The sequence below is a fragment of the Jatropha curcas genome, chromosome 11 (genome assembly GCF_041381405.1).
Source record: "Jatropha curcas cultivar XTBG-Jc1 chromosome 11, XTBG_Jcur_1.0, whole genome shotgun sequence".
NCBI lineage: Eukaryota > Viridiplantae > Streptophyta > Magnoliopsida > Malpighiales > Euphorbiaceae > Jatropha > Jatropha curcas.
In genome coordinates, this window is record NC_143161.1 from 10,033,075 (window position 1) to 10,105,163 (window position 72,089).

The following is a 72,089-nucleotide window of genomic DNA, read 5'->3' on the forward strand; positions in this document are numbered from 1 at the left end:
AAAATATATTTTTTAGTGCGTTGGCCTTGGTTGTACAGACACGAACGTGTGATACGACTCAACACGGACCTTTGTTGTTATTAAAGTGGAATGGAAAATATGTTATTGTACATTCAAATCTTAATTTTGATTTAGGATGCTATTGCAACGTAAAATTAAAATTAGGGTTAAATTAGTACAAAGATCAAAATGGAGTAAAATTAAAATAAAGTGCAAAGTTCAAGGTTTTATTTAATGTATTAGGCCTAACTGTCTTTGGATTAAGAAATAGTTGTGAAATGTATTTCATTTAATACTTATTTTTATATAAAAATGGAGAATTTTCTAGAAAATTTTACCATTAAAATAATTTTCATAGAAATCATATTCAAACATATCTTCTCTAATTATTTTTTAAAGGGTTATTTGTTTTGGACAAGTTATAAATATTGAATTTGAATCTACAATTTATTAAGCCAAATGATTATAAAATGATATTAATAGCATATTATTTAATGATTAAGATTGTTTGATAAATCGTATATATAAATCATTTGAGTGCGTGTATTTTTACATATTTGACCATCTAAATTCTTAATAATAAAATTGATGCATTATATTATATAAAATAAGACTAAATTTATCAACAAGGTATTGATTGGGGTGGTAAGCTATCTTAATTCTTATAAAGATGAGAAGACAAGTTCAATTTTTGGGAAGCACACTCTATTGGAAGGCAAAACATGAGTTAATTTTTTTATAAAAAGCTATCTTAACATCTAAAAGTTAGTTTAAACGTTTATATTACCGGATACTATAAAAAATAGCATTTAGCGTCTTGACCTACTTAAAAAATTATTGTCGAACACCATCTAAGTCTGATTAAATTTAAGTTTTGATATATATATTTTTTGTAACTTTTAGAAATGAATTACAAAATAGTTCTTTTAAAAAAAAATAATGCCTTCAAAGTTCAAATTATCCTATAATTTTTAAAGACTTTGTTTAATCTTTTTTTAATTTATGAATTATCTAGTTAATAATTATAATAAAATGTGTCTTTTTTATTATTTTTGGTTAAAATTGAAAAAACGATTAATAGAAAACACTAGAAGGACATTACCATCTTATTAAAAGAATAAAAAGAGAAAGGAAGATTTGACATTCAAATTCAAAGTACAAATTCAAAACATGTGCTGATTAGGGATAAATAAGAAAAGAAAATCTGTTATGTGGTCATAATTTGAATTCTAATAAATACAGCGACATTAGAGTCAAGTTGCCCAGATGGAAGCGGTCCTATAGCAAAACAACACATTAAAGAAATAAGAAAGATTTGAACCATTACTTTTTTGTTCTTTGGAACCACCTAAAAAATTATTAATAATTCCCAATCGAGAAGGACCCATAACAACACAAAGGTTGACTATATAACAATCATGAGGCAGTTAGGCATTATTATGTGAGTTGTTGGAGAACAAATCATCATCATCATTCTTATTATTTTAACTTTTTTCGAGATGAAGAATTTAACATTCGCCAAAATACATAAATTCACCGTTAACTTACAATTTTAATCATGTGACACTTTAAACTTTGTGAATGATTATACACTTTAATCATGTGACACTTTAAACTTTGTGAATGATTATACACTTGAATTTATAAATTTTAATAATTTGTACATTTTTTTCAAATTAATAGCAATAATTTTTAGATTTTTTACTTTTATATATAAAATATTATTTGATTTGTAGTTATAATAACTTTTGAAATAATAATATTCACATTTTTTAATTATGTAATAAGTGCAATTAATCTAATTTTACAAGTTAAGGTGTTTAATAAAATAATTTTGTAAGTTAAATTGTTTAATAGGTATAATCTTATAAATTGAAGTTTTTAATAGGTCAAAATAAAAATTAAATATACACAAGGTTAAAATAACAAAGTTCAAGGTAAATTTATTTAGTCGACAGTTTAATGTTAGTAGGGATGTAAATGAGTCGAGCTGAGCTCGAACATGCCAAGTTCGAAGCTTGACCCAATAGAATTAGCTCAAAAATCAACGAACCTAATAATTTAGACTCGAGCTCGATGAAAGCTCGACTTAAGGCTTGAGTTCAATTCAGAAAACTTTAAGCTCGAGCTCTGCTCGAGGCTCGACACCCGAATAACCTAGAATATATATATATATATATATATATATATATATATATATATATATATATATATATATATATAAACTCGATAAAGCTCGACGAGCTTTTGAGCTGAACATCATTAGGCTCGAGCTCGGTCCGTTTACTAAATGAGCAGACTCGAGCTCCATTCGAGCCGAACTTTTCTGAACTCTTTCTGAGCCGAGTCAAACAGTTTGAGAGCCGACTCGACTCATTTACACCCCTAAATGTTAGCATAGGTAATTGTCAAAATATATATACACATTTCGTGTCTAGTTTTTTATATCGGAAATTTTATGGATTTTTGTAATTTTACCTTATCTTGATTTTTCTTTCAATTTTATTTCAATCGCAATTCAAATAAAATTCAAATAAAAAAAATTTTTCATCATTTTAAAATCATCGTGGGACATTAATAAAATTTTAAAACTATTGAATTCCTTTAGTCCACCCAATCAATATTTTGCATGATAAATTTTAAAATTTTGAAATATTAATGTATCTATATCTATATCAAATATAAATGTAGAAATATAAGGAATAATGAGATTTTCGGTAATGCGCTTAATGAAATTTACAATATGTCAAAATAACTTTTGTTATAGTTAATTAGAAAATTACATTTCATTAGTTGATTATATATATTTATAAAAATTATATTTAAATATATATATATATATATATATATATATATATATATATATATATATATATATATATATATATATATAAGCATTTTAAAATTTTGGGTTTTATCTTTTTTTAATTTATTTTTAATAAATATATATAATAAGGAGACGTTTGAAAATTTTTATATTTTATTTCAGAGAGAAATGAAAAAAGAAAAATATATTCTTTTTATTAATATTCTTTTTTCTTTGTATTTGTAGGATTTGATTGGATATTTTAAAAAAAATTCAAATAAAATATATGCAATATTTTATTTAGAAAAGAGATAAAAAAAAAGAAAAAAATATATATTATTTTCATTAATATTTTTTTTCATGTTTTTATGATTTGATTGCGTATATTTTTTTCTAAAAAAAAAAAAAGAATGCACATAATTAAACCTTTCAAAATTTGTAAATTTTTACTTTTAATATTTTATTTTAAACAAGATGAAGATGTGTGTGGATGCGCAAACATTTTAAAATTTTAATTTTAAAAATATATATAATATTTTATTAATATATTTATATATCGATATATATTGAAACTTTTTTTGTTAGGAATTGACGAATCATTTAAAATTTTAATTTTAAATATATATATATATATATATATATATATATATATATATATAATATTTTATTGATATATTTATATATATATATAGATATTGAAAGTTTTTTAGGTGAGTTCTGAAAAATGTTTTTATTTTTATTTTTATTTTCTTTTCTATTATTGAATAATTTGTAACTAATATCATTTTAATTTAATAAGATATTTATATCTCCTTTGCAATCACTAGATGGCCTCTTGATAATTAAATATTTTTAATTTTCTTGATATTTTCTCTTATATCTTAAATCTGTTTAACATGAAAGAAAATAATCTTTAGAAAACTAAAAAAAAAATAGAACTATATACTTTTATTTTGAGTCACTTTTTAGGGTTTCAAGAATTTATGTGTATGTATATATATTCTTTTCTCTAATACACTGGGTAAGTAATATTACTATTATAACCAAAATGATTATCAATATCAATTCAATTTAAGACCACTTCATCATATAAAAATAGAATTAAATATAAGAACTAGTATTACAAGTAACTTGTACGGCAAAGTGTAATACAAATTAACCACTTATATTTATTTTAATCAAAACAAATACTTATGTTTTAATATTATATAGATAAAAAATTAAAAGAGTACAAAAAATGAGTATATAATGAGCATAGTCAATATGCAATGCATCATAAAAAAGACTAGTCTATATAAATATATAAAAGCTTAATCAAATTTACTTATATGGCATGATATTGTGGAACTTAATTGGTGATGTGGAATTCTTCTTATTTTTAACATTTTTATTTAATTATCTAATTTGAAGAAATCAAATTTTAAAACTTTTTATTTTCTTTATTCAATAATTAATAATCATATATAAATTCATTTCATTAAAAAAAAATCTTTGTTTTGCTTCTTTTGCAATAATTAATAATCCAGATAACCTCATTAATATGCAAATAATCACACTATAAACTGCTATAACTTTTTGATATTTTTAATCAAATATCCTTTTATTTTTTAAAAAAAATTAATTCACTTTTAAGTATATATATGAATACTGTATCTACTAAATTTATCATATAATTTCTTACGGCTCTCGTTCAGGATGTTCATTATTAGACCATCATTCGGGACAGATAACCTCATTAATATGCAAATACTGCCTTAGGAGTTGGCATCCTTGCAAATACAGCCTGAAGAGAATATCAAGAAAATTGAACCTTCATAATCTGATATATTATAGTTTGTAGCTTAATAAATTCTTCTCTTTTTATTTTTTTTTTATTTATTTCTAACAAGTGCCATAGTTCTAACAAGTATGATAATAGCGGAATTTGAGATTTTTTTTACAATTTATATTTTATTGTTATTTACTTTATCAAAAAAGTTTTATTTTTGTTAGCTATCAAGAATTTATTTGCAATAAGAAGAAAGAAAAGAATTAAATACAAAAACTTTCAAATATTTGCGATTTTAGATATGTCGATGTCAACGGTATCTCATTGTTAATTATTGATTTTTAATTGTGTGGTTTTTTTAGAATTAAATTTAAATTCTTTTATATTAGTATTATATAATAGATGATATGGTTATATAATGCTCCCTCCGATTCATTTATATAGACAAAATTTTCATTTTCGGCATTCCATTTAGATAGATAAAGTTACTTAATTTGGACTATTACCAAAGTGCAAAATCAAAATTACCCTTGATTTGCTTTATTTACGATTTTTTTAGAAAAATAAGAAAGTGGTAGACAAAGGTCAAATATTGCATTAAATATTATTGAGTTACCAATGCATAGCTATATTACCTTTTTCTTTCAGTTTCAAGCCAAATTGTATGCAGTTTTGATGTTTGGTAAGCATATTTTATGACAGATTAATCGGGTAAAAAAAATTATTAAAAAATGAGCATGAGTTATATAAATGGAGCACAAAAGATTGTTTACCAAATCTTTTATGAATGCTCTCTAAAAACAAGAGCATTTTGCTAAAAAAAAAAGAATTATGTCCATAAATTCTTCTTTCCAAGAATTAGGGATTTCAGTTTGAAAACCCTGAACGGCTTTCATCTCCAAACAATCAGAGTGAGCATATTTTCTGAAGTTATGGGCGAATCAAGAGGTTGTAGGTTCCGATTAAAGGGATGTTACACAGTTGTAGGAGGTTGCAAGTTCTGATAAAAGGGAGCAAAAAATTAGGAGGTTGCAGGTTCTGATCAAAGGGATCAAAGGGATTTTGTTTATTGTAGTTCGTGTGCAAATTTTTAGATATGAACTGACGTCATAAGTAGGCATTTGGATAGAATTTGAAAAGACAATTGATGCTATCAAAAATTTTTTTCTTCAAAATCAAATTTGCACATACTTCTTTACTAGGTGTCCACATTTTTTAAATGAAAATTAAACTTTCATTTCCCACCAAAATTGTTACACTAAAAATGGAAGGCCAAATTTAAAATTTTGATTATGATGTAAAAGTTGGCATTAATTAGGAGAAATATGTGAGATTTGATTGTAATTCTCCCTTTAATTATGGGTATAGTGTTTATGGAATAACTTGGCATGGCATATTTGACTTTCAAATCAAACATTCAATTAATGCAATATTGAGGGCAAAATAGAAAAAATTTGTTGAAAATTACAGTTTAGTTAATTCCTTAATCCATATGCAAAGTTGGTCGGATATAATGTAAACTAAACTCATTGGTTCTTATAACCAAATATGATTTAATGTGCACCACCCATTAAGCCAGGTGATCTTAGGCAATTTTAATTATAAATGTGTTTAGTTTAGCTGATTCATGCAGTTGGTAGTAGCTGATAAAAATCTCAATCACCTACTGTTTCTATAAGCTTTTTAAGCAACAATTGATAGCTAATAAAAATCTCAATCAGCTGTTGTTTCTATAAATTACATTTAGGAGCTTTTTACGTATCAGCTAGTTGATTTGTATTTATATTATTTTGGACTTCATTAATCTCATGCAAAAAAAACTGTTAATAAATTTTTTTTTCCAAATTAATATTTTTTATGATAATTTTATTTATATTTATTTAAAATTTTTTCTTAAATATTATTTTAAAAGTTTAATTAATATTTTTATTTATGTAATACATTAAAATAAAAAATAATATATTCACCTTAAATTATATATATATATATATATATATATATATAACAATTATGCCCTTAATAGTCATTTTATATTTTAACAGCAACTGCTATTAAAATTTTACTAAACACGAATAATAATCAGCTATTAGATGATATGAACCGCTGAATTAAACATGTCCTAAATCTATTTACAGAAAAAAAAGATTTTAGTGGGATGATCATGGATCGGAGTTGGTTGGATTTGCAATATTCATAACGAATCAACGATAAAAGGTAATATTTATTTGGTATCTATCCTGCATTAGATCATGTTGATTTCAAATTCAAATCGAATTTGGTTCAGATCATATCTAATTAATATACATAAAATAGAGGCTATTTTTTATATGAAAAGAGAGAAAAAAAAATAATCAGATTAGATTCGGGTTGGCTCATATCTAATTAGTAAATATCCATATCCGCTTAATTTATAAATTGATAAAATTTTATCCAATAAATTTTAGACGAGTCAGGTTGAAAACAGCATCTCTATATTTGACACCTCGTTGTTTCAAGCTGCTAAAAATTCAATAGTCAAATATTGAGTAATTAGAATATTCCAAAATAGCTTTGAAGATTCCCTTTTTCACTCAGCATCTTCTCCATTTTACTCCGCTCGTCGCGCGTTCGCATGGCGTCTCGCCGCTTTTGGAGTTGAGACCTTCAAATTCTTTTATCTTTATTTTTATAATAATAATTAATCTTATATATATATATATATATATATCGATAAAATAAAAAAATTAAACTGAATCCATCAAATTTAATTCAATTTAATTTCAAAAATTGAATTATTATAAATGGTGTGGATTTACTTCCTAATTACAATGAGTTAATATTTGAAAGTAAATAATTTTATCTTTAATGTTAATGTGATATTTGATAACTTACCAAAAATAAAAAGAGTGATATTTGATAATTAATATTGAAAAATTAAGTGCGACAATTTAAAATCTTAATCAAATATTGAATAATTTAAGTGATGAAATTTTTAAGTAGCAAAATCATTTAAAAGCCCATTAACTTAATTAATTCAATAGTTAAAATTTTTTACTTATTTTTTTGATTAAATTTAGATTAATTGAAAATTTTAAATATATGAACATAAGCGTTTTCAATTAATTTAATAGTAATGAATTTTGCAAAATTTTTAGTATCAAGTGATTAATTATTCTATCAAATATTACCAATTAAGCTAACACACCGTTTAAATATGTTTCTCCCTTTCTGTGTGTGTATATATATATATATATATATATATATATATAAAATCTACGGGTTGTGGTACAGCTGACAACGCAGGCTGGGAATGTAAAAAGAGCTATCGGGTTTAATTCTCATTAAACCTACTTGCAAGTAGGAGTGCGAAGCCTTAACTCTGACTAAGTCCTGAGCCGAACTAGGCGATCCATAGTAGAGTTTGGGTAGGGTGATTTACACAAAAAAAATTTATATATACTTTCTTAAGCAAATATTTAAATATATACATTTAATATCTCAAAAATATATATATATATACATTTAATATAATGATAAAGAAAAAAAAATAAAAGTAAGGATCAAAATTTTTAAAATTTATACTAATTATAGGTGTCATGAATAATGAGAATTCTCAGATTTGAATTTCTTGACCATAATAATTTTTATTTATCTTTATCAGAAAAGGTTTTATCAATTTGATAAACGATTTATGGCTATTTTTCATGGCTTAATGTTATTTTGATTTATTAGGACTCTTAATAAATAAACAAAATTTTTAAAAATTTATTAAATAATAAAAAAGAAAAGAAATATAGGTATTTATTTATTTAGATAAAAATATAATCATTTTGAAATATCTAATCTTTGTAATTCATATCAAATTGTTTTAATATAATTATAATTATCAGCTGTCTTATTGGCTTTAAATATTTTATCATGCAACATAAATAATAAAAATATTATTTTAACTAAAATAAAACCCTAAAAGCCCTACTTAATAATAATTTTTAAATTAAATTTTAGCGTTTGAACCAAATTAAAACTTTATTTTTATTAATTAATTTAATTTAAAGTGAAGCTAAAAATAATTCGTAGCTACTAAAAACAGCTGATACTGCTAATACTGTGAAATCGCGCAAAGGCACCTACATTGAAATTTGTTTCCGAAGAGAGTTGAAGTATTAAAGTAATAGTGATAGGAAAGTAAAAAGTGAAAACAAAGATTAACTTTTAGCCGTTCGAGGAGCACTATAAATCAACCCACGCACGGACTGTAAAACAACAAACAACAAAACGCTCAGTCTCTTCCGGTTCTGTTTTTCTCCTCTTTCTCTGCTCAGTTAACAGAGAATCCTTCATATTTATCTAAAAATAGGAAAAATAAAAGAAATACGTGAAGAAAATTTCTTGTTTTTGCTTCATTGAAACATTGTGCGGACGCGGCATTTTCCGGCCTTGGTCGGTAAGCCTCTTTTTCTCGCTTTGCTTTTGTTCCTTTTTTTTTTTCCTTTTCTATTTTTTTGGTTTTAATTAATTTTTGTTACTTAGGTTATTTTCTGGGCTTTTTTTTTTTTTTTAATTTTTCTGTGGTTTTAAAAAAAATTATTTGGAAATTTTTTGCGTTTTCTTTTAATTGATTGTGTTTGTTCCTGATAATTTGGAGGAAAAATGAAAATTTGGGAATTTTTCGTTATTCGGTTGCTTTTGGAACTATTAGAAAAGGAAAAGGAATTCTTTTATGAAATTTATTATGTCTGTGTATTTATTTACTTTTGTTTTTTAGGAGTTATTGACAGTAGTAATTTTGCGTTTTTGTAATTTGCAAAGGTTGTGATTTTGGCGATGAATTCTATTGATTGAAGAGTAAGCGCCAAATCTAAGAATTGGCCAATTCTCTCTTCTATCATCACCAATTACCAGTAAATGGGCTGCGTTGGTTCTAAAGTAGCTAGACAGTTTCCTGGCCATGAGGACCCAATAGCTCTTGCTTCAGAAACAGCTTGTAAGTTTGTTTTTCTTATTTGCTATGAGAAATTACCTATATTGATTTCTTTTATATATTCTGGTTTAGCTTTTCAATTATATAATTTGCTTGATGGTTACTGTTGCTTGTCAATAGAAAAGTGTGAAATCAAGACTTAGATGATTTCACAGATTCATGATCATGAATTTTTTTTCTTTTCTTCCCCCCTGATTTTTATGGGTTTTACTTGAACTATTGAATGTTCAGTTCTAGCTGGCTTGATTTTACTCACTTACCCTTTTAACTATGTCAAGTCTTTTGATCCCGTGATGCCTTCTTTGCTGCTGACTTTTTATTATTTTTTAATGCGTGAAGTAATAAAATTTGAATTTTAGAATCTGAAACATTGAATCATGGTTCATCTATTTTTGTTGTCCCTATTCTGTGGTTACGAGACTGTATTATGCTTCTGCTTCCCTTACAAGTTTAATTTTTTTTTAATTGGGACTTTTTTAGTTGGTAATTATTTCAGCATCTTAATTTGATATCAAACTAGATCTGAACACTATTAAATTATTTTGCATTCTCAAGTCGGCGTCCCGTCCATTATTGACTATTTGTATTATTCCTTCTATCATCTCTATATGCATGTTTGCCTATGTTTGGTTTAATGGGTGGTTGCTCTAACCTGTGTGTGGTTTTTCTTTGATTCCTCAGTCAGCGTTAGTGAAGTTGAAGCCCTGTTTGAACTATTTAAGAGTATTAGCAGTTCTGTTGTTGATGATGGATTAATAAACAAGGTATCGTGCAACAATACTTTTAATTTATACCCCTTTTCTTTTATGTAACAAGTGTTCTCCTTGTATTTTATTATCAACAGTAATGGTGCTTATCTGTACCATATATGGTTTTCTGAGTGTGTGTGCCTTCCTGATTGCTGTCTTTAATTAAACAGTTGGCTTGAATTAATTTATGTTTCGGTAAAAAAACTATATTGACACCTTTATTCCATATTATCCGAGAGCAATTTCTGGAGTTGAATTTTTTTTTTTCTGTTGCAAAATGCCATTTTTACCCAGATTTGTAGCTTATTATCCGTTTGGTATTGAAGTTAATAATTGTGTTCCTCCCTTTTGGATATTGTTGCAAAAAGTAGTTTGAAGCTATTGTTTATATGTTCTGAAGTTCTTATAACTAAAACATGTAAAAATACCTTGAAAACAGTTTTTATTGCCTCTAAATTCAAGATGGTGGTATTGTCAATAGCCTTTCCAACAATAATGTCAAACAGTCCCTTAATGATTGGATGACGGTGAGGAAGCTGATTAACTTGTTAGATTTTGATGGTCATGATTGTGATGGTACTGCCGTCTTGATATTGATCATGATAACCATGTGTGAGTGCACTAGTTTTATATTGAATAGAATTTATTTAATTAGGACTTCCTGAGAGTATGTGGATTTATAGTAGGGCTATGATACCTATGCTTAAATGGTTAGGATGTTTAGTAAATATTTACATGAAATTGCACATTATAGATTCATACAATTATATTTACATGAAATTATACAATTTTCAAAATGTAGCACTGAAGGCTTTTCTTTTTACTTGTTGATGCAGGAAGAGTTCCAACTGGCTCTTTTCAAGAACAGAAAGAAAGAGAATCTTTTTGCTAATAGAGTATTATGCTTACCTCCTTTTTATTCTCTTCATAATGGAAAAAAAAAAGGGGAAAGGGGAAGAAGAACTGATTTTTATAACTTGCTCTATTATCATTATTGCCTTAGTTTCTTGTGTTGAACTTGGCTTTGTACCCAAATTCTATTAGCAATTAACTGCTTAATCGTCTATTTCTTTTTAAACTGAACACTAATAATAAGTAAATAACACTATTAGCGTTACCAAGGTCAAAAGTTTAAATGGCATGAAAAATTTGGATTTACAATACAACCAGCAATGTAACATCGTCTTTATCTCCTTGTTATCATGTTCTATAAATTTTAATATTAGCATAATTTTTCACGTAGATATTTGATCTCTTTGATGTGAAGCGAAAAGGAGTCATCGATTTTGGGGACTTTGTTAGAGCACTCAGCGTCTTTCATCCAAATACCTCACAAGAAGAGAAGATGGATTGTAAGTTGAAGTGTACTAAACAATGACCTTAAATTGCATAACTGGAGTATTGTTGTTATCCATAATTCTCTGTATAATCTCATAATATCTTGTATTGCTGTGTACTGTTACTTATGTGTAGTGTTTGTAATTGCCTTGCAGTTTCATTTAGGCTTTACGACCTGGATAACACGGGATTTATTGAGCGACAAGAGGTATGGTTAAATTAATTTTATTTGGCTGTGTAATAGTACAAATTCATATAGCTCAGCGAACCAATCATTTGTATCATAAACTTTCCATTGAATGTTAGGGCTATAAGAACCCTAGGTTTATTTCATGATGTGTATTTTTTTGCGTACATCCAATGCACCATTCCAGCTGAACTCCTGCGCTGAAGATATTGTACATAAGATTCTGTGACGGCATTTGGTGGATTCATTCTTACTATGCTACTATAAAGAGTTACAAAAGGAAAAGCAATTGGCTTCACGAAACAAAGCTAGCATTTGGGGTTGGCCATGAGGGTGACTGTCTAAATGACAGCATGATTGATTTTTGCTAATTTCCACACCAAGAGTCAGATGCTGTCATGTCCAACTGGAGTTGGTTTTCCTACAATGTGACAACCTTCGCTTAAATTCTGGTCCCACAAAACTCATAACAGATTTAACTGGGAAAAGCCTATTTTTGATTAACATTCAGATTTTTGATTGGTTTTGTGAATAATTTTGCCCTTCTATTCAAGTCTTATGCTCATATCTTCAGTTTTCATGCTAGCATGTTCAAAAAAATAGTCAGATAGTTTCGCCTGTATATAATGGTTCTTTCCCATATACTGGAAGATTTTTGTTTCCTTGCACCAGAGACTATTAAAACAAGTGTTTCTTAAATTGGTGGGTTAATTATCTGTTTCTGCAGGAAGGTTCCTTTAGCAGCTTAGTTAGCTTTAAAAAAAAAAAAAATTTCCTTGATGTCCATTGAGTATCTTGGAATTTTGTGTTTTTAAAACATGATGATATTTTGATCCTCAAATTGGCCTGTCACATTTTCTTCCTCAAATTTAAATGAAATTCCTCCATGTCACACATTGCATGTTCCTTTCAAGTTTACTATGTTAATAATTGAATAAGCATTTATAACTTAGTTCATTAAAAGAAAGAAAGGTGCAATTCGTCTTTTAGAATTGTTTCATTCATTTGATTTTCCTTTATTCAAAACTCTTTGCAGGCATCTTCATTATATGTGATTTTGGCAGGTAAAACAGATGTTGATTGCACTTCTTTGTGAATCTGAAATGAAGTTGGCTGATGAGACAATTGAGATAATTCTTGATAAGGTCAGTTGTCACCTTCGAATTTCAACTAGTAATGATGTTGATAAATATGTTGAAGCTTTGTAGTTTTCTTTCTAGTTGGAGTGTGTTGTCAATAACCCTTTTGGGTTACTGTTAACTACTATTAGGGGCCCTTTCCAAACAGATATTCAAGAATCATAGGGAACGAGTCCAATGCAAGCTTTTAAAGCTATGGCACCCTCTTGTAGGCTGTTTCAATTTGCTACCTTAAGTTTTGCCCTATAATATACTCCATGATTTTGAACAGTAATTTTCTTAAAAAACTTATTTGAGTAATTGCTATAGTTCCGGTCATGACCCTGTTTAAATCATATAACAGAATTAAATTTATGAGTTTGGCATTGGCAATTTACAGGCAATTTCTGGTATTTATCAAAAACTCACCTCTAATCAGGGAAAAATGGATTACACCAACATAACTTGAATTCCAATTTGAATAGCGCTTTCAGTACATCTGTGATTCAACTTGTCTATTTTCAAATATTAGATTTTCAACTATGGTGACTTGAATTTTATCTAATGGTATATGAGTTAGTTTATCTTTTCATTAAATAACCAAAAATCTTTTTTGGGTTTTAAATTTTTGTTGATAGACTTTCATTGAAGCTGATGCTAACAACGATGGGAAGATAGACAAGTCCGAGTGGCAGAATTTCGTGAGTAAAAACCCTTCCTTGTTAAAGATCATGACACTACCCTACTTGAGGTAATTTACTAAAACCTTTTTACTTGTACAATTTGCAGATTGCCTTTCTTTTTTGTTTATTATTCTGGTTAAATTTATAATTTCTACGTGTAAAATAAATGCAGAGACATTACGACAACATTTCCGAGTTTCGTTTTCAACTCTGAGGTGGATGAAATTGCTACCTGAAAAGGATTGGAAAGTGACTAAGTACATTACAAAATAGCTGGTGTGGTATAAACCAGTGGCTTTTTTTCATTTTTTTTAAGATCAATTACAAAAGAAAAGTGTGATGGTCTGAGGTGGAAAGATTCATTGCCAAGTTAGCTTGAGCTATATGTTAACTTTAAAAGCACCATTGTTCTATTCCACGTTGTCTGTTCACTTTCATATAAATATTACTATTATTACTAGTTTTGCAATGGTGGTATTACTAAATTTTAAATTATACAGGAATTTATACTTTATGAACGAAATAGCAACTCCAAATTTTAATGGCAGTGCTATGTTTTCTTATACAGTTTAATGGGTCCATTTTTACTCTTGTTATTAATATTTATGCAATTGAATTTGTTTAAAGATAAGAATATTGAAATATTAAATTTAACATGAAGGTTTCAGGTAAAAGATTTTGGTATAATTTAGTTTTACTGTAAAATTTTGGCTCTTAAGGAAATAATTTTCTACAAATTTCTCTATTTTATAAAATTTTTCCACCCGCTCTGCAACTTTTGAGAACCCTTGACAAAAAATATTTTCGAGATAAATGGTAGAAAGACTTGAGAGAATCAGCAGGTTAACGAATCGAGTTGAGTCAAATCAATGAATTTAAGCCTGATTTGATTAGAATAAATGAATTTGAGCCTGGTTTGATTAGAATTTTCGAGACATAAAATTCAATTCAAGCTTGATTGAGTTTTAAATAATTTTCAAAGTAATTGAGCTTTTGATATGTATGTCAGATTTGATAAGATTGCTTTTGCTAATTAACATTAGAAAGCTAAAAATATTAGTTTGACATTATAAAATATTAAAGTTCCTAAGTTACTGAAAATATTAATTTTAACTTATAAAATCAACATAAGTAATTATACTTTATAGCGATTAATCAACATTTTGTCATTACTAAAATTAATCATGTTTTTTTGGTCAACCCTAATATTTTTTTTCCATAAAATATTATTATTTTGAGACAATATAATTAGATGATGAACATATATGTCTGGACGGTATACAAGCGTAGTATCCAGAATCCAGTGTAGACACGGATTTGATCCATCTTCATGCTAATTTTTGTTTTTCTTTTCCAATTTCTCCTATTTTTTTGTCAATACACTCTATAATATTATTTTCTCTCCTAGTTTTTAGGCATGTCAACTCAAAGTCCTTTTGACAGTGTATACGCACTTTACTCTTTAAGGGCTTTCATCATTTATCATTTTTTTTTTTTCATTCTATACTTGTTTATAACATACAAGACTTAATCATTGTAGTTGCAAAGAGAATTACATTTTTATCATATTTTTACATTCTGTACTTGCTAAGTGTATAACATGTAATACTTCAATAATCGTAGTTGTAAAGTGAATCATCTTTTTCAATGAAATAAAATCATATCCATTCATCAATTTGCCTCCTCACAACCCACCAAATGCAATATAGGGCAACTAGATAAATATATAACTTATTAAGGCTGACACATGCTGTGCCTTTCGCATTGCTCGTAAAGGTAGATTCTACTATAAAATGTTTGCATCCTTAATGAAGTGGTGACTGAAGAAATATAGAAAGGCATAAGTTGCAAATGGGTCTATAATCATCTTGATGCTAAGGAATACAATCTGGTGGAAGGTTTAGATTACACTAGGACTTTTGCATTAGTTGCTAACCTCACCAGTTCTAGTATTTCTTCAGGGTAATCGAGACGAAGGACATGGTCTTGAAAAGTCTTTATATGTAACGTTTAAAATTCAAACAATGGTTTTCTACTGCTATTTCTTAAATATCTCTATTTGGTTGGTCAGCTTATATTCTCTATATGAAAGTAAAATACAACCAGTTAAGTTTCCCCATAATTTCAGAACTAATACTCTAAGTTTGCCCTTAGTACCTTTTTTATTTAAAAAAGTAAAAAAAAAAAAAGCCATTAGGGTATTAGTTCACCGAGTTCTTCGTTGCTTTTGGATGCCAATGGCAATGGTCAAACCTTTGTCATCAAAATTTCTTGGTAAGATAAAAAAAAAAGGTCCTACCGGGAGTCGAACCCAGGTCGCTGGATTCAAAGTCCAGAGTGCTAACCACTACACCATAGAACCTCTGATTACCCCTCTTTTGGTTAATTTATGATATGCATGAAAATTTCATCACCAAATCATCAGTCAAACGGTAATATTTAGTAAGATTGTTGTTTCTAATTTTTTATTTTTTACATTAAAGTATGCTTATTGTTATTATTTATAGATTAAATCAGAAAAACAAGTTGGAGTACTATATAGAAAATCAAAATGTAATTTATATTTGTATTTTCCAACCTGCTTTTGTAAAGTAACGTCTCACTGTATAAAAGGAAAATATAAAATATAAAACAAAAATGACGTTAAAAGCTTAATTTATTTGCTTAATTTCACCGGTGGTAATTCAAGTATAACCCTGTTACATCGGCATTCCTATTTAATTTATTACGCAAAAGTATACAAACTTCTTATAAAAAAATAATCTATCTATTTTTCCGTTTAAAATAATATAGACATTATTAAATTAATTTAAAATCAAATATTTTACCATGTCAACTTTCTTCACCCAACCTTGCTTTATCTCTCTCCTCCTTATGTCTTACCATGGACACTTAACACACTGTATCACTCTCAACCTTTTAAAACATCCCGATTTGCCCGATTTAATAAATTAATAAACAAAGCTTTGTAAAGATAAAACGCAGCAGCAAGCAATGGCCATAGTCAAGGTAGAGGAGAATGAGCAGTTTATCCTGAATAAAATAAACGAAGAGCTAGAAAGAGGGCTCAATGAAAGCAAGCAAAGGGAAGAGTTGCAGAACGCATGGCGAAGACTCTCTCTCAGACTCTTCTTACTTGTTCTTAAAAGAGTCTATTTTTATTTCAAATATCTAACATTTGATTTCTCTATCTATGTTTGAAATTGTGATTTGAAAGACAGATTTTGTTCTTGTGACCCTTTAGGGCTCTATGGAGGGTTCATCCCTTTGTCTAAGATAGATAGATATATGGATCTACTCTTGTTTTGTGCAAATCGGTGCATGGAGTATCCACTAAAGAACTTCTTATTCATATATCTTTATATGGAGTTTTTATATCTCACTCCAAGATGCCATGAGAGTATTATAACACTATAGAAGACCGATGATTTAGAGAAGTTTCTTCTATCTCCCTCTGTCAACAGATTTTGAGAAGGTTTAATGCTGGTCAACTCAAATATGGAATTCAAGAGTTCCTCCCAAGATCCAATTTCAACAATGATGGTGGTGGTATATAAAATGATGTCCATAAATTTTTTCTTTTCATTGCTTTTCTTGCATGGATTTGAGATTTTTTTTTTTTAATAGTTTCATTTTTGCCGGATCTTGTATTAAGCTTGATTTGTTAAAATTTAATGTGTGTTAAAAAAAAAAAAAAATTGTACTTTAGACTTTGAACTAAGGAGAGCTATTTTACTAAATTCTTTCAAACTACACAAAGAAAAAGAACAAGGGAACATAATGGAGGCCCAGCCCCTAATGGCTTTCCTCTCTGACGGTCCATGGGTTGAGGCCTAATAGGATGTACAATAGCTTAGTAACTCTTAATTCATAATATACAAGTTTTGTGCTATCTTCAGTAATTGATGGTTTATTAACCTAAACAATCTAATTATTTATACGTTCATATTAGGGTTTGGGTATTCATAATAATTACTTGTTCTTAATTTGAGTTTGGCACAAATTTAATATATTTGGTACCGACTATCTAATGCCGTTTATATAAATAGTTAATTAAATTATTAAATAGTTAATGAAATGAAGTATGACTCCAGATGTTTTTATTAATCTTATAATAATAGAGGTTAACAATTAAAGTTATAATAATTATGTTTTAATAAATTACTAATAATATTTACCCTTTTGTATATAAAATAAGCGGAAAAAAAAACTTATTTACGCTATTTATATTATCTTTCATGTACCAATCAATATTAGATTATCATTCAAAAAATTGTCTTCTTGTCACTGTTTTATCAATTTTTGTTATTTTTTTAAATATTTAAGAAGCCCAACGGACCGAAATAACATTGTAAACTACACAGTAGGATAGACCTTTTCTTTGAATAACATTTACCAATTGAGTGATAACTTTTACGATGGAGAACACTTAATTGAGTGATAACTTTTATGATGGAAAACACTTAAACTCAAAATCTCTCACTTCACATATATTTTATAAAACATCAGAGTTTTTTTTATTTTTTATTTGTTCTGATTATCAGTGTTAAATGCATTCGACTCTCTAAATAAGTTTTTCCTTGATTTAAACATGGTAAAACTAAAATTTTTATGCTTATGCCTATAATAGTAAGTACATACATATAGGATTTGGATAGAGACGTCTACATGTTAAAACATATAGCAATTCCTATATATATATATATAACTGATACTGATATTGTTGTTTATGCAGTTTATCTCTTGCATAATTATCAATATGAATCGGCTTTGAAATAAATTGAAAATTTTGATAATAAACGTTTTTCTTTTGTGCAAGCCTATCAGCAATTCAGCATCATAGGCAAAAGAGAATAAATATTCCAGGAAAAAAAAATATATTAGAGCAATTTCAAAGTACATATACAAATTGAATTCAAATATATGAAGAAAAAAAATCTATGTATTTACATTGTGCTTTGTGTAAGATAGCTCTGTTTTATCAAGATTTGGTTGCCAATCTTGCAATCTGAGACTGAATGTTAAAACTAATCCAGTTCCAAATAGAGAACTTTGATCCAAAGAACCGAATTTTCACTGATTTTCTTGATCCTTGTCTTGGAAATTCCAAGTCTCTGGAAATGCTATTCCGAGTAGTCTCTGTATCATCAAGCAAAGGTAGCGGAACTGAACCACGAGACTCGACGTTGTTGATCCATCCTCGAAGTAGGTAATTTACAACCTGCATCGACATCAAATGTCATGTATCTATGATACCATATAGAAATACGTCAAACATGTACAATTTCACAGTTCTTGCAGGATAAAAGGATAATGCAGAGGAATTTTTCTACTCTCGTGTAATGCAACAAACAACTTTTCCAAAATCTTCTCTTTCATTTGCAGGTTTAAAACTGAAAAATGAGTGTGTGTGTGTGTGTCTAACTGGATTTTTGCTACTGTATAGTAGTATGAATTAATTAGCTAAAGAAGTCTTATTTTCTAGTAATTGCACGAGAAATACGCCAATATTAAATGCAGAAATAAGAACATCCAAACGCAATGAACCTAATGTTGAGACAATCCCAAGGCATATATTTGATGTGGGCTTTTTTTTTTTTTGTTTATAAAGTTTCTCTTTTCTAGTTCATTAGTCTTTTCCCTACAACTATTTCATTTGAGAGTATATGATCCTAATAGCTTTTGAGTACCTCCTGACAATTTATGTTTTCAATGGTTATAAGAAAGCACAAATCATTTTATTCCATATAATTGAAATTTTGATTGAATGTCCTGTTAAAATACACTCGCTCTATGATACAGATTTGTGGTAAAAAAATATTTTACTTGAATCATTTGTCGCATATCTTGCATGAGTATTATTGATTTTAAATTTCCATTAATGCAGTGAACTAATATATCAATGCATCGATATATGGTTGGCCAAGAAAATATCAACTAAAATCATGATTTATCTTTTGTACTATCCATCGTAATTTACGTGTAACAATTGTATTTATCATAATATTAAAGTCCCATTTAAGTATTATGTGAGTATAATTAATATAATCATAAATTTCACAGAACCTTGTGTAACTGAATAATATGTACCATGTGCAATGCACATCCCCAAACAACAACGTGTCCCTAAAACATGATCTATAGGATAAGTAATCTAATAAGCAGTATGTTCCATACCTCAGGCACTTCATCATGAGGGCAGTGACCGGCTGGGCTGATCTCGTAATAAGGAGCTTCAGGCACCTGTTGTTTCACCTGAAGACCCCAGATGGGCTTCACCCATGGGTCCTCTTTTCCGTACATAAGACAGATAGGAAGATTGTTCATTTTACACCTGGAAACACAAATGTGCTGTAAGTTCTCAACCAGCAGAATGAGAAAGGGGAATTTATGTGATACATGAAGAGCAGTTCAGTGTGCAGTACTTACCGCATTAAAGATTCCCTAAATGACAGTTCGCCCTGAGGAGCAAACATAATTGAAGCAAATGATGCGGCCGCTGCAGGATGTTGAGTAATCTCAAGAATACGAGAAAACACTTGGTCAACATTTGTAGAATGATCTGCATAAACTTGTTTAAGTACTTCTGCTATACTTTTAGGATCACTTATTTTCTGCCAACTGCAAAAAATTTATAATAATGATAAGTAACGGTATATATAAATATATTCCAGAAATGAGAAGCATAGAGTAGGAGTAAAAGCAATGCAAGATGTATGTAGAAATAGTAAATTTAATATAAGCAGCAGGAAGCTTAATTTATGGAATGATGGCTATGGAGAAGAAAAATATAGCACTTTCTTTGGATTCACATATGGAGTGAGCTAAAGTATGCAAGTTCTCTTACGTTTTGTGATAAATAAAAATTGCTTTTCACATTTTAAAGCAGATGTCATGGTGAGACTTTATATACTTCCAAGACAGCATCACAACTATGCATCGATTGCTATGCAACTTGTTTTTGACCTTATTGAGCAATTAAAAGATAACTTACCAGAATTCAATGAGCTTTCTCACACCTGCAGGTAGAGGAAATGTTCCAGACCATGGAAAAACCCTTGCTAGTCTTGGAGATCTTATAGGATTAGGAAGAAATCCCCAAAAAGGGGTTGCATTTAGCAATGTAACACCTTTCACCAATTGAGGGTTGTTTGCTGCAAAGTATAGTGCCACAAATCCTCCTAGCGAGTTCCCCACAATATAAACTGGTTCCCCAATGACCTGCAACAAACAACCAATGTAATCACCATCATGGTCCATTCATTTTTTTCATAGATAGGAGGTCCAATGGATCGGAATAACATTGTGGACTACACAGTAGAATATAGCCCTCCCCTTTGGATAATATTCACCAATTTGGCTTTATGGTGGAGAGGACTAACTCGAGACCTCCTACTCCCCACCTCTTCTATAAGACATAGGAAGACTAACCAAACCATACTTGATTAGTATGATGCATTCATTTCTCATAAACCAAAGCCTAGAAGTTAATAAATCGAAAATTCTTGACACATATTTGTAGCAGAAATAATAAGGCTATTTTTCTAGTTCGCCATACTTCCTCGTTGGTTTTGGCTAGGTGATTGCAGAGAGATTGGTCATAGATATGCTTCAAAATTAAGGTTGCTTCTGGTGATCAATAATTCCAGGTAAAGATGGTTGGATTGATGGAGTGGCATATACCTGGCTGTATTAGTGATGGTTACCTAGTACCCAGTATTGTCGTTACCAACACTGCACGCCTCTACCAACCCAAATAAAGAAACAAATAAAAGAAGTAATGTAATTTTTATATTGAACTGCCAACATTATATAGACCACAAAAGAATAAGTACAAGAGTCATTGATATAAAGGTGGAAATAGATATTTCCCTGCATCCAGTCTTTGAAGAAGAAAATTTATCAATGTTCATAATAGTCAATCATGTTTATAATAGGCAATCGCACATTAAAACAAATACATGTCCACTTCAGTGTGTTTCTATTCATATGAATACAGGTCAAGTAAACCCGTGCATAAGTCAAAGCAGCACTGATTTTTATGATGAACCACTCATCATAAGGCACGTGCCAAACTTTCTCATGCTTCAATGTGTATAACAGCTCCTTCAAGTTAACGATAATGTTCCTACTGAATTTTGTGTCAAATTAATATTAACATCAAGAATAGCTAATTTCCATGTTAATGGAGCACAAAGCACGGTACAATATCAAACATTTAGTGGAGCCCCTATCTCAAACCCACCCTGGCTCAAGAAGGCACTAACGTTTAGACTACATCTTCACATGTCAAAGGCAAAAACAATGAGAGAAGGGGGGCAGGTCATGGGTGGGAGAGATGCACAAACTGGACATATGAACAAGTTCAACAGTTCACAATATTTTCCGTATGTTTTAGTATTTGATCGTCACAATTTGAAACTCTATGTAGCATCACGTGATGGGTACTAGACACCATGTGTGTATCTCAGCACATAAATACTAAATACTGGAATACAGTACACGTTCAAAAAGAGAGTACCTCTTCTATGAAGTATCGAACTTGATCTCGCCATAAATCCATGGAGTACACAAGCTCATTGGCCCATGGTTCAGCTTCATCTCCAAAACCCCAAAAGTTCTTTCCTTCTAATGTACTCCCTTCCTTCAACAGTGGAGTGGGATTCTCAACTGGCAAGGACATGCCTTGTCCAAGAAAATCAATTGCCCAAACTCTATAGTCCCTCCCTAAATCCTTCAATTGATTCTCATAATGAAAGGAACCAACGCCAAAACCAGGAAGAAACAGCACTGGTGGAGATTTCACATTTTCACACCCAGCTTTCTCATAATACACATTGAGTTTAGGCTTCCATTTCCAAACACAGCTTTCAATGGGAGCAGCATATTCACCATTAGATTCATCTGGCAACCCAGGAATCAAAACCTTTGTTGATTCACCACTTCCTGAAATGCTCTCCACGTCCTTATCCCCATCGATCACATAAGTACTATTATAGTTGCCACTCAAAACCTTAAAGTCAACAACTCTGGAGCCTTCAGGGGCATTAAACAACCCAGAACCTTCCCCTTGATCAAGATTCCCCAAGAAGAACTTATTAATATTAGAAAATCGCAGTGACCCACTTCTGTTATCAATTCTAGCACATAAGACTTGAGATTTTGTACTAATAGGAACCTTTGTTTTACATGAATTTGAGCTTCTACCAACTAATTTCCACCTCAAATTCGTAACACGATGACAACTTGCTATATTGAATGTAAGAACGTCCATAACCAAAGATTTCTGAAATAATCAACCAAAGCAAATGATTAGGAGAAAATAATTTTACCTTACATTCTGAGCAAGTGATAGAAAACTTAAAAAGGTATTTGATTATGTCCGTGCATGAACATACATTAAAGTACCCACAGAAAACTTAAAAAAGGTAATAAAAAATTGCAAAATCACTTATCAGCACAAAAACTTCTATTTTTAATATAAAAAAAATAAGAAAAAGAAAAGTCGTAAAACCCCTCTTGTAAAGTGCATGAACAATTGCAGTCAAATTGTCATCTTCGTTCTATGGATGTATCTAGAGTTGCTTTTCTTTTCCTTGTTTTTCCTAAGTTACTTAAACTTAGGTGGCTTGATGGTGACAGGGCCAGTCACAAATTGAAGCCCTCAACCCTAGGAGTCAGACAGTATAACCGGATCCGGCACCAATAAGGACCTTCCCCTTCCATTTTTCTTTCCTCTGCATAATTAAAGAATCGGTCTCTCTATCTATCTACCCTTTGTTTCCTCAATTTCGTTACTCCATTCCCCTCCTTCCTTTTTCTCAACTTTCTTAGCAATTTCCCTCTCCCCTATCTCTGTCAAACTGCCCAGAAACACTAGAAGCTTGGCCCTAATCCAAGTAAATTCGCTTTGCAGTGTAAAAAATAGTGTTTGTACACAAAGCACACGATGATCTTCGATATTGTTTGAGTTTCTAAGCCCAATTTCAACTCCAAGAGTTGAAATTAATTAACTCATAAAAAGTAATGCTTCTCAGATAATTTTCTTTCATTTTCCGAGGAAGCAAACAAAAGCTCTATGCAAGAAAAAGAAATTAATACAAACAAAACTTGTTTGTAGAAGCTTAAACTATATCAGGATTAAACTACGATTGAACAACTTACAAGAAGCCTTTTTTCTAGTAAAATTCATAAAGTAGAAGCTTTAATCAACAGATCAAACGCTAAAAAACGAAAGGAAAAGTTGAAAGAGGTTTGTTACCTTCAATTTGCAGAGACAATAGTCATTCAAAACTTGATACTTTAGAAACTCTCCAGTCTTCTCTATGTGATCTGTACTTGTGAAAGTAGAGCAAAATCTATAGAAGACAGAGACAGAGAGATTGCGTTTTCTTGAAAGTTTCTTCTTCCTGCAAGAAGCCAAAAATAAAATCAGCAATCACCAAACTTCTCATTCTTTCTTTTTTCTTTTTCATTTTTTCATTTTTTAATTCAATTCTCCAATTTTTTTGGGTAAATAATTAATTATTAAATAAAAATCGTGGCCTTTATTTTTGGAGAGATATTACTCTTATTTGTCTGTAATTAATTTAATATGTTGATAATGAGATATCCTCAACAATTTTTATTCTATTCTTTTATAAAGTGCTTTAAAAAAATATGATTATAATAATAATAAAATATATGCATGTTTAACTATGCTATAACCATGAACTTTTTGTGCAAATTTAATACTTTATTAAAATAATTTTTTATTTCATAAAAATATAAATATGCCACTTTTATATTATTATTGTTTTCATGAAATTATGCTTCAAATTTGCAGTATTTAAAATTTAGTAAATTATTTTATATTTTTTTATTATATTATTTAAAATTATTATCAAAATATATAATACAGTGATAAATACATATACGATTTAAAAAGTTATCGTTTTATTAAATTGAAATTCAATAAATTTCTTAATTTTTATATAATTATTAAAAAAATAATAATAATTAAAAGATGTGGAGAATGATCACTAATTTTATCTTTAAATATGGGGGCAGATAAATTCAAATTTTAGAAACTTTTTGCATCAACTTTTTTAATTTTTTAAACACCAAAGTATATTTGTAATTTTTTTCGTTAAAAATCACACAATTTCAAACATTGGCCCCAAACTTCGACGTTTTCGGTAGTTACAAGAAGTACCCAAAGCTTATGAAAGGCGGACATTTGGTCCAAAAAGGAAGAAGTGACCAAAGACTGACGGTGAAAATAAGAAGTGCGACGACTCATCTGCACGTCTAACACGTGGTGGCACGTGCTTAGAACACATATCACTAATTTCAACAAATTATTTTCCTTTCAACTTGTGTTTTCCTCTAACAGCGTGTTAGGCGAAATTAGCTATTCCGTTAACTGGTAGTATTTTTTTTGTTGTGTTTAACTTATTAACTGTAGCTTTTCACAAAACTTTAATACGCTGATCGGAAAGAAGAGGAATAATAATACCAATGAAGGAATCAAAATAGCGAAGGAAAATAACTATGAATTTTCTTTTCATTGTTATTTTCCACTCTTTTATTTGGATAATGAAGAAAAATAACGAAGAAAAGAAAATAAATTTATTTCTTTATTTGGACAATGTAAAAATTTAGAGGAAAAATTATTAATATTGATATTTTACCATTTTAACTTTACTTATTCTTTTAGAGAACTTTGATGATCATATAATTTCAATAAGTAGTTTGAACATTTGGGTAGCTACGTAAAAATTGGAGACATTTCAACATTCAGCCGTACTTTCTCTCCCAAAGACAGAGATTCTGTCTATGTGGATATGGAGGAAAATAAATTAATGTTTTTTCATTAGTTTTCCTTCTTTCCAAACAAGGTAAAATTGCTTCCCAAAGTTATTTTCCTCAGCTATTTTGATTCCTTCAAAAAAATACCTTAATCCAAACAGAGTATAAAAGCTAAAAGTTCTGTGTGTTAATTTTTTATAAAATGTTTCATTAACCTCTAAAAATTAGTTTAAACACTATGTTACCGAACATTATAAAAAATCGCGTTTAATATTTTGATAGTCAAAAAGTTAAAAGCTATTTAAAAAGCTATTAACGAGCACAGTCTAATTAACTTGTACATTTTCACTCATATTCACTATTTAGTTTTTTCTTTCTTAATTTTCTTTAGACAATGCAACTATGTATAACTATGTTTTCCAAAATCCCCGATTCCGTGGATTTGAAGTTTTTTCATATCGATTGCTAGCAGATTTAAATATTATTTTATTTAAACTCCGTTAACCACAAAAAGTTACTAGTACAATTTTCAACTTGGTGCTTTTATGATAATTTTATTTATACTTATTTAAAAAAAAATTTAATTAATATTTTTATTTATATAATATGTTAGAATAAAAAATATTATATTCACTTTAAAAGTATATATATAATACTTCATAATGTATAAATAAATAATTATATCAACGGATACTTAATCCTTAATTGATTAATTTGTTTCTCTTTTCCTATCCGGTTGTCCGATGAGTCAAAGACTCCTGCCTTGTCTTATTCATTTGTTTTTACTTTGTTAAAAAATCAGGTGAACTTCAGTGACCAGACCGACTACAAATGAATCCTTCCTTTGGACCTAAAAAGCATGCACAAAGAAGTCACCGCTGTCTTTTTCTTAATATTTAAAAATACAGAATTTATGTCCTCTCTCCCTTGCTATAAGTCCATCTTTACCCTTCCGCCGTTTTTCTGACTCAATATTATGGCCGAAATAGAAAACTGAGACGGTATGACACATGGAGTTAATAAAACTTATAATATTATACATGTTTTAAAAACTTAACGGCCTCGGCAGTGACCAAACCATCGGCTTTGTTTGAACTAAAATAGAATCAAACCGATATTAGTTTATGAACCGAATCGATTCGAACTGAATTAGTTAATTTTGTCAATTTTTATAATATCAATTGGATTAAGTCCAACTCATGCATTATATGAAATTGACTGGAACCAAATAATAAAATTAGTTCGAATTGATTAAATTGACAAACTGAAACCTCCTTGAATGGCTGCTGAACCAATCAAAATGAATCTGTTCGGTCGGTGTTTTTGTACCCTAATTAACCTCATTAATCAGTAATCCTCCTTTTCTCACTGTCTTTAGTGCTTTGAATTGTTGGGCACAGTGGAATGGAAATTTCTTAGTAGAGGGAGTCTTTTCACCATGCAAGACATCTCCGATTACACTTTCAAAGGTCATTATATCTTCACTTCCAAGGCCATATAATTAAAAATTAATTGTCTTGTTGGTGGAGGTTGAAGGTGGGACCGTGGGAGTACGTTTAGACATAGGGTTGTCTAACCATGCAAGACATCTCCTTTTACAACTTCAAAGGTCATTGTATCTTCGCTTCTGAGGCCATATAATTAAAAATTAATTGTCTTGTTGGTGAAGGTGGGACCATGGGAGTACGGTTAGACGTAGGATTGTAAACGAGACAAACACGTTAATTTTGTCGGTTTTCTTTATGCCCAACTTGTTATTACTTCAAAAATTTAAATTAATTAGAGCCATTCAAATATTTACTTATAAAACTTGAGAGCGTAACAATTATTTGAATTCAATAACTGTTCCAGTAATTAACTTAGAGAATAATTTTAGCGTGTAATAATAATAATAATAATAATAATAATAATAATAATAATAATAATTATTATTATTATTATTATTTAATGGTAGCTAGGATTTATGGAATTTCAAACTAAAAGTAACCAATGAAAACTCAAATCTAATCATAATGAATGATTTTTAATTTTCGTTTCCTAATTTTTTGCAACTGAAATTTTCTCTTTATTTTCGGAAACCCAAAAATTAAAAAAAAAAATTTAGAATAAAGAAAAAACAATTTTTTGATCGTATAGAAGAACAATTAAGCCAAAGTTCTACTTTCTTTTTCCTTTTTCTTTGTTCTTCCTCTTTAAATTATAACTTATAAAATCAAAGAACTTTTTGTATAATTGTTCATAAATAAATTTCAACTTATAAAAAGCAAAGAAATTTTCAACTTAATTTAATGTTTTCGTTATATAATTACATTTTAAAAAATTTTATTAAATCTTTTTTTGTCTTTTGGATAGATACGGAAACTCCCTTTGCATGCCATTTCGACATGCTAACTTGCTAGGCAAGTCATATGACTACATATATTTCTTTCTTTTTTTAATTTTCTTTTTTTAAGTTTTTAGACGATCTTTTTAATTTCCCCCTAAAATGCAATGAACTTTTCTAAGATCATATATATATATATATATATATATATAACACTAAATTAATATGAGATATTTCTATTGATTGCAAGTGAAAGTAGATGATTAAAATATGATTTTAATATAAATAGTAGGGTATTTGAAATTATCTTAAACACAATAAATGACATTTTAAGATAATTGTTTTTATAAAAAATCTACAAACGATCTTAACACATATTAAAAAAAAAAATTATAGTATGGTTCATATATATTACAATTAATTCTGATATGAAACTAAGTTTTGAAGTTATATTTTTAAGCAATTAATTATGTCTTTTATGCACTTTACAATAAAATTTTAAAAAGTATAAATATTAAATTTTGAAATTAAAAATTAAGGTGAGCGCTATAAATTCAATTATCAATCATTATATTTTAAATGTGTATATTTTAAATTCAATACTAATTTATATTTTAAAGTAAAGTATATTTTAAATTCAATTATCTTTTTCCTTCATTGGAGGCTTTTATAGGCCGAAATAACGCTACGAGCTATACAACAGAAATAGTTGTCCCCTTGGCTCACCAAATTGGTGAAAATAATTGTGGCCGACAGAACTCAAACTCGAGACCTCTCAGTTTGTTGTTGCTAGTTAGGGCTAAATGAACCAAACTGTTCATGAAATATTCGAGATTCAGCTTGATTTGAGTTCGTTTTCTAAACGAGCCAAACTTGAACATAATTTTAGGCTTATTTAAATAGATAAACCAAGTTTAAGCATAGGGTAATTCGGCTCAGTAAGGCTCATGAACTGTCTCATTTATGAGGTTCGTGAACAGGCTTGTGAAGAAGCTTGGGAACGAGTTCGTTTAGTAAGTTTGTGAATACACTCGTTCAATAACTTAGTGAGTTAATGCTCATGAATGAGCTAATTTATAAATTTATTCATGATCATTTTATTTTATTATAAATGTGTTATTTTTATTAATAATTATTTCAAAAATTATTATAGTAATAAATATATTGCTAAACTATGATTAATTTTTTATTATTGATTACAAATATACAAGAAAATGAAATTATGGATCAATAATTATATAAGAGCTCACGTCAAAAAAAAAAAAAAAAAATTATATAAGAGCATGTGCTTATGTTAAAACAACATAGTTTTAAATTGGATCTAATTATAGTTATATACATAGTCACATTCGCCTATAATTTTTTGTATGAATTATATATAGTTATAAGTAATATCATTATTTGTAAGATTTTTTTTTGTATGAACTAATATTATTATTATCCTAACTAATGCTTAATAGTACATTCACATGTAATGTCATCATATGTTATAATATATAATTTTTCCTATTGATTCTGGTCCCCACAATGAAGTTCTTGCTGTGAGGGCAGCGATCGATAAATTTCCTTGCCGTTTTTTTTTGACTTTTGTCTTTCTGTTGGTTGGGTATAATGAATGGTATTTAATTTAGGAACGTTAGTGAAAATCCATTTCAAAGGCACATCCCATTTTGCACAGCAGGGTTAGAGAAAATCCATGCGAAGCAAATTCAATTTCAGATTCCAATTCCATATAATTCGAACCCTTTCGAAAATAAAAAATAAAAAAACAAATCGACTCTTTCATGGGAATTGCGCGTGGGCGAGCTCCTTCTCCCTCCTCACTAGTCATTATACATATGGCGTCATAATGTTGGCTAATCCTTTTTAGCGGCTGGGAATTTTTGCTGGTTCGTAACCGGATAAACCTCATTCTTGTCATCAAGGTCACATCAGAACCGACGTACGTTTGCCTCTTGTCAGCTCCTCAAAATGAACTATGAAATGGAAATTTCCTCCTGTTTAACGAACCATTGTTCCTCTATATATACGCCATAAATGTTCATTTGCAATTTAGAATTAAAACATATCATAAAATGTCATCCGGCAAAGATTATAGGTTGATTTTCCCACCATTAATAAACCTCATTCTTGTATTTCTAAGATCCCAAGCCTCTTTGCTTTCGGATCAAGCTAATGGTAATCTCATGGAAAATTTGCATATTCCAATCATAGTGATGGGTGTTCTAGTTCTTTATATTTGTTTTATGTTACTCTTCGTTGCTCACCAACTCCACGTGAGACTTAAACGTTTCTCTCATCTCTTATTGGCTGTGTTATTGATAGCTTCAGTCATTTTACCACCCAAATACTTCTGGTTTCTGTTCCCAGTAGTTGTAGTAATATCGCCATGGCAGGTTTTGCTTTTTGATCTCTTTAAGTGCTTCGTTGAGTGGCTCTATCGTGTAATACAAAGACATGAACCTTCTCAAACCGGAACCCTTCAAATTGAACTAAATGCTGTAGAAGAGCACCAAATCTTCATTGGTGTGTAGCGTTTGATCAAGTGCCTTCTGTTAATGATTATCTTCAGCTCCAAATTCTATTCTATTCCTTACCTCAACAAATCTGTATCAACGTGAGCTGTCAAGGAGTAATTGTAGAATAGAAATATTCTAGTTACCTAATCTGATTGTAAATTATCGTCTAAATTAATGTAATTTGTTTTCTTTCTATATTAGCTTCTTGTACAGGCTGTATATATAGCTTTCTGCTAATGTTTGTATATATCATCATTGTGAATACAAATTCTCAAATTCTTTTCTTTATTTCACATGGTATCAGAGCCAATGGCCCTTGTTCCAATATCATCCTCCTCCATGCCTTCTATCACCTCTTCTTCTTCTTTTTCCATTAAGCTTACTTAAAAGAATTACCTCATGGAAAACACAGTTTACACGCATTCTTAATTTTCAAAAGCTTAATGGTTTCATTGATGGATCTATTCCACCTCCTTCTCAAATTATACCTACTTCTTCTACAGATGCCACTCCTATACCCAATCCTGCATATGAAAAATGGTTTGACAAAGATCAACTTCTTCTCTCATGGCTTATTGCCTCTCTTTCCGAAGAAGTTTATCCATTAATCATTGGACTTAAATCTTCTTATGCTGTATGGCAGGCCCTAGCTAATGCCTTTGGATCGGTTTCGCAAAATCGTCAACTTCAGCTCCATATTTCTCTTCAAGAGCTTAAAAAGCTGACCTTTCTGTCTCTGCTTATCTTCAAAAGGCGAAGTCCCTTGCTGATGAACTTCAGGCAGTAGGACGTCCAATATCAATTGCTGAATTTAATGCCATAATATATAGAAATATTGGGTATGAATATCACTCTATAATTACTTCGCTTAATTTGAGACTTGAACCTATGTCATTCTATGAACTTCATGGTCACCTTGTTGCCCATGAACTTCTTTTAAATAATTCTCATGAGCCTGTTGCCAATCTTACTCTCAGAACCCAAACACCTCTTCTCCTAACTCCTCATTCTCAGCATCAATCTCGTTCAGCTTATCGAGCTAATTATAATCAGGGCAATAACAGAAATCGAAATCAGCAAAATACTTTTCCTTGTCAAATTTGTGGTTATCATAATCACACAGCTCTTATTTGTCGTCGCCGATATCAGCGGAACCAAAATACTGGAAATTATAAATCTGGATATGTTAATGCCAGCAATACCACTCCAATAGCTAATGTTGCAGTTGTTCAATCTTCTGCATCTCCTGCACAAGTGACATGGTTCCCTGACACAGCAGCCAACTATCATATTGTTCCTGATCCAAATCATTTGACTCAAATCAATGAATACATAGGCCCGGATTAGCTCTTTGTTGGTAATGGACAAGGTTTATCAATTTCCCATACTGGTAATAGTGTTCTTTCTTTTTCTGGTTTTTCGATTTAGCATGAATAAAATTTTATGTGTTCCTGAGATTAAGAAAAACCTCCTTTCTGTTCAAAAATTTGCAACTGACAATTCTGTGTTTTTTGAATTTTGGCCACATTATTTTCTTATAAAGGACCAAACCAACAAGAAAATTCTGATGAAAGGTCCAAGTGAAGATGGAGTCTACAAGTTTCGTCAACCTCAATTCTCTAAGCCTTTTGTGTATCTTGCAAATGTTGCACCTTCTCTGGATGAGTGGCATAGTCGGCTGGGACACCCAAACGTGCAGGAAAATATTTTCTTTAGTAAAGCAAAATAAAATTTCAAGCTCTAGTTCTGTTCTTAGTCCATGTGCTAACTGTCGTCTTGGAAAATTGAGTCGTGTTCCTCTTGCTTCCAAGGAACACAAAAGTGTTTGTCCTTTTGAAATTATTTTTTCAGATGTTTGGGGTCCTACCCCTGTTCAGTCTAGCTTAGGTCATCATTATTTTGTTATTTTTGTTGATGATTTCACTAGATTTACATGGATTTATTTTATGAAAGCAAAAAGTGAAGTGTTTGATATTTTTAAGCAGTTTGAACAGTTAATTTTTTGACAATTTAAAAAGAAAATTCTTGCTTTTCATTCAGATTGGGGTGGAGAGTATCAACGTCTTCATCAGTATTTTAAAAACATGGTATTCAACATCGAATTGCCTGCCCGTACACTCATGAACAAAATGGTACGGCAGAACGAAAAATTCGACATCTTGTTGATATGAGTTTAACATTGCTTGCTCATGCCAGTCTACCTTTGAAATATTGGAATTATGCTTTAGAACAAAGTGCAATGTTAATCAATGTTTTACCCTCTGATGTTCTTAACAAAAATTCTCCATATTCTTTATTATATGCAAAAGATCCAAACTATTTGGCCTTCCAACCATTTGGCTGCTCCGTTTTTCCACTGTTAAGACCATATAATTCTCACAAATTTTCTTATCGCACTCATGAATGCATATATTTGGGTCAAAGTCCTTATCATTCTGCATATAGATGTTTAGATGCTAGTACAAGTTGGATTTATTTAGCAAAGCGTCCGATTTCACTCTAACGTTTTTCCCTATGCTAGCCGTGCTACTCATTCTAATGAAAACAAGGCTGAACAAAATTGGTTAACTGTAACATGTCAAACTTCTCCAGATTTGGCTCTTTCATCAGAATTAGGTAACCTTCAAAACTCAAACTCTGTTTCTTTATCTTCTCTGCTTAATTTAAATACTTCTACCTCATTAAAATCTCTTCCACCTATTTCTATGCCGTCTTTATCTTCTCTCACTGAATCTCCAAAATCTAATTCTCCTGGTTTACAACTTCTTGTATCTACACCAGAATCCATAGATCGATCCAAACTCATCCGCACCCATCATATGGTCCTTCGGCCCAATCCTAAACCAAAAAAAATTTCCTACATAGTCACTTCCATGCCCAATCAGTAACCCACTTGTTTTACTCATGCTAATAAATATCAGGTTTGGAAAGATGCTATGCAGGAAGAAGTCACTGCCTTACAAAAAAATCAGACATGGGTATTAGTGCCACGGCCTTCTAATGCCAACATCATTAAAAATAAATGGATTTATCGCATCAAGCGTAAGTCTGATGGTTCAGTTGAGCGTTTCAAAGCACGATTAGTGGCCAAGGGATTTACTCAACAGTTCGGTATCGATTATTCAGAAACCTTCTCACCAGTGGTTAAATTTATAACTGTACGAACTGTATTATCTATTGCAGCATCACAAAATTGGGAAACACGTCAACTTGATATATCTAATGCTTTTCTTCATGGATTTTTGGATAAGGAGCTATTTATGGAACAACCAATTGGATTTATTGACAAGCAAAATCCAGATTATGTTTGCAAGCTTCAAAAGTCATTATATGGCCTCAAACAAGCTCCTCGAGCTTGGTTTGAACGGCTCACAGCATTTCTTGAAACTCTTAAATTTCAGCTTTCTCGTTCAGATCATTCCCTCTTTATTTATTCTAATGGTACTAAGAAATTATTTGTTCTTGTTTATGTGGATGATATACTTGTTACAGGAAATCAATCACAACTAATTCAATGGTTTGTGTATAAATTGCAACAAGAATTTCCTGTTCGTGATCTTGGCGATATACATTATTTTTTGGGGATTGAAATCCAACGCCATGCCAAAGGATTACTGCTTTCTCAACATAAATATATTGAGGACATTTTACAAGCTACAAATATGCAAGCATGCAAGGGGTGCCGTACACCAATGGCTCAAACTCCAAGTTTGAGTAAAACCATGGGCACACTTCTCTCTTCGAGTAATGAGTATAGACAAATTGTTGGAGCATTGCAATATGTTACCTTAACTCGTTCGGACATCGCTTTCAATGTTAACAAACTTGCTCAATTCATGCATTGTGCAACAATAGAGCATTGGCAAGCTTGTAAACGTCTTTTACATTATTTACGACAGACATCTAGTCATGGTTTGTTACTACAACGTGAATCTTCCTTTGTTTTACACTGCTACTCTGATAGTGATTGGGCAGGATGCCCAGATGATCGTCGTTCTATAGGTGGTTATCTCATTTATTTGGGAACAAACTTAGTATCTTGGTCCTCAAAAAAACAACCTACTGTAGCAAGATCAAGTACTGAAAGTGAGTACAAAGCTCTAGCAAACACAACGGCTGAAGTCATGTGGCTAACGACACTGCTACAAGAACTTGGGTTTCCCTTAAAATCACCAGCACAACTTTGGTGTGACAATGTAAGTGCTATTTATCTCAGCTCTAATCCGGTGTTCCATGCTCACACAAAACATGTTGAAATCAATTACCACTAATCAGAGATCAAGTGAAACGTGGTTTAATTCAAGTTCGTTTTCTAAAAAGCACTGATCAAGTTGCTTATGTGACGACAAAACCTTTGGGTTATCCATTATTTGAAGCTCATTGCAACAAGTTGGGTCTTTGGTCTCTTACGACACAGCTTGAGGGGGGCTGTTAATGATTATCTTCAGCTCCAAATTCTATTCTATTCCTTACCTCAACAAATCTGTATCAACGTGAGCTGTCAATGAGCAATTGTAGGATAGAAATATTTTAATTCTCTAATCTGATTGTAAATTATAGCCTAAATTAATGTAATTTGTTTTCTTTCTATATTAGCTTCCTATACAGGCTCTATATATAACTTTCTGCTGATGTTTGTATATATCATCATTGAGAATACAAATTCTCAAATTCTTCTCTTTATTTCACACCTTCAAGCTTGAAGCTTGTTATTTGTCTTTTTATGTTATATATTGGATGTTATATATAAATGATTAGAAGAAAGGTTTTTCTTTTTTCTTTTTCTGTTTTATACATGGCAAGTGCTATTTATAAATTATTTTAAGTAAAAAAAAAAAAAACTCTGTTTTCTTACTGTCAAATATATTGTATGTATTTAGTTTATCAATTAGAATAGGGTAAAGTACTATATAATCCTCTGTAGTATAGTTAAATTCATTAAGGGTATAGGGTAAAGTACTATATACTCCTCTGTAGTATAGTTAAATTCGCTTTAGGTCTCTAGAGAAGTAGCAGCAACTGGGGCATGAGCCGGAGGCTTCAGAAGTGGTCGAAGTGCCTTAACACCAATGCTCATATTTGGTCAGAACTCAACCTCATATTGCACGCATAATGCAGCAACAGCTGCCAACTGCCAAAAAGCAAAGTGATTACTAAAAGATAACAGATGAATTAAGGTTTTCCCCAATGTATTTCAGTTGCTACTGTACAACACTTTAAATAGAGAGAGCAGTTACAATATGATAACTTACAACCTGTAATACTTAGCTATAGAAACGGCTAATCCTTATCTTATCACTTAGGACTTAATACTCCCCCGCAAGATTGAGGTTCCACAACGAACACCAATCTTGTATCGATTTGTCGCAAATATGGACCTTGGCAATGCTTTTGTCAACAAATCTGCCAATTGGTCCTTAGAAGAAACATGAGCAATTCGAATCTTGCCTTTTTGAACCAAATCACGCACAAAGTGTATATCAATCTCGATGTGCTTCATCTTGGAATGATAAACCGGATTGTGACAAGCATATGTGGCTGAAACATTATCACAATATAATACTGGACAAGAAATAGAGCTATTCGAACAACCCAACTCAACCAACAATGATTGTACCCAAACCATTTCTGATGTTGCCGATGCCACTGGTCTATATTCAGCTTCGGTTGATGACCGTGCTACTGATTTTTGCTTCCTAGAAGACCAAGAAATAGGTACAGATCCCAAATACAAAACAAATCCAGTTGTAGACATTCTATCAATCGGATCACCTGCCCAATCGGCATCCGAAAAGGCATGAAATTGCAAAGAAGTGTGAGGAGACACAAGAATCCCATGATCAATTGTAGACTTCAAATATCTCATCAGACGTTTGAGGGCCTCCCAATGTTTAGCAGTGGGTTTCTCCATAAACTGGGATAATTTATTGACTGACTAACAAATATCCGGGCGTGTCCAAGTCAAATACTGCAAAGCTCCCACCAATTTCCGAAAACCTGTACCATCAACAATGAACTTATCATCATCATTTTTAACCAATATAGCTGTCGTGGCAATAGGTGTTCTAACCGGCCTTGAACCATCCATTTTCGCTGTAAGTAAAAGCCGAGTAATATAATGATGTTGTGATAAGAAAAGTCCATCTTTGCACCGATGGATATCAATCCCCAAAAAGAAATGTAAGGGCTGTGGCTCCTTAAGTGAAAACTTAGAAGCAAGTTCTTTCTCGAATAACCGAATAAAGCTTGGACTATTTCCTGTGAGAAGTAAATCATCAACATAGACTAAGAAATAGCAAACTACACCATCGTTACAATACAAAAACAAAGAATGATCACATTTGGATTGAATAAACCCAAAATCCAAAACACACTTTCGTAAAGCCTGATACCAAGCTCGTGGAGCTTGTCGAAGGCCATACAAGGCCTTCACCAATTTACAAACATGATTTGGCTTAGAATTATCAACAAATCCGGGTGGCTGTCTCATATAAACATCTTCCTGTAAAGGCCCATGAAGAAATGCGTTATTAACATCTTATTGTCTGATGTCCCACCTTTTTGTCACTGCAAGTGTAAGAATAACCCGAATTGTTGCTGGCTTTAAAACAGGACTAAATGTTTCTTCAAAATCCACCCCCGGTCTCTGACTGTAACCCTTTGCAACCAAGCGCGCTTTATACTTTGCAATACTCCCATCTGGATTCTTTTTCAACCGAAAGATCCATTTGCAACCCACCAAATTTTGATTCTTGTCAGGAGGCACTAATAACCAAGTTCCATTAGAGATTAATGCATTATATTCATCAGACATAGCAGCACGCCACTCATTATGATTTAAAGCTTGCGAAACACATGTTGGTTCAATAGCAGTAGGTAAAGGATATTTAGTGACTAGATTAAGACGTTTAGGCTTGAAAATATTATTTTGGGATCTAGTTCTCATAGGGTGCATTCGCGCAATAGGATTGGAAACAGAAACAGAATCTGATACAACTTGCAATGGGACAGGATCAGACTCGATTAACTTAGACTCTGGAACAGCTACTTCGACTGGAACAGAAAGTGAAGCAGCTACGTTATTTGGAGAAGGAGTGACAGCTAAACCAGAAGATAACAAGTCAGCAGAAGAAGTGTCACTATTAGAAGAGTAAAACGGAACCGCCTGTACAGGAGGAGCAGAATTGATAACAGAAAGATCATACTAAGAATCGACAGGGGCTGTAGCATTCTCCAGTTTATCTTGACCTGGAAAAATCATTTCACAAAACTGCACATGTCTAGAAACATAAAGTCTACCACTATTATAATCATAACAAAGATAAGCACTCTGGTTGGAAGAGTATCCCAAGAAGATACATGGTTTAGACTTTATATAAAATTTATTTTTAGCATAAGGTCGAAGACACGGGTAGCATAAACAACCAAAAACCCTCAAACTATTATAATTTGGATGTTGACCAAGAAGCCTATAATAAGGCGACAAATAACCAAGAATTGGAGTTGGGAGTCTGTTATTTAAATATGCTGCAGTTTTAAAAGCATAAGACCAGTATGTTTTTGGCAAAGAGGCTGAATGAAGAAGAGTAAGCCCAGTTTCAACCAAATGTCTATGCCGACGTTCCGCTGCCCCATTATGTTGAGGAGTGTGAGGTGGTGTTAGAAGATGAGAAATACCATTATTTCGAAAAATTGATCCTAAAGCAGTATATTCACCTCCCCCATCAGTATAAACAGACACAATTTTAGTGGAAAACTTATTCACAACAAGCTTTTGAAACACGAGAAAGATTGTAGAAACATCAGACTTGAATTTTAAAGGAAACAACCAAATATATTTCGTAAAATGGTCAACAAAAATAACATAATATTTGAACCCATCAACAGATTCAACAGGAGCAGGACCCCACAAGTCTGAATATAATAACTCTAAAGGACGAGAACTTTTTAAAGACGACGTCCCAAACGCGAGTCTATGACTCTTATTACATTGACAAGAATCACAATTAAAGCTTTCACTAAGAGAAACAGGCAAACTGAATTTAGACAAAATATAACTTGAGATTTTCTTGGAAGGATGACCAAGACGATTATGCCAAAACAACGAAGATGCACGAACACTAACACAAGCTTGAGGACTAGAAGCCAATTGGTCTGTAGACAAAGACGACAGACGATACAAGGAATCCTTAATTCGCCCTTTTGTTATGATCTCCCCCGTGACCAGATCCTTCACAAGAAAACAATCAAAGAAAAATTCAATGGACACATTATTCTGTAAACAAAACTCAGAGACAGATATGAGATTCTCTCTAGTTTTAGGAACACACAACACATTAGTAAGAGAGCATGTCTTTGAAGGAAAAGAAAGACGCTGTGAACCAACATGTGTAATACACAAACCTGATCCATCAGTCAAATGAAGCTCATCAAGGCCATCATATGGAGCATGAAGTGAGAGATTCTGTAAATCATTGGTGACATGATGAGTTGCCCCAGTATCAAGAACCCAGCTGTTGTCAGGAGAAGCAGAAGAAGTAACTGAATTTGCCCGTGGTTGAGGAAAATTGTTCTTGAAAAAATTCTTTGCCTTAAAGCATTGTTTTGCTGAGTGACCAGGTCGATCACAAATCTGGCAAGTAATCTTCGACCGACCATAATTGTTCATCTGTCGACCTTGAGAGTCAAGAGGGAAGTTGGACTTATCAACAGAAGCATCATTCTTTCGAAAAGAAGATCCTTTCCGAACAAAATTTGCAGTAACTGGCACCACTTCAAAAGTTGGATCAGTGCGTTTGAGATACAACTCATGTGCAAGAAGCTTGTCTTCTAATTCTTCAAACGAGATTATAGAAACACGAGCACGCACAGCCGCTGCTATTTCCTTAAACTCAGGTCCAATTCCGTTGAGCACATAAATAACTAAATCAATAGCAGATACTGGACTGCCACAAAGAGATAAATCATCAGAGACAGCTTTAACCATCTGCAAATACTCAGAAACTGACTTGGATTCCCTTTTAAAATTAGATAATTTTTCACGAAGAGAGATGATTCTAGTCGCAGATTTGTTTGCAAAGGAACTTTGAATCCGATCCCAGGCATCAGCAGAGTTATCGGCTGAATTAACCACATGCATAGCAGAAAAACTTGTAGCACCTATAATGGCAGCCAAAATCAATTGATCTTGACACACCCAGAACTCATAATTAGAATTCGGTACCTCCTTCCCATCTTTCTGTATAACCGAAGGAGGAGGAGAAATCGTTCGCTCAACATACCCAAGGAAACCATAACCCCTAAGGACAGGAACCACCTGAGCACGCTAGGAAGGATAATTTTGGGACGTTAACTTTAAAGGAAACTGAGAAGAATTGAATGAAATCAAGGTACGGCCAGAAGAGTGGGTAATATTTGGAACATTCGATGATGAAGCCATGAAATCTAGCAATAGAGTCGAAGGAAAAGATAAAAGGGAAAAAAAAAATAGAGAGCTAATCTTGGATGATTAGAAATGTATAAGAAAAAAAAAACCGTAGATTTTTACGGCTCTGATACCATAAAAGATAACAGATGAATTAAGGTTTTTCCCAATGTATTTCAGTTGCTACTGTACAATACTTTAAATAGAGAGAGCAGTTACAATATGATAACTTACAACCTGTAATACTTAGCTATAGAAACGGCTAATCCTTATCTTATCACTTAGGACTTAATAATTACAATATTAGTAGCCGATTAAATAAAAGAGAGAAAGAACAAAATGAAATTAATGCATATGCTTATAAGGAGGAGATGATACCTTGGCCCACTCCTTTACGAGGATACTCTCCCTTCAACTTTGGATTTACACATTGTTTAACTTTGTCCTCACTCAGTCTTGGAGAAGCTAACCGAGAAAAAGCAAGTTTTATGTCTAATATATGAAAAATAATAGAGAGATTTTACTATTGAAGAAACGAGGCAGAAAGGAACTCACCCAAGTTACAAGACTCTGCTGTCCACGTGGCATAGTGTGATCAACAGGTTTCCTCCCTGTAAGAAGTTCCAGAAGAACCACTCCAAAACTGTAAAAGGATTCTTTTTAAGACTATTTGATGCCGAACGGCTTCTATACATGTCGAGAAGAACAAGAGGTAGCCATTACTTCTAAAAAATAAAAAATGGCAACTAATAGGAAGATTCTTGTTCGAATCCGGTTCAATAGAAAGCAAAAGTCGCGAAAGATTTATGGACTTAAATATTAATCATATTTAATTTAATATGTTGATACCCTCAACAATTTTTATTCTATTATTTTGTAAATTAATTTACAAAATATAATTATAATAGCAACAAAGAATGCGCATGTTTAACTATGCTATATAGGTTCTCCTTTGGGTTATCTCCCTTCTCCATATCCAAAAAAATTAGGATTAAACCTCTATAAACCAAATCGATGAAAACATAAATTTTTTAAATATTATTCTCACATTAATATTTTTTTATTATTAATTTAAATTATGTGTGAACTTATAGACCCAATCTAAGTAAGTTAATTATATATATATATATATATATATATATATATATATAATCTAACAATAGATTTAGTTTTGAATGCTCTTCTATAAAATCTCACCACACACAATTACTCAAATGCTTAAATATTTTAATCTGGTCACTCGATTAGTTATATGATCATGCAGTTTGTCACACAAATGGGAATACAACAGCAATCACAATTATTATCACCTTCGTATAATCATATCACGTGGAAATTAGTCAGTGGCGTCGTCGAAACCCCCGATGAGCCGTCCTCCCACATGGCTCATCCACTCACATGTGCACCAGGGAGCCAATCCCCCATTCTAGCTGACCGGTCTAATCCTCACACAACCAGTCCTCTAATTGTTTTTCCAACAATATCACAACACAATTAATCAAACAATTTATAATATCAACAAATGGCGCAACACAATATGACAATTCAACATAATAATGCATGATAACATTTAGCCGTGAATGCATGAATGCAGGCGGATGATACTAGTTATCTAACACTACTCACAGTTCTTTATTGTCTTCTAAAAGGACCGTCTTTATAATTGCATGCTTCCAACCTTTGTCCTCGCATTTCGGAATTTTGTAAACCTCTAAAATAAACAAGAAAATTCTAAATTCTAAGTAAAAATTTTAATTCGAAAACTTATATTTCACATTCGTTTATTAGTTTTGGTTACCAGTCATTTAATTCACTTATTAAATTAACTATATATATATATATATATATATATATATATATATATATATATATATATATATATATATATATATATATATATTGAGTTTTCTTATTTATATATTTATTTTGATTTATTACCTTTTCGGAATTTTCTAAACCTCTAAAATAAACAAGAAAATTCTAAGTAAGAATTTTAATTCAAAAACTTATATTTTACATTCGTTTATTAGTTTTGGTTACCAGTCATTTAATTCACTTATTAAATTAACTATATATATATATATATATATATATATATATATATATATATATATATATATATATATATATATATTGAGTTTTCTTATTTATATATTTATTCTGATTTATTACCTTTATATAAAACGTTTAGTTATTCGTTAAATACTATTTTATAATAATACTAATAAGAATACTCATTTTAATAATAATAATAATAATAATAATTTTTCTAACAATAATATGATTGATAATATAAGATTAATAACGATAATAATTTTTGTCATAAAACCTATTAAGGATTTAACTAATTTAATTCTTAGTGTTTCGCCGAAAATTCAGCAGCATTTTCTCTATAAATTGTACTACCAGATTTTATATTTTTCTGCCTGTCTACACACAACCCATCCATCGGACAATTCACATTAACCGATCCCGTCCGCCATAACCATCAATCATTCATTCGTTCATTCAATTCACACATTACAATATAATTGACCTATACCACCAATGTACTTTAATTGTTAATTCCCTTTTGATAATTTAATTAATCATAATTAACAATATTTAAGTATTAATTTGATCGATAACTTGAAATTTAAGCATTTCTACTTTCTGTCAAAGTCTTTATTGTCATTTAACTAGAAGTCCGATTCTATATACGTTGTTCATATATCTCAATGTTCATATATCTCAATTATCCGTATTTAAATTCATAAAACTCCAATTTTTACTAATTCGATTAATCTTATAGTTAATTAATTAATTAATTAATTCGAGTTTTGAACTTTATATTGAAAATGAGCAATTAGGCCTTACAATGTACCGATCGAAAATAGGATTTTATTTCCGTGATCCGCGTGAAGAGGAGATCATTCTGCCTCTTGAAGTCCTCGCCGGAGTCTCGCCGGGCAGCTGCTGTCGCCGCCGTGGCCGGGAAATTGAACTTGCTCGAAACTGAGCACTCTTTACACCATTTGACTCGTTTTTCTGCCAGGAGTCCGATTCTGGCGTCAGTTGAGCGAGATCAGTCCCCTAGTTGGCTGGATCGGACCCGACAGTTGCTTGGTGTCGCCGTTAATGGTGATTTCACCACTCAAGCTTTATAGTTGAAATTAGCCGAGGGAAAACACTTACAGGGTAAAGGCGACTCGATCGATGCCTACCCCTTGCACTGATGTCGCCGGAATTGCTCGATCTCACCGGAGTTGCTGCTGCGTCGCTAAGAAGAAGAGGGGGGTTCATATCTGCGCCACTGGAAGTCCGATCGGAGCGAGGGAAGGCTGGAACCGTGTCTAGTATCGCCAAAGGAACCGATCGCCACCTCATTCTTGCTGAAAGGTGGCCGGGAATGAGAAGGGAGAAGGAGGAGGGGCTGTCGCGCGAGAGGAAGAAGAAGAAGGAAAAGAAGAAAAAGAAAAGAAAGAAACGTGGGCTTCTAGGCCCTTCCGGTTCGATTCGAACCGGTTTGGTCCGATTTAGGGATATGATCTCATTTTGTTTGGTTTTTGAGTTTTTCACTCGGTTTTCAGATTATTCGTGTGGTTTTCGACAAATTAAATTGATTTTTGGGTCCAGTTCGATTTATTTTGAATGTTTTAGTTAAGTTCATAACATTTTCTCCATTTACTCAATAATAATAAAAATATTAATAATAATGATATTTGATTTTAGGTTAATCGATTAATAACTAGAGTTCCATTTTATTTCAACGAAAATTCCGGGTAATCTGTTTTTGGGCTTGGGCCCAATTCAAAAATTTTGGCTCGAATTGAGACTGTATTACATTTACAGCCCACACGGTCAAAATTTTCAATTTTTAATTTAAATTAAATTTAAAAGTTTCGAAAATAAAAATTCGAGATATTTCAGTATTATGATCAAATTTGAGATGTTTAAGATTTAGTAAATTATTTGATTTTTAATATTTATATATTATGATTTTTCAAACCTAGGTCAAATATAAATACTTTTTGTTAAATTAAATTATTCAACATATTTTTTTTTTTTTTGTAGAGCTACCTTAAAAAACAATGATAGTAAAAGGATGTCGAGAGTAACGACCAATTTTTATTTTTAATTTTGAAGAAAGTAAACTTCAAAAAATTTTAGAAACTTTTTGCGATAATTTTTTATTTTTTCAAACACTGAAGTATATTTGTAATTGGCTGAATGAATAATTTTTCTCTCTGAACTTCTACTAAATAACTATTTGTGCTCCTTAAATTTGTAATAGACCTTTTGTCCTCTTTATTTTTTGTAGCTATTTCACTTATTACTAATTTTAAACTCGTACATGAATTACAATGACGTTGACGTGTCATAAATAGTTAAAATGTAATCAATTGATATGCTATGTTGGATTCTACATGAATAAGAAATAATAGAAAGAGAAAAACTAAAATTTAATTCAAGAATGTGAAGATTTTAACTCCTCCATCTTCATCAAGAAATAATTGAAAGAGAAAAAAATATTCAATTTAAAATTGAAAATATTCAATTTCAATTTAAAATTGAAAATAAATAATTTTTTTTTAAGTTTTCTTTTTAAGCTCGTTTTAGTTTTCTAACATGCATAAGTAATAAAAAAATCAATAATAAGTAACATGGTAGTGTTTGGTTTCTGTGAGTTTAAATTGAAAAAGGAAGCGGAAAAAATAGATAGGCTTTAGTTTCTAAATTTTACAAAATAAAATTTTTACTCTAAAAATCACCCATCAAATTATCAGTTTTTGACCATTATAAAGCCAAAAATGCCTTTTATTTTATTTCAGAATTAAAAAAAATTAAATTATAAATAATTATAGTGTAATTTGTATGTAAACAATATATATTGTGAAGTATAAAAAATTAAATTAAGAACATTCAAAATGAGGAACAATATTTTTCTTTTCATCTTTTCTCACAGTTGATAAGTTAGATTTATGTTAACAAAAATGATATTATTGCTATATTTACTGGTGAAAATCGAAATTATTTTTTGAAAGCTCTTCTTTTTCCCTTTTAATGATTTTAAATTAGAATCACTAATTTGATTTTAAAATATAAAAAATCAAAATAGAACCATAAACATTCAATTTCAGTTGCGATTTCGAATCTTAAACTGTTAAAAATATAGTTTGGTTATAATTTTAACTAATTCGATTTGGTTCAATTCCAATTTAGAACCCATGCCTAAATACAAGCCATCCAAACACATTACTAAATCTTGTAAATGACAAAAGTCCCTTGGTCTAATTCCATTGATCACGTCAACCTTAAAGAATAGGTATTTGTTAGTAGGCTAAAATATAATGAAGTGCTTAAATTATATTTCAATTAATACTTAAATTCATTTACTTTTGAGAAACAATTATAATATCCTTAACTTACACTTCTTTCTCAATATTAGGTCATTCGGTTCAAAAAGTGAGCTTTTTGCAGTTAATTAGATACACATTTTAGATGGATAGCTCACTTTTTAGGTGGAAAGACCGAACAATGATACTCTCTCTGTCTCAAAATGATACTCACTCTTTCGTTGGCAATGGAGCTCACAACCCATTAGCTATAAACACGTGTCTGCAGTTAATTGATTGGTCCTAGTGGCAACTTAGAAAAGTATGCCTTGAGCCAGGCATGGCCACGGTTCCGGAACCGGCGGTTCCGGTTCTAGAAAAGCTGGAACCGGAACCGAACCGAAATGGTCCGGTTCCGGTTCCGGTTCCGAACCGTTCGGTTCCGGTTCCGATCCGATTACAAAACCGACGGTTCCGATTGGTTTTCCGGCGAATCGCATAATTTTAAATTTTAAATTTTGGATACCGGTTTAAAAAAAATTTTATGTGAACATAAAAAATTAAAAAATACAGTTAAAAAATTTTAAAATATGAAGACCGGTTAAAAAAAAAATTATTTGAACATGAAAAATTTAAAAATACACCTAAAAAATTTTAAATTTTGAAGATCGGTTTAAAAAAAAATTGTTTGAACATAAAAAATTAAAAAATACACCTAAAAAATTAAAAAATACTTCAATTAAATTTATTTTTTTAAAGACTTGAATTGTTGAGTGTTGAACATAATGATTTTTTTAAAAAAAATTTTGAACTGAAATTTTTTTTTTAAGTTTGAACAAAATTAAAAAAAAAAATGGGCTTGAACTTAATTTTTTTTTTGTTTTAAAAAAAATTAAGTTGCCTACGTATCCTCTTGGGGTTTAGAGGAATCAAAGCCCACGTAGTTCTTACTTACCTTATATCAATTTCACCTCTTTTTACCTTAATCGCTATTTGCACCACCGGTTGATGTTCCCGTTGAGGACCCATCGTATAAATCAAATAAATCTTCATTTTCTTTTGGATTTTCTTGGGCTCTTAGTTCAGCTTTGGTCCAATCATCCACGCACGCTTGTGCTTCTAATGAATCGGGTGTCATACGATATCGTGTTTCATCAAGTATGTTACCTCCTTGACTAAAAGCTTGTTCAACCGCAACAGTGGAGACCGGAGCTGCTAAAATTTGTTTTGCAAGTAAAGAAAGAATTGGAAAAGTATTTGCGTGACGACTCCACCAATCTAAAATTGGAAAATCTGCATCTGCATAATTATCACCAAACTCAAAAGAAGTTGTTAGATAATTGTCAAATTCAGAAATAGAACTGGATTCCCTTGTTCTTTTTTGTCTTTGCAATAAAACTTGTTGAGCAACATCAACACCACTTACCCTTTGTGTTGAAAATTGTGGAATATTAGATTGAAAATAAGTAGAAATAGAAGTAGATGAACTAGAAACTTGAACAAATTCATTATATAATTGCATAATATTTTGTTTAACTTAATGCACTGATACATTTATATTAACATTATCTTCTACATCAAGATTTAATACGTCATAATAAATAGTCAAATAATCACATAAAATATCCATTCTACATCTAGGATCAAATACAATAGCAACAAGATAAAGAGGTGGTATATTTTTAAAATAAGATAACCATTTTTTTTTCATTGAAAAAATACAATCTTTTAATAAATCATCATTTTGAAATTCTTGTAGTGCAGTAACAATATTAATACACATAGGTAAAAATAAATTAGATGTGGGATAATAAACTCCACTAAATTTATAGGTAGCATCATTAAAAATTTTTAAAATATCTAAAATTTTTGCACAAATCTCCCAATTTTGTGGATATAAATTAATATCCTCAATATTATTAGTAACAAAAAAACATAATAATTCTTTATAAGAAAAAGACTCGTTTAATAATTCATATGTTGAATTCCAACGAGTTGGGACATCCCTTGGAAAACGTTTTGGTCTTTTATTATTTTCTTTACAAAATTTAGCCCAACTTTTCATCACTTGGGAATGTGTCCATAAATATGAAATAGCTTTTTTAATTGGAGAAATAAAAGAATCAAGAATTTTCAAACCATCTTGTACACATAAATTTAAAACATGGCATGCACATCTTATATGAAAAAATTTACCACCAATATTTGGTTCACAAATTTTTTTAAGTTCAATAATTGATCTAGTATTTACAGAAGCATTATCAAATGAAATAGAAAAAATTTTTTTTGTCAACCTATATTCATCTAAAATTGAAACAATTACTCTATAAATATTAATTGCAGTATGTTTATCATCAAAAACACGAAAACCAATAATTCTTTTTTGAATTTTCCAATCATCATCAATCCAATGACATGTAATACCCATATAAGAATGCATTTGCCAATGATCACTCCAAACATCATAACAAATTGAAACACGAATTTTCAATTGAAAAAATAAAAGTTCTAACTCTTTTTTTCCTTTGTTATATAAAGAAATAATAGTTCGTTTTACAGTATTTCTTGGTACTCTTTTAGCACAAGGATTTAAAGCTTTTTGACAATAATTATTAAAACCTAATTTTTCACCAAAACTAAAAGATAAATGTTCCATAGAAATCATTTTTGCTAATTCTTCTTTTTGTATTTTATCAGAATATTTAAATAAAGAAAGGTTAGAAGCGTACCCGGAAATTTGTTGTTGAGACCGATCAACTCCTATTTTTGTTGGATGTTTTGCCTCCAAATGCTTCCAAAATGATCCATAGCCGCCCGCTTGTTTAAATTTATAAGATTTTCCACAATAATTGCAAATTACATCGTACATTTTCTCACCTTTGAATTTTTTTGTGAAATGAATGGAGAATATGTCGGAACTTTGTCTTGCTCTTCTAACAATTTTTGCTCGTTGCTCTTGCTCTTGCTCTTCATCTTCTTGAAATTGCTCATTAAATTCGGATTCTTGAGTTGGAATATCCAAATTTTCATTTGGAAAACCTTCAAAATTAAATTGGTCGGGAATCATATCATAGATGTCGTTTGTAGGGATAGATGATTCTCCAATTTTTCCCTTGCCCTTACCCGAATTTGAGTTTCCTCCACTTGCCATTATATGATAATAAAATATAATTTGGAAAATTGAATAAAAAAAATTAGAGAGAATAATTACTTAATAAGAGATATTGTAGAGTAGAGAAGAATAAATGAATAATATAGAGTAGAGTGTAGTATATTGTAGAGAGAGTAAGTAGAGAGTGTAGTATATTGTAGAGAGAGTAAGTAGAGAGAGTTGAGATTTTTTTGTAATGAATTTGTAAATAAAATGAGGTATTTATAATAAATCCAAAAATTCATTTTTCCAAAAATACCCTTAAAACTAGCCGTTATATAGCCGTTTATGGCTGTTGGGAGGGGTAATTAAGACATTTCACAATAAAAAAAAAAAAATCAAAAATCTGACAGTTACAACGGCTAGAACCGCCGGTTCGAACCGGCAGTTCTAATCGGCCGGAGAACCGGCGGTTCCAGTCCGGTTCCGACCGGTTCTCTGGAACTGCCGGTTCTGGTTCCTCATTTGCAGGAACCGGAACCGAACCGGATTTTTTCGATTCCGGTTCCGGTTCGTCCCGGTTCCGGTTCTCATCGGTTCCGGTTACGGTTCCGGGCCGGTTCGAACCGACGGTTCCGGTTCCCGGAACCGTAATTTGGCCATGCCTACCTTGAGCCATAACTGGAGTATCCACATCAGTCCGTGCAAAGGTAAATAGTATTCCCTGTATCCATCTTAGCACGTATTATATAGACTCCTATACAGATGAGCAAGGACACTTTGGTCGAGAGCAAGATGCTCTTGCCTAGCTAAGGCAATCGTAAGTTTAAGGTAGGATTTCATAATTTTACCTGAAAGACAAGATATACAAATTTACATAATCAATATATAAGGAAAGCTATGTGCTCTCCTTCATTTGGGTCAGACATTTCCTTTTTATGGGCAAGGACCCATATGCCATAGGCCATGACATTCTCGTCGAAAGAAAATTTGACATGAGTATTGGCCAAAAAGCCAGAAGTAATTACCAACGATTGACATGCTGAATAAAGCGGCCAGATCTAGAAGAGTGATTGTCGAGGCAAATTTAAAAGCAAATATATCGGTCATGTTTATAAAAAAACAGTGATAAGAAGAAGGAGTGATTTATTGATGGGAAGTTCGCATCAAGGAAAAAATGAATGACTTTATAAATATCGATGGCCTTTCAGCATTCACACCAAACTTCTTCTTTATGCGGGTAAATCATTCCAAATAATTAGGAATATAGGAGATGACTAGTTATGAGCTATAGCTGATTGGTATCCCAGATAAACACATCATCGTTTAGGAGAAAATGGAATGGGGAGCTTCAAGAAAATAAAGAATGGTGAATAGCGTCCAAACATGGATTCTTTAGAAAGGGACTGAGAATTTGGGAGAAAGTTAGATTAGCGTATATTACTTGATTCGTGATAGAAGAAAGGTTTTGGGTTACTTGACTAGCAGAGCCTCGCGAGATTCTAGATATGAATTACTAGAAGCTATGACCTGTCGATTACCATTGATGAAAAGTTTAAAGCGATCGAAAAAGCGAGAAGGGCAGTAAGTATTTCGGGAGGTGAAAAATGACAAACTGATTTCCTTCACACAACTTTTTATAGAAGCATGGAGGTACTACGGAGCAAATCGATAAGGGCAGCTCCAGAGTGCACATGGGGTCTTTAGGTCTACCTATTGAATCATGTGCACAAGGCATTGTTGAGTCTATCCAAAAATCAAGCCCAAAACCAACACCAAAATTAGTAGAGCTTCGAAGAGATCATGATGCAGAGACTTAATTATAAATTTAGTACCTGAACTCTCTAAAATTTTCTGTTTCAGTGTTTCAGTGGAAAATATTTGCAATCAAGTGTATGAAATCTTAAAATATTTTCAATCAGGTGTTTCTATCCTGCAAGAAAGCCAAATAGGATGTGTGGGGCCTACTGATCGTTCAAAAAAGAATTGTGTAAGACTACAATTGGCATGCCACATCAGTTTTGACATGTAAAAAAAAGTGATCAGTCAAAATCTTAAAAATGTTAATTTATTTATGTGCCTTGCAATAAAAAAATAGGATTCTAAAAAAAAAAAAAAAATTGAAAGAGGGGATCAGATAATAAACATGATCCATCACTATATGAATCCCAGTACAGATTAATTTAATTGCACAAATAAACCCAGAATATGAAAAGGCACAAAATCAAATCAAACGAGAGAGAAATTGGGTTCTTTTTGCTATGGAACCGCTAGTAATTCCAGTTGCAGCTATCACAAATGCCCATCGATAAAGAAAGTTGCTGTAATCGAAAGTTTATGATGGAATTGCTTTTAGACCCAAGTTGTGTTTGCCAATGTAGCCATTTGATGGACCATCGAAGGCAAAGGCAAAATCGAAAAGGCAAAGGCAAAAGTTTAACTAAATTTTAATATCAAATTTTTAATTAAAATTTTAATTAAAAAAGAAAATCCCCAACCTTAACCCTAACCCCTAAGAGCTACTAAATTTGATCAGAGCCTTAGTCCCTTCAGATACAACGTGTTTAGCAAGATCACGAGGAAAAAACCAACCTAACGGCAGTCTGGATCTTGCGAGAAAGCAAGCCTTGAAGATTTCTGTGCAAGATTTTCAAATATTATTAATATAGCTGTTAATGATCTTATAACCTTACTGGAATTCCCGACATCAGGATGGACTTGCTTCAACACCTTGAATATATATATCTTATACATCTCTACACTCTTCTTCTTTTTTATCTTATAAATATTATTATTTACAGCCTTCTTCTTTTTTATCTTCTTCGCCTTCTTCTTCTTCTTATCACTCGTTTCGCTTTCTTTTGGCAGTTTCTTCTCTGCTATTGGCTTCTCCGTCGTCGCTTTCTCTGCCGATTTCTTTTCCGTTGGCATCTTCCTCTCCAATCCTCTTTTTCAATTTTTCTTATTTTAGAACCCTATTTTTTCATTACAAGGCTCCATAAGTAAATTAACATTTTGATTATGTTTACCAATTACCTTTTTACATGTCAAAATCGACGTGGCATGCAATTTATAGTCTTGCACATCTCATTTTTGAATATTTAGTGGGGTCCCACACATCCGTGTTTTAATTAATTATTTTGGATTTTAATATTCATTTTAACTAATTAATATGTAACATGTGAATAATTTTAAAGATAAATGAAAAGAGTTAACAGTACTGGAGATTACAGTTGAGTAAAATATAGAAGTATTTCTTAACACGTTATTTATGTATAGAAAAATGGGAGATTAAGAAAGTTGGTGATCCATTTTCACCGACATAGTTTTATTCTATGTCTGATCTTTAGAAAAAGTTCTCGTCCCCTTTGTATTATTTATATTGATTTGAAAGTTTTAATGAAATTTTAATATATTATATTAAAAAAACAACAGATACAACTGCTATTTCAATTTCAATTATTTTCTTTATTTTCTAAAATCAATTATTTTTACATTTCAAAGCATTTTTATTTACATTTAATAGAAATCTAACTTTACAGGTCCATTTTGGCCTAATATTTATTTTCATCCTGAACTTTTCGTCTTATTGCAATTTCACTTTAAATCGACTTTTGTATCATGAGCACCCTGAACTTAGCAACATAGTTGCAATCAAATCCTAATTTGCTGCTAGAATGCAATTGCATTCTAAAAGTGAATTTCAACACTCTGAACTTGGAAATTTATTGCAATTGCATCCTAAAAGTAAACTAAAGTTGGAATTTTAATGAAAAAAATGTCAAAAAAACAAACTCCATACCCAAATATTTAAACAATAAATAAAAAAATCTAACCCAAGTATTCATATAATAAATAAAAAAAATCGAGATTGAGTATTTGATTTTAAAATTGAATCAATTTTAAGATGCAAAAATAATAAGTTGAATATTAATTCAAATTATGATGTAATTGCAAGTAGGATTATGAGTTTAAGGTGCCCATGATACAAAAATTGATTTAGAGTGAAATTGTAACAACTCAAAAAGTGCGGGATAAAATTAAAGCTTACTTCACAAAGCTCTTTACTTTTTTTGCACAGTTAAATTTACGTAACCTCTCAAATTTAGAATTATAGTAAGGTTAGTGCAGCATTTAGTGTAACCAGTTTCCACAATTTTCTTGATAAATTAAAAATTAGATAGCGCACTTGATTTTTACATTTGGCATGCACGGCTACATTGTTTTTTTAACTACCACAAAACTTAATCGTTCGTATATTTATTTATGGAAAAATTACAGTACGGTTCTTGTGATTTAAAAAATACAATTAATTAGTTATTGTTTTATAAGAAATAGACTAAAATTTCTTTACAATTTATTTCTGTCAGACTATAAGGTCATTCCGTCTAATTTTCGTATATTTTGCTTTAAGCCTTATGAAACAATGAAAATACCCTTTTACCCTATTCTCATCTTCGGTATATTTTAAATAATACAAAAATGAACTAGTTGTATTTTTCAAACGATATGAACCATCTTGTAATTTTTTTAGTATAATATTTTAGTATCTTTGGTTTGACCTATGTGTTTTCTTGTTCACTTAACAGAAAAGATATAAAAATTGAATAGAATGACCTAGTGGTATAACAGAAGTAAAACATATGGACAAATTATATATTTTTAAAAAAGTAGGGATGAATTAATTGTATTTCATAAACCACATGAACCATATTGTAAATTTTTCTTTATTTATTTCCTTTTTTCTAGATGGGTATCGCATGAATCAAAGGTTCCTTCCTTTTCTTATTCAAATAATTTGTTGAAAAAATGCATCCTTCTATGTAAGGGTGGCCACGGTTCCGGAACCGGCGGTTCTGGTTCCCAAAAAACTGGAACTGGAACCGAACTGAAAATTTTCGGTTCCGGTTTCGGTTTGGAACCGAACGGTTCCGGTTCCGGTACAGTGACAAAACCGACGGTTCCGATCAGTTTTCCGACCGATTTTCCTACAAATCGCATAATTTTAAATTTTAAATTTTGAAGACCGGTTTTCAAAATTTAATAAATTTGTGAAAGTTATTTGTGAAAAAAATACACCTAAAAAATTAAAAAAATACTTCAATTAAATTTATTTTTTTAAAGACTTGAACTTAATTATTTTTTTAAAAAAAATTCTTCAACTGAATTTATTTTTTGTTTAAAAAAGTTTGAACATAATTTTAAAAAAAAAGGGCTTGAACTTAATTTAAAAAAAAAAAAATTAAGTTGCCTACGTATCCTCTTGGGGTTTAGAGGAATCAAAGCCCAAGTAGTTCTTACTTACCTTATACCAATTTCACCCCTTTTACCTTAATCGTTATTTGCACCACTAGTTGATGTTCTCGTTGAGGACCCATCGTATAAATCATATAAATCTTCATTTTCTTTTAGATTTTCTTATGCTCTTAGTTCGGCCTTGCTTCAATCATTCACACATGATTGTGCTTCTAATGAATTGGGTGTCATACGAGATCGTGTTTCATCAAGTATGTTTCCTCCTTGACTAAAAGCTTGTTCAACCGCAATAGTGGAGACTGGAGCTGCTAAAAGTTGTTTTGCAATTAAAGAAAGTATTGAAAAAGTATTGGCGTGACGACTCTACCAATCTAAAATTGAAAAATCAGTATCTGCATAATCATCACCAAACTCAAAAGAAGTTGTTAGATAATTATCAAATTCAGAAAAAAAACTGGATTCCCTTGGTCTTTTTTGTCTTTGTAGTAAAACCCGTTGAGCAACACCAACACCACTTACCCTTTGTGTAGGAAATTGTTGAATATTAGATTGAGAAGAATTAGAAGTAGATGAACTAGAAAATTGAACAAATTCAATACATAATTGCATAATATTTTGTCTAACTTCATGCAATACTATATTTATATTAACATTATCTTCAATATCAAGATTTAATACTTCATAATAAATCGTCAAATATTCACATAAAACATCAAATTTACATCTAGGATCAAATACAATAGCAACAAGATAAAGGGGTGATATATTTTTAAAATAAGATAACCATTTTTTTTCATTGAAAAAATACAATCTTTTAATATACAATCATTTTCAAATTCTTGGAGTGCACTAACAATATTAATACACATAGGTAAAAATAAATGAAATGTGGGATAATAAACCCCACTAAATTTATAGGTAGCATGATTAAAAATTTTTAAAATATCTAAAATTTTTGCATAAATATCCCAATTTTGTGGATATTAATTAATATCTTCAATATTATTAGTAACAAAAAAGAATAATAATTCTTTATAAGAAAAAGATTTGTTTAGTAATTCATATGCTGAATTCCAACGAGTTGGGACATCTCTTGGAAAACGTTTTGGTCTTTTATTATTTTCCTTACAAAATTTAGCCCAACTTTTCATCACTTGGGGATGTCCCCATAAATATGAAATAGCTTTTTTAATTGGAGAAATAAAAGATTCAAGAATTTTTAAATCATCTTGTACACATAAATTTAAAACATGGCATGCACATCTTATATGAAAAAATTTTCCACCAATATTTGGTTTACAAATATTTTTAAGTTCAATAATTGATTTAGTATTAGCAGAAGCATTATCAAATGAAATTGAAAAAATTTTTTTTGTCAACTTATATTCATCTAAAATTGAAACAATTATTCTATAAATATTATTTGCAGTATGTTTATCATCAAAAACACGAAATGCAATAATTTTTTTTTGAATTTTCCAATTATCATCAATCCAATGACATGTAATGCCATATAAGAATGCATTTGCCAATGATCACTCCAAATATCACAATAAATTGAAACACGAATTTTCATTTGAGAAAATAAAAGCTCTAACTCTTTTTTTCCTTTATTATATAGAGAAATAATAGTTCGTTTTACAGTATTTTTTGGCACTCTTTTAGCAGAAGGATTTAAAGCTTTTTGACAATAATTATTAAAACCTACTTTTTCACCAAAACTAAAAGCTAAATGTTCCATAGAAATCATTTTTGCTAATTTTTCTTTTTGTATTTTTTTCAGAATATTGAAATAAAGAAAGGTTAGAAGATGCGTACCCGGTAATTTGTGTTTGAGACCGATCAACTCCTATTTTTGTTGGATGTTTTGTCTCTAAATGCTTTCAAAATGATCCATAACCGCCCGCTTGTTTAAATTTATAAGATTTTCCACAATAATTGCAAATTACATCGTACATTTTCTCACCTTTGAATTTTTTCGTGAAATGAATGGCGAATATGTCGGAACTTTGTCTTGCTCGTCCAACAATTTGTGCTCGTTGCTCTTGCTCTTGCTCTTCCTCTTTTTGTAATTGCTCATTATTAAATTTAGATTCTTGAGTTGGAATTTCCCAATTTTCATTTGGATATCCCTCAAAATTAAATTGGTTGGGAGTGAAATCAAAGATGTCGTTTGTAGGGATAGATGAATATTGTGTTTCTCCAATCTTTCCCTTGCCCTTACCGAATTTGAGTTTCCTCCACTTGCCATTATATGATAATAAGATATAATTTGGAAAATTGAATAAAAAAAATTAGAGAGAATAATAACTTAATAAAAAAATTGAATAAAAAAAATTAGAGAGAATAATAACTTAATAAGAGAGATTGTAGAGTAGAGAAGAATAATATAAAGTAGAGTGTAGTATATTGTAGAGAGAGTAAGTAGAGAGAGTAAAGATTTTTTTGTGATGAATTTGTAAATGAAATGCGGTATTTATAATAAATCCAAAAAATTATTTTTCCAAAAATATCCTTGAAACTAGCCGTTATTGTTAGCCAGAATAGGATCAGATTATGCAGATCATCATTTCCTTATTTAGAGCCTATTCTCCAGCAAGTCAAATATGTTGTTTTGGAAAGTTTCCTGCACAGAATAACTGACATTATTAGCATAGATTGTTTCCGTTATTGTATAATCTCTTGTATAAAAATCATATTGATACAGTAATGAATCAGAGAACACTTATCTCAATCCTTCTTCCTGTCCTTCAATTCTCATTCTCTGATTTAACATGGTATCAGAGCTGGCCAGATGGCCTAAATAAACCAATCTCATCATTTATCTTTACCCTTCTCTAAACCCTAAAACCAAGATCAAAATTCAGCATCCATCCATTATGTCTGACGAAGAGACCTCAGATATTATGGATGATGAACTCACCCTTAAAATAGCCAATGTACTAAAGAATGGACTCGGCTCAAACCAGAAACAGAACCTTACAGACCAATTGACCATCAGTACCAAGCTTAACACCCATAATTATGCACTCTGGTCTAGGATGATCAGAGTTGCCATTGGAGGCAAATCTAAGAGACTCCTGGGCCACATCACTGGAGGAACTGAACCTCCTCAGACCACAGATCCGAATTTCGAAAGGTGGGAACAAGACGACCTTGCGGTCTTCTCTTGGCTAATTCAGAATATAGAACCACAAATTGCAAGCAATCTTACCGAATATGTAACATCCCTTCCCAGTCCACCCGTAAACCCGAATGAACTGAGCCGAAACGTTACAAATTGGTTGGCAAACTGACCTGACATGCTGAAATCATAATGGATATTGAATATAATATCATGCTGATGTTATTTACATTAATAATGTACTGAATATTTACAAGACATGATGTTTGTTTACAAAATGAAATGGGCCCAACTGTGTGCCCTGTACATGCCATAAAAAGGGTAGACCAAAGATATACAAGAAAATGATTAGCTACCCTGAAGACTGAGTCTTCTACAGATGAACTGCAGCAGTTGTAAGCTGACTCTCTACTGATCAGTCTCAAAACCTGCGAGTTAAACAGGTAACTCGCTGAGCATAAGAGCTCAGTGGATATCTCATCATAAAAAGAACAATGAAACACATACATGTATAGAAATAAGCATGTAAACACATATGGCACATATAAGCATACATATCATGATACTATTCTTTTACCTTGATGGTCTTTCTTTTTGTTTAATATACTGTATGATTCATGCAATGTGAAGTCAAGATATCTGTATAGCTCCATAAGGTTATAGTGAAACCGAAGTGATAAGAAAAACTGTATGAAACTGTATGAATACTGTATGCTTGGCTGCTATGGCCTTTATAATCATATCCACTCAACGGCCTTTAGCCGGAGTACCAAACTGTATGAGGTGCAGATCTGCTATCCTATGTCGCGACATGGTCTTATCTACATGGTTTCTACCGAACCTCAATGGAGCATAATGTTGGTATGGCAATAGTATAACATAACATCACGTTAATAGTTCATAACTCATGTTCATAACTTCATAAATCATAATGTTCACTTAATTTCACATCATTGTATGCTTTCATGTTGTTTGATCCATGTTCTAATGTTATATTTTTGTTTTAGAATGGTTGGAGGCATATAAGGTGAGCAAAGGAATCCAATTGCATTGAAAAAGAAGTCCAAAAATGCATGAAAACCAAAGTCGCGAGCGCGAGCTGCAGAAATGCAAGTCGTGAGCGCGCACTTGCAAGTCGCGAGCGCGTAAAGGGCAAAATGAGAGTCAGTGAGTTATCGAGCACAAGTCGCGAGCGTGCACTTAAAAGTCGCGAGCGCGTAATGTGCAAAATGAGAGGCAGAGAGCTTCAGGCCAAAGTCGTGAGCGCGCAAGTGCAAGTCGCGAGCGCGTGACGTGTTTCCAGTCTACGCGGTCGCGCGACGTGCTTCCAACCTGCGCGAGCTGCACTCTTTTGGTCATATCTCTCAATATACAACTCCGATTTGGGTGATTCAAAAACCCACATAAAGATAACACATAGAGGAACAAATAACTCTTCTATGACTCCTCCTAATTCCATCATTTACTAGGGTAAAAATTAAGATGAAGTCACTAGTTCTTTTTCCAGAAAACCTGTTTCAACATTCCCCTGTTTTCTCACCATTTCCAGTCCTCTCACTCAACACTAAGCAATATATGGTCTCATTATCAACACACCACACAAGTTCTCATGCAAGAAAAATGGTAAATGAAAAGAGATATCAAACCTTTACTCCAAAAAGCTTGAGCTCTTCTTTAGTTTCCTTTTTCTACTACCTTTGAACTTCCTTCACCTATAATAAGAATTCTTATCACTTATCTATGATATAACTCAATTAGAGGTTGAATAGCATAAAGCTTCAAGAAATTCTACTTACTTGGAGAACTAGAGGTTGCCTTAATGCTTAACTACCATGAAAATGGATGGAGAAGGGAAAGAGATGAAGAGAAAGATGAAGGAGATAAAGAGGAAGATGAAGATGAAGAAAACGTTGAAGATGAAGGTGAAGAAAATGAAGAACGCAAGGTCAAATGGAAGGCTCGTATACTTCCCAACCATCTCTTTAATTGTATGGTATAATTACCAAATAAGACCTACATTTTCTACATGTTACCTTTTAATACCTCAACTTAATATTCTAGTGCAAGTAAATCCACTTATAAACCCATTCTACCCCAACCGGGTTTGGTTCGGCCTGACTCAACTCGACTCTATGAACTGACTCGACTCAGTAGGATGTCACAGAATATCCGACGGCAAAAGCCTTATGGAATGCCCTTGCCATCACTTATTGCAGTGGTCGTGATAAACTTCAAGTTTTTGATCTTCACGTTAAAGCTAATGGACTGAAACAGGGTACAACAAGACTTGAAGATTTCTGGCTCATCATGCAAGGGGTATGGGGAGAAATAGATCGGAGAGAACCCAACCCAATGACCTGCACGTCTGATATTGCAAAGTTTAATAAACTCAGACAAGAACAAAAAGTGTTTCAATTTCTAAATGCACTGGATTACAGATATGATCAGATTAAGAGAGAAATTCTAAGAACCGATCCCCTTCCAACGGTGGAAGAGGTGTATGCCACGGTAAGAAAGGAATCGGCAACAGCAAAGATCATCGGGAGCTCTGTCACAGGGGGAGACCAAGGCTCGCAAGGAATCAGAGAAGGACTCATAACTGAAGCGGCCGGCCTTCTCACCCGCGGACAGCAGCAACGCCGGTCAGAGAAAAACTCATCCTTCCGGCCAGACAAATCAAAACTTCGTTGTTCTCACTGTGGTCAGGCCAAGCATACGAAAGAACAATGCTTTGAACGGGTGGGATATCCTGAATGGTGGACTGAAAAACACAGAAACAAGGGGACTTCAATGGGAAAATCTACCACCGCCGTGGGCAACGCTGACAGCGCTACCGGCAACAGCGACGACAAACAGGTTCGAGGAACAGGAACAGGAACAGAGCGGAGAGCTATGGTGGCAACGGCTAGGCTTTCTCCTAATATGGAAACCGATGGTTTTATAGGTAAAGGACTTGAGTTATTACACTCAAGTCCTCAAACTCTCCCTGGTTACTTAGTTAATCTGTCTGATATTGGTGAATACGGAAATAGTACCTGGAATATTGTTGATACTGAAATTGGTCCAGATTTACATGTGAATGATAATTGTTGTCCTCAGAATTACACTAAGGTTCCCATAGTTTCTGATAATTTTAGTTTAACCCCTGAACATGAGAAAATAGGACTAGCAAACCTTATTCAGGACCAAGATGAACAAAATGAATGGGTATTTGATACTGGTGCTACTGATACTATGACAAATGATGCAAAAGACATTATTGAGCCTTCAGAACCTCAAAAAACTCATGTTAAGACGGCTAATGGGGAACTTACACCGGTAGAAGGAGCTGGGTCAATTGAAATTTCTCCTAAGTTAAAATTGTCTAATTGTCTTTATGTGCCGTCTTTGTCTCACAAGCTTCTATCAATCAGTCATGTTACCAAAGAATTGAATTGCATTGTCCTAATGGCTCCAACTTTTTGTTTATTACAGGATATTCGGACGGGGGAGATAATTGGACGTGGCACTGAAAGACTTGGACTGTACTATGTGAATGAGGTGGCTCAACAAGGTACTGTGATGCTAGCTCACGGGACTGCTGATAGAGAGGCTTGGTTATGGCACCGTCGCCTAGGGCACCCTTCAACTAATTATTTAAAACTTCTTTTTCCTAAGTTTTTTAAATCTATTGATAATTTGAAGTGTGAGACTTGTGTGTTCGCTAAGAGTCACAGACAAATTTTTCGTCATAATAATACCAGAACAAACACTATTTTTTCTTTAGTTCACTCTGATGTGTGGGGACCGGCACCAGTAGTGAGCAGTCATGGTTTGAGATATTTTTTGATATTTGTGGACGATTGTACCCGAATGACTTGGGTATATTTTTTGAGAAATAAATCTGAGGTTCCTGGTAAATTTATGCTTTTTTATAATATGATCAAAACACAATTTCACACTGATATCCAAATCCTTCGATCTGATAATGGGGGAGAATTCATCAATTCTACCCTTCAAGACTTTACCCAACAAAAGGGCATAGTTCATCAAACTACTTGCCCACATACACCAGAACAAAACGGTGTAGCTGAAAGGAAGAACCGAATTCTGTTAGAGATGGCCCGAGCCTTACTTTTTGATTCTCATGTTCCAAAATTTTTCTGGCCTGAAGCAGTAGCTACAGCTACCTACCTGATCAATAGACTCCCCACAAAAATTCTTAACCTTAAAACACCTCTCCAGACTTTAGCACAAAAAACCCAAATTCCATCCTCTTTGAACCTTGAACCTCGAATCTTTGGATGCACTGTGTTTGTTCATGTACCCAAAAGTGATAGAACTAAGTTTGATCCTTGTGCTATTAAGTGTGTATTCTTAGGATATGGAGTGAACCAAAAAGGATATAGATGCTATGATCCTAAGAATAAGCGAATGTTTATCACTATGAATTGTGACTTCTTAGAAACAAAATTTTTCTACAATAACCAACCAAGTGGTCAGGGGGAGAATACAGAGAGTGACACCCTAGGTTGGTTACCTGTGTCTGGTCCTCTTATTGAAGCGGACCCAAAAGAGCAAGTTAACAGGACCACCGAGCTAAGCTCTAAAATAATAGTACAAACTGAGGAAGTCAGTACCACTGAAGATTTATCTGCCCTGACTCCAATATCCGAGGTAAGAAGTCCTGACTCTCTTGAGCCTTTGAATAATAATCCTTATGATGTAACAGAAGAAAAGTCTCCAAGGAACTATGTGAGTGAAGAAACTACTGAACCAGATGGTAGTAACAGATACATTCTTCCACCTAGAAGCAATAGAGGGATCCCTCCTAAGAGATATTCTCCAGTAAGGGAAACCTCAAGATCAAGGTACCCTGTAAACAACATAGGTGAAGGAAACTTATCTAAGAGTGCCAAAGCTTTCTTATCCAAACTTTATGCAGAGGAAGTTCCTCGAAATGTAGAAGAAGCTTTGAAGTCTGAAAATTGGACTAGGGCTATGGAAGAAGAGATGAAGGCCCTGACAAAAAATGAGACTTGGGAAAAGTGCCAACTTCCAGGTGGAAAGAAACCAGTGGGGTGCAGATGGATTTTTACAATCAAGTACCTGCCTGATGGGACAGTTGAAAGATACAAGGCTCGCCTAGTAGCAAAGGGGTACACTCAGACATACGGGATTGACTACTCAGAAACTTTTTCTCCTGTCGCCAAGATTGATACCATAAGAGTGTTATTTTCTATTGCTGCTAACAAAGGATGGCCTCTTCACCAGTTCGATGTCAAAAATGCCTTCTTACATGGTGATCTCAAAGAAGAAGTTTATATGGAAGCTCCTCCAGGTTTCTCAGACAATTTCAAAAGAGGTGAAGTTTGTTGTTTGAAGAAGTCTCTGTATGGTCTTAAACAGTCTCCTAGGGGGTGGTTTGGGAGATTTACTATGGCAATGAAGAATTATGGATTTGAACAAAGCAACTCAGATCACACCCTCTTCCTCAAACGACGAGATGATCTTGTTACATGCTTAATAATCTATGGCGATGATATGATTATCACAGGGAATGACACAGAAGAGATGACCAGCCTCAGGAAGAAATTGTTTGCAGAATTTGAGATGAAGGATTTGGGAGCATTGAAGTATTTTCTTGGCATAGAAGTTCTGAGATCTCAACAAGGGATATTTATCTACCAGAGGAAGTATATTCTAGACTTCCTAGTTGAAACAGGCATGGTTGACTGTAAGCCCATTGATACCCCCATTGCAGTAAACCATGGACTACAAATTCTAGAAGATGGAGAATCAACTGACAAGGAAAGATATCAGCGACTGGTAGGAAAACTCATATACTTGTCCCATACTGGTCCTGATATTGCATATGCTGTAGGTGTGGTTAGCCAGTTCATGCACCGACCTCAGAAACACCACATGGAAGCTGTGATCAGAATCATAAGGTATCTCAAGGGTACTCCTGGACTAGGAGTTGTGTTCAAAAATCATGGTCACTTAGAAGTACAATGTTACACTAATGCTGATTGGGCAGGTAGTCCAATTGATCGTCGATGTACATCAGGATACTTCACACTAGTTGGTGGTAATTTGGTGACTTGGAGAAGTAAAAAACAGAAGGTGGTGGCTCTCTCCTCTGCAGAAGCTGAATTTCGAGGAGTAGCTAGAGGTCTTACAGAGGTTTTATGGCTCAGGAAATTAATCACAGAGGTTGGCTTTCCTCCTATAGACACATGCAAAATATTTTGTGACAACAAGGCTGCTATCAGCATATCAGAGAATCCAGTTCAACATGACAGAACCAAGCATATTGAAGTGGATAGGCACTTTATCAAAGAAAAAATCGAGATAGGTATTGTTGATCTCCCCTATGTCAGATCAGAAGACCAATTGGCTGACATTCTAACCAAAGCAGTCAATGGGAGGTCGTTTGAGAAGGTACTGAGCAAGTTGAGTATTAGAGATCCTACTACTCAACTTGAGGGGAAGTGTTAGCCAGAATAGGATCAGATTATGCAGATCATCATTTCCTTATTTAGAGCCTATTCTCCAGCAAGTCAAATATGTTGTTTTGGAAAGTTTCCTGCACAGAATAACTGACATTATTAGCATAGATTGTTTCCGTTATTGTATAATCTCTTGTATAAAAATCATATTGATACAGTAATGAATCAGAGAACACTTATCTCAATCCTTCTTCCTGTCCTTCAATTCTCATTCTCTGATTTAACAGTTATGTAGCCGTTGATGGCTGTTGGGAGGGGTAATTAAGAGATTTCACAACAAAATTTTAAAAAAAAATATAAAACTGACAGTTTCTAACGGCTAGAACCACCGGTTTGAACCGGTGGTTCTAACCGGCTGGAGAACCGGCGGTTCCAATCCTGTTCCGACCGGTTTTGTGGAACCACCGGTTTACGGTTCCAGAAATCTGGAACCGAAATCGAACCAGAAATCTTCGGTTTCGGTTTCGGTTCGGACTGATTCCGGTTCGGGACCGGTTCGAACCGACGGTTCCGATTCCCGAAACCGTAATATGGCCACCCTTACTTCTATGACCGACTACAAGTGGTATATAACAAGAGTTATAGGAGTATATACCGTGGTTTTGTGCTCGACTTATTCAAATTTCTTGAGGGAGTCATATGCTTTTACACTTTCAAAAATCATTATATCTTGACTTCTAGGCTTTATAACTCAAAAATCCCAAGTCTTGTTAGGGAGTGGCGTAGGTTGTACGTAAGATTGTAAATTAGCTAACCAAGCTCATTTTGAATGAATAGTAACTTAGAGAATCATTTTACTGTATTATTATTATTATTATTATTATTATTATTATTATTATTATTATTATTATTATTATTATTATTATTATTATTATAATGAATAATAATGCTACTAGGTATACAACAGAAGTAGTTGTCCCCTTGGCTGACCAAATTGGTGAAAATAATTGTGGCCGACAGGATTCGAACTCGAGACCTCTCACTCTCCATATAAGTAAGAAATTCGCTTGTGTCTAACTACGGCTAAATGAACCAAATTATTCGTGAACTATTCGAGGTTTAGCTTGATTTGAGTTCGTTTTCTAAACGAGCCAAACTTGAACATAATTTTAGGCTCGTTTAAATAAATAAACCAAGTTTAAGTATAGGGTAGTTCGGCTCGATAAGGCTCATGAACTGTTTCATTTATGAGATTCGTGAACAGGCTCGTGAACAAGCTTGTGAACGGGTTCGTTTAGTAAGTTTGTGAATACACTCGTTCAATAACTTAGTGAGTGAATACTCATGAACGAGCTAATTTATAAATTTATTCATACTTATTTTATTTTATTATAAATGTGTTATTTTTATTAATAATTATTTCAAAAATTATTATAGTAATAAATATATTGCTAAATTATGATTAATTTTTGATTATTGATTACAAATATACAAGAAAATGAAATTATGGATCAATAATTATCTAAGAGCATGTGCTTATGTTAAAACAACATAGTTTTAAATTGGATCTAATTATAGTTATATACATAGTCACATTCGCCTATAATTTTTTGTATGAATTATATATAGTTATAAGTAATATCATTATTTGTAAGATTTCTTTTGTACTACTAATGAACTAATATTATTATTATCGTAACTAATGCTTAATAGTACATTCACATGTATTGTCATTATATGTTATAATATATAATTTTTCTTATTGATTCTGGAAGCTAATATTATAATTTTAAGAAATAAATTTATAATTATCACTATTTTAGTTATAATTAATATTTTATTATTATTGTAATTATTTGTTTCTACTATTATTCTAATCACAATTATTTTAATTAAGAATATTATTAAAATATATATATTAATTATAAAACTTTTTAATTATAATTATATCTGTATCATTATTATTATACTAAGCAATATTATGATTATACCTTATAGCAATAGTATAATAAGTAATAAGAAATATTATAAAATTATAATTATACGTGGTACTAATATTTTAAAAAATAGTCTTAATAGTATTTCTAATTATTAATAATATTTATAGATAATAAAATAAATTATTAAGTGTAATAATAAAAATATTTACAAACTAACTATTATGGAGCTGGAACTCAAGCTCTTAACAAGCTTAAATTCAAGCTCGACCTCAAGCTAATGTAAACGAGTTTTGAACGAGCTGAGCTCGGACTCAATGACTCAATATTTTTAAATAAGCTGATCTCAAACTTTAAAATATGGTATCGAATTAAACTCAGAGCTTTTATCAGCATTTCACAAACTCAGAGCTTTAACAACAAGATTCGTTTACAGCCTTGCTGGCTGTAGGCTGTGAAGTTCTTGCTGTGAAGTGCGCCCTAGGTGGTCCCCACAATGAAGTTCTTGCTGTGAGGGCAGCGATGAACTTCTTCGCCGGTATTTTTGACTTCTAGCTTTTTACTGGGTATGATTAGGAAGATATTTTTTTTCGCCAAAGGCAAACATCGCCTGAGAAAACATGAAGTTAGTCAAAATTCACAGTAGGGTTTGTGAAAATCCACGCGAAGCAAATTCCTTTCTGATTCCAATTCCAATTCCATATAATTCGAACCCTTTTGAAAATAAAAAATAAAATAACAAATCGACTCTTTCATGGAAATTGCGCGTGGGCGAGCTCCTTCTCCCTCCTCACTTGTTATTATATATAGATACACAGTAAATGTTCGTTTGCAATTTAGAATTAAAAGATATCATAAAATGTCATCCGCCAAAGATTATAGGATAATTTTCCCACCATTAATAAACCTCATTCTGGTATTTCTAAGATCCCAAGCCTCTTTGCTTTCGGATCAAGTTAATGGTAATCTCATGCAAAATTTGCATATTCCAATCATAGTGATGGGTGTTCTAGTTCTTTCTATTTGTTTTATGTTACTCTTCCTTGCTCACCAACTCCACTTGAGACTTAAACGTTTGTCTGATCTCTTATTGGCTGTGTTATTGATAGCTTCAGTCATTTTACCACCCAAATACTTCTGGTTTCTGTTCCCAGTAGTTGTAGTAATATCGCCATGGCAGGTTTTGCTTTTTGATCTCTTTAAGCGCTTCATTGAGTGGCTCTATCGTGTAATACAAAGACATGAACCTTCGTTTAGATGGTGTCTGTCGTTTTTCAGCCATTCGAGATCGTTTAGATGGGTTTTTGGGTATTTTTCTATTTTGATCAATTTTTTCATAACTTTTTTTTTAATTTTTTCTTTTATGCAATACTTTTGGAAATACTTTTTTTAGGTTGTTTAATATCCATCAGAGACATAAAATTAAATTAAAAAAAAAGTGGTGAGAGTACTGAACTTATCACATAGTCTCTATTACTAGCTGAATGTGAAGTAACTCTATTTTAATTCCACGTCGGATTAACTATGTTATAAGTTCATTAAGTATGGCTTTCTAGTGTTTATCCATATTGATTTATTCTCTATCTGAGTATTTTAATTAAGGGGCAATAAAACTAGTTTAGGTAATAGAATACATTTGGCTATTTTCATGAAGGCTCGAATAGGGGTTGGTTGTGTGTTACGAGATGCATCTGGTTAGTTCATTGCAGCCATGCAAGTGTCTTTACGTGGTGCTTTTATTCCAAGAGAGGCTGAAACTGTAGCCATAAGGGAGGTGTTGAGTTGGGCTAAGAATAGCGGTTGATCTAATGTTATCCTGGACTCTGATGCTCAGATTGTGGTTACTGCTATTAATGACTAGCTTTACATGGATTTATCTTCATTTGGTTCTATTGTTAGTGACTGTAAGTCTCTCCCTAGAGAGACTAGTGATGTCACTGTTGTTTTTGCCTGTAGATCTGCAAATAATGTGGTTCATGCCCTTGTACAGGCGACACATTCTTTGTCCGATATGGTAGAGTGGTCTTCACCTGCTAGTTATATTGTTGATTTACAGAGGCTTGATAGCCAATTATTTTTTAACTCCTGCGTTAGGCATTCGAATACAGATCTATTACCGGATCGCATACCAATAGGTTAAGGTCTTGGTGTGCAAAAAAAGAAAAAGCCAAGGTTTAACGCTTAAAGACAACAATGACAAAAACAATGATAAGTTAAAATTCACAAAATACATATAAAGTGAAATTGTATATATTGTATATAGTTTTTGAATTATTTTGTTTTATTATATTTAATGCTTTTATTAACTAGAAAATAACTACTTAAAAATCTTTTATTATACTTTAGTAGTGGATCATCAATGATTCTAATTATTTGATTTATTCTTTTTTTTTTTACTCAAACTTATATAAATGAATTTGTTTGATCATAATTGATGAATATAGTAATTTTTATCTTTTTGTTTGATAAAAAATAATTTAGTAAGACTACGGAAAATCCCGAATGAATCCCAACCCGAGGCATTCTATCTTCTCCGATAGACCCGAATTCCCATTGGGAATGGACTATATACACTACAAAAAAAACGCACAATTGCGACCGATTTTTGCGACCGACTTAATTCGGTCGCAATTTTGCGACCGCTTTGCGACTTATAAGCCATCGGTCGCAAATTTTGGCATTGAAAATTTCCGCGAGAATGGTTAATGATTTGCGACCTGTGTACTACGGATTTGCGACCGATTTTACGACTGATGTGTAACTAAGTGTTCTTCTGTTGCAAAATTTCGCGCGTCAAAAATGGGCCAAAGTTCTGAGACTGATTGGAGACTAAATTGCGACTGATTTTTTGCGACCGATATATTTAGTCGCAAATCGGTCGCAAATTTTGAGCCTAGTCAAACGACGTCGGCTCATTAAAGATTGCGACCGATAGTTATAAAATTTGCGACCGATATGTCGGTCGCAAAATTTAGGGCTTTAAGCGTCGGGCCCTGTCACGACCCGATTCCGTGGGACGGACCGGCACTAGGGCCCAGGTAAGCTTAAGGCCCCCGAGGCCCGTAGTAAGCCTAACTCATCTAATCTATCGACCTATCTGTCCCGATTTCTTCAAAACAGTAAACCCATATATAAACGTCTGGCCCAATCTCAAATAACACATAATATATAACCTGGGCCTATTCACAATAAATTATAATCACAATAAGGGCTTACTGGTTCACCTGCAGCTAATTACATAATATTTAATTTATAGTGTAGTGCTAACAATAAGTCCAATATTAATACACAACCCTATAACTGCGGAGTCTAAAAATAATCTGATAACGGAATAATTTATACATCCAAAATTAAATAACATGAATATAAAGTTTACATTTGTAACTCTGCGGAGAAGATTGCAGAGCTTCAGTCGAATCAGCTGCTTCCTAGTACCCGGGAGGTTTGTTGGGGGGGGGGGGAGGGTGAGTTTTGCAACTCAGTGAATAATAATAAATAATACACACCACATACAGTCAAGCAAAATGCACCCTAGTATACTGAATGAACACACATCAGTCAATCATATGACATTACATCAGCACCCACAAATAATATCACCTTCAAATAATCACATCACGTGAAAATTAGTCAGTGGCGTCACCTAAACCCCCGACGAGCCGTCCTCTCAAACAGCCCATCCTCTCAAGCATGTGCACCCGGGGAGCCAATCCCCCATATCTGGCCGACCGGTTTAATCCTCACTTGACCAGTCCTCTCAATATTTTATTTTACATTCTCTCTTTTCTTTTCCATATCATCAACATCATTTCATCAATTCATCAGGTGCACACGGGGGCGCCGATCTCCCATTTACCCGGCCGACGGTCCAATTTCATCAGTTCATCAGGATCCATATTTATCGACCGTCCTCACAAACCCAGGGTGACCCACTTCATCCCAACTCCACACAAACAGAGCACAGTATATACACAACACAAATAATCAAACAATTCATTTATCATAATACACCAATTTCATCCAAATGCACAATTATGCATAAGTATAATTATAGTGATCATAACATAATATATTTGAGAAAATACAATATGTAAATATATAAAAATGTAATGTTATGCAAATGCAGTGTTGACATGCATTATTTATTATTACTCACAGTGATAGAGAGCGAAATTCCAGCTTTGATGTTGTCTTGGAGGAGCACTGGATGGACCCGGGCGATCTAAGAAAAGGAAGAACGACACAAAAGAAAATAATTCTATCAGACAATATTTCTTTACCATTCTAAGAATTTTTATTTTATATTCTAAATTTTTCTACGTAAATAAATCTCGATATTTAATTTATTTTCTGTACTAAAATTTTATTTTTCTATCTAACTCTATTTTATTTGTTTTCGTCTGAATATGTTTTTATTTTCTACCGAAATTTCGGCAGCATCTCCCCTAAAAATTGGACTATCCACCTGTTAAAATATCAACAATGTATTTAATATCTCCAAATCACACAGCCCATCCATCGGGCAATCAATCAATTAAATTTTCCATCCTCCGTCAATTTAATTTTTCCCATCCTCCACATTTATCCACATCAACTATATTAATTTTTCTTTAATTCCATAAATCAAAATTTTCCAACAATTTTATTTACTACCAGAATTTAATTTTAATTAATCAAATATATTTTTATTAATCGACTCATCAACACTAAATTAAATTAATTCAACTAATCAAATTTGCTAAATTAAATTAACTAATCCAGATTACTAAAATTAATTTAATTAACTAAAATTACTAAGTTAAATTATACCCAAATTACTAAAATAAATTCTGAGAATTAGCAAGAATTGCTCTATACCCCAAGTATAATTTTTGTTGAATTTTGCTAGATCGGAAAGGCTTACGCGTGCTAGATCGGAGCTATGCGCATCGGGACTGCGAGCAAGTGGCGCGATCTACTGGACAGCAAGGATGGTGGCGCAATGAACTCGAGGAGCTGTGGCGCTGCGATCTGGCTGAGGATGAAGCGCTGCTGCAGGTGGAGCCGTTGGCTGTGGCGCGCGAAGGAGCGGCGAGGCGGTGCTGTGCGCGATGGAGGCGGTGCGACTGCAACTGGCGCGCGGTGGTGATCGGCTGACGTTGCTGGAGCTGCTGGAGTTGCTGGCAGTGACGCAGACGCAGTTGCAGGGAAGAAGAAAGGGAAAGAAAGAAAGAAAAAGGAAAGAAAGAAAGAAAGAAGAAGAAGAAGAAGAAGAAGAAGAAAGGGAGGAGGAGACGCGGTGGCTGTGTTGGTGGAGTGGAGGTGGGGCGTTGGTGAGGGTGAGAAGTAGAGGTGCAGCGCTGGAGATAAAAAGAAAAGAAAGAGATGTTTCTAGATGGTTTGGGTCGAACCGGTTCGATTCGACCCAAATCTTTGATTTTCAATTGGTTTTCGGCTTTTTCAATCGGTTTTCTGTTCGATTTCTCACAGTGTTCGCATTAAAATATTAAAATAAATTTCCAAGCTGTCGGTTTATTAAATTTAATTGGAAAATCTTTGAAAATAAAAATTCGAGTTGTTTCAATCTTCCCCCCTTAAAAAAAATTCGTCCTCGAATTTTGAAAATAACAAGAAACTAGGATACAATAATTGTTTACGACAATGGTGGTTATGCTTCTCACATAAAGTTGCAAGTTCGTTAGTCAGAGTGGTGAATCTAATTTTTCTTAAATTTAATAATTAAGACAAACCAATGAACAGACCTGGGAAGAAAATCTAATTTATAGAGAGGGTAAGATGATTATAAGATAAATCCATCCCTAAAGTTAATTTAAACGTGAATCATACTATGTCTACAAGTTGTCACCTCAAGTCAAATATTCATAACTTAAAGCACAGATTCGACACTAATATTTACCTTTACACGTAAGAATTTTATTCACTTATAACATCTGCTCAAGTAAGGGTTATTGATCTCATTAGCTCTATATCATGTGTCCTTACATTGGTGTATCGTCATTTATTCTCTCACTAGCTATCATAGGCAATGATCATCACTCCATAAGAAACTCATACACCAACCCATTATGTAATCTTATTGATATAAGAATCCACATATTTAATCAAATTTATTACTATTCCAATTTAGAATCCTTATTATTATTATCAATTCTACCATTAAATACCATTCAATCCTTTCCAATTAAAGAGAACAAATTCATGGTATTACTACAAGCTTATTTCAAACAAAATCATGACATTTCTCTAGCTAAGTGCTATCAACTGATAGGATATACTGACTTCTATCCCAATCTCATCACATATTTATCAACTTAACTATTTTCCAACAAAAGATATATAATTTATTCTCAATTCCTACTAATGAGAATTCTCATAAAAACAAACAATACATCGACTATATAGAGAAAATTTCAATTCACAATCAAGTCTCTATTTTAGTTATTAACCTCTCTATCCTTCTTCCCGAATTATCATATCATACCATTTCTTAACTAATTATGACAACAACTTATGCAACTAGCCAAATTAGTTGTTGCCATGCCGAATAATTCTTAATTTATTTTCTAAAATTCGCAAACACAGTTCTATTATACTCTATTCCATCATGAAATCCAGTCTACATTTTTTTTTTACAAGCTTAATCAAGATGTAAAATTCTCCAAACCGTAATTTATATCCAATTTACCTAGGTCTACGTATCCAGAAATCCTAAACAAGTAGTGCCTTTGCTCTAGCTAAGTATGAGATTAAGGATATTAAACCTATAATCTAATTCCTGATTACACTATGTCCATTGTTTTATGTTTATTCTTAATCCCATGAATTCTTAAAGAATATTCAGATAATAATATCATAGGGTTATTCCTTTTCTCCAAGTCTATCATAATGTCTATCACCTCCAAAATTGTAAAATTTATACCTAATACGATCTAGGAAGATTTTCAACCTTAATTATGTTCTCTCTATATTCTTTACTCCAAACAGGGTTAATAGCTCATTGAATTCCTCAACATCTGAGTTTCAATGTATCAGTCCTCAAATGCACCTAACTAATTAAATATTTCCTTAAACCATTAGATATGTCGCAAACTACCATTTACAACACAATTCTATTCATTCAATCATAATTGCTACCAATTGCTAAGGAATTCAGAGTAGGTTTACATTGACTCTACATTATGTATCAATAATTTTCGCTCTAATTGGTACCTCAATAGTCCCATGAGCAATTTGAATTGATTAGTGATCTGATCGACACACATGAGTTGGC

The 72,089-nt window shown here is 32.0% G+C and overlaps 3 protein-coding genes, 1 non-coding gene and 1 pseudogene across 5 annotated transcripts; 2 read left to right on the forward strand and 3 right to left on the reverse strand.

Annotated features, from left to right (window-relative positions):
- The first annotated feature begins 8,803 nt into the window (after positions 1–8,803).
- CBL9 (calcineurin B-like protein 9) lies at positions 8,804–14,078 on the forward strand. Of its 2 annotated transcripts, none has more exons than XM_012225627.4 (9): positions 8,804–8,997; positions 9,363–9,537; positions 10,216–10,298; positions 11,120–11,179; positions 11,551–11,635; positions 11,777–11,829; positions 12,873–12,953; positions 13,565–13,677; positions 13,782–14,078. In XM_012225627.4, exons 2-9 carry the CDS (start codon positions 9,459–9,461, stop codon positions 13,843–13,845), a joined length of 618 nt encoding a protein of 205 aa, XP_012081017.1. In that variant the 5' UTR covers positions 8,804–8,997; positions 9,363–9,458; the 3' UTR covers positions 13,846–14,078. The 2 variants fall into 2 exon arrangements, with proteins under 2 accessions (XP_012081017.1, XP_012081016.1); XM_012225626.4 differs by having other exon boundaries at positions 8,805–8,997; positions 11,527–11,635.
- A 1,821-nt stretch (positions 14,079–15,899) lies between these two features.
- Positions 15,900–15,971, reverse strand: TRNAQ-UUG (transfer RNA glutamine (anticodon UUG)). The gene has a single exon. It is a non-coding gene; the product is annotated as a tRNA-Gln (tRNA).
- Positions 15,972–18,469: 2,498 nt separating this feature from the next.
- Positions 18,470–24,057, reverse strand: PPH (pheophytinase). The gene is made up of 6 exons (XM_012225624.3): positions 23,871–24,057; positions 22,131–22,895; positions 20,604–20,830; positions 20,039–20,230; positions 19,787–19,943; positions 18,470–18,830 (listed from the first exon to the last, which is right to left on the reverse strand). The coding sequence occupies exons 2-6, from the start codon at positions 22,881–22,883 to the stop codon at positions 18,591–18,593; spliced, it is 1,569 nt and encodes a 522-aa protein (XP_012081014.1). The 5' UTR covers positions 22,884–22,895; positions 23,871–24,057; the 3' UTR covers positions 18,470–18,590.
- Positions 24,058–28,669: 4,612 nt separating this feature from the next.
- LOC149492544 (uncharacterized) lies at positions 28,670–31,588 on the forward strand. The gene is made up of 3 exons (XM_089716464.1): positions 28,670–28,735; positions 30,681–30,875; positions 30,995–31,588. Exons 1-3 carry the CDS (start codon positions 28,670–28,672, stop codon positions 31,586–31,588), a joined length of 855 nt encoding a protein of 284 aa, XP_089572590.1.
- Positions 31,589–50,583: 18,995 nt separating this feature from the next.
- On the reverse strand, positions 50,584–51,005 carry LOC149492545 (histone H2B.11-like; annotated as a pseudogene).
- Between the last annotated feature and the right edge of the window lie 21,084 nt (positions 51,006–72,089).

Bases quoted from the DNA above. Each gene is read 5' to 3' on its own strand.
- CBL9 (XM_012225626.4), top strand. From the start codon at position 9,459: ATGGGCTGCGTTGGTTCTAAAGTAGCTAGACAGTTTCCTGGCCATGAG. The intron at 11,830-12,872 runs GTATGGTTAAAT...TGATTTTGGCAG, and splicing joins GATTTATTGAGCGACAAGAG to GTAAAACAGATGTTGATTGC. The intron at 12,954-13,564 runs GTCAGTTGTCAC...TTTTGTTGATAG, and splicing joins TTGAGATAATTCTTGATAAG to ACTTTCATTGAAGCTGATGC.
- PPH (XM_012225624.3), bottom strand. From the start codon at position 22,883: ATGGACGTTCTTACATTCAATATAGCAAGTTGTCATCGTGTTACGAAT. The intron at 20,231-20,603 runs GTAAGTTATCTT...AATTTTTTGCAG, and splicing joins AGAAAGCTCATTGAATTCTG to TTGGCAGAAAATAAGTGATC. The intron at 18,831-19,786 runs GTATGGAACATA...ATGTCGATGCAG, and splicing joins CTCATGATGAAGTGCCTGAG to GTTGTAAATTACCTACTTCG.
- LOC149492544 (XM_089716464.1), top strand. From the start codon at position 28,670: ATGAACTGTCTCATTTATGAGGTTCGTGAACAGGCTTGTGAAGAAGCT. The intron at 28,736-30,680 runs GTAAGTTTGTGA...AATTTTCAAAAG, and splicing joins CTTGGGAACGAGTTCGTTTA to CTTAATGGTTTCATTGATGG. The intron at 30,876-30,994 runs GTATGGCAGGCC...TATCTTCAAAAG, and splicing joins GACTTAAATCTTCTTATGCT to GCGAAGTCCCTTGCTGATGA.